Source organism: Cajanus cajan, chromosome 9 (genome assembly GCF_000230855.2).
Source record: "Cajanus cajan strain Asha chromosome 9, NIPB_CcT2T_4, whole genome shotgun sequence".
Taxonomy (NCBI): domain Eukaryota; kingdom Viridiplantae; phylum Streptophyta; class Magnoliopsida; order Fabales; family Fabaceae; genus Cajanus; species Cajanus cajan.
Window position 1 is genome coordinate 16,109,898 of NC_138525.1, and position 72,089 is coordinate 16,181,986.

At 30.2% G+C, this 72,089-nt stretch overlaps 5 protein-coding genes across 7 annotated transcripts; 3 read left to right on the forward strand and 2 right to left on the reverse strand.

Annotated features, from left to right (window-relative positions):
* The first annotated feature begins 7,279 nt into the window (after window positions 1-7,279).
* 5PTASE11 (inositol polyphosphate 5-phosphatase 11) lies at window positions 7,280-12,548 on the forward strand. Of its 2 annotated transcripts, none has more exons than XM_029274740.2 (8): window positions 7,280-7,419; window positions 7,538-7,703; window positions 7,819-7,958; window positions 9,059-9,101; window positions 9,200-9,317; window positions 10,157-10,344; window positions 10,453-10,590; window positions 11,708-12,548. In XM_029274740.2, exons 1-8 carry the CDS (start codon window positions 7,397-7,399, stop codon window positions 11,894-11,896), a joined length of 1,005 nt encoding a protein of 334 aa, XP_029130573.1. In that variant the 5' UTR covers window positions 7,280-7,396; the 3' UTR covers window positions 11,897-12,548. The 2 variants fall into 2 exon arrangements, with proteins under 2 accessions (XP_029130573.1, XP_020235422.1); XM_020379833.3 differs by having other exon boundaries at window positions 9,025-9,101; window positions 9,192-9,317; window positions 11,708-12,545.
* Window positions 12,549-22,775: 10,227 nt separating this feature from the next.
* LOC109815196 (protein DA1) lies at window positions 22,776-30,917 on the forward strand. Of its 2 annotated transcripts, none has more exons than XM_083063096.1 (12): window positions 22,776-23,229; window positions 23,359-23,503; window positions 23,576-23,672; window positions 24,604-24,736; window positions 25,460-25,595; window positions 25,692-25,775; window positions 28,019-28,138; window positions 28,264-28,476; window positions 28,907-28,963; window positions 29,078-29,196; window positions 30,142-30,200; window positions 30,411-30,917. In XM_083063096.1, exons 2-12 carry the CDS (start codon window positions 23,402-23,404, stop codon window positions 30,725-30,727), a joined length of 1,437 nt encoding a protein of 478 aa, XP_082919222.1. In that variant the 5' UTR covers window positions 22,776-23,229; window positions 23,359-23,401; the 3' UTR covers window positions 30,728-30,917. The 2 variants fall into 2 exon arrangements, with proteins under 2 accessions (XP_082919222.1, XP_020235429.1); XM_020379840.3 differs by having other exon boundaries at window positions 22,778-23,229; window positions 25,475-25,595.
* Window positions 30,918-31,284: 367 nt separating this feature from the next.
* On the reverse strand, window positions 31,285-33,186 carry LOC109815202 (lysM domain receptor-like kinase 4). Its single transcript, XM_020379849.1, has one exon. The coding sequence runs from the start codon at window positions 33,184-33,186 to the stop codon at window positions 31,285-31,287; it is 1,902 nt and encodes a 633-aa protein (XP_020235438.1).
* Window positions 33,187-40,598: 7,412 nt separating this feature from the next.
* On the forward strand, window positions 40,599-41,006 carry LOC145951972 (uncharacterized). Its single transcript, XM_083064182.1, has one exon. The coding sequence runs from the start codon at window positions 40,599-40,601 to the stop codon at window positions 41,004-41,006; it is 408 nt and encodes a 135-aa protein (XP_082920308.1).
* Window positions 41,007-69,893: 28,887 nt separating this feature from the next.
* LOC109815205 (putative galacturonosyltransferase-like 1) lies at window positions 69,894-71,669 on the reverse strand. Its single transcript, XM_020379852.3, has one exon. The coding sequence runs from the start codon at window positions 71,353-71,355 to the stop codon at window positions 70,321-70,323; it is 1,035 nt and encodes a 344-aa protein (XP_020235441.1). The 5' UTR covers window positions 71,356-71,669; the 3' UTR covers window positions 69,894-70,320.
* Window positions 71,670-72,089: the final 420 nt, after the last annotated feature.

A 72,089-nucleotide genomic window follows, 5' to 3' on the forward strand; every position in this document is an offset into this window, starting at 1 on the left:
ATATATATATATATATATAAGATTTATATAAATACTTTTTCATCTTATAAATTATACTTTATATTTATATAAAAAAATTATAATTTGTTACAAGATTATATTTTAGTTATTGATCATTTATTTTAAATTTATCAAATTTAATTAAGAAAAAATATAATAAATACAAATTTAAATAGATAAAGTGTTTTAAAAAAATATTTTGTTAAATAAAACACTTAAAAACTAAATAATAAGTTCAAAATAAAAACTCTTTTATGGAAGAAAACGCTTAATAGCACTGTCTTAAAAAAATTTAAAAACACTTTTAAGCAAAATAATGAGGAGTATCCGTTTACTTTAAGAAATCTACCTAAATTTACTTCGTTTAATAATTCATGTTCTATATCAAATCTAAACAATTCAACCTTCGAATTTAAAGTTCTTAATGCACAAATCAAATCTGTAAATTTTAAAAATTATTTGATACTTCGTTTCATTAATTTAAATTGATGGATAATCATAAAAACATGTTATTCGTCAATTTAAATTAATGAAACGAAGTATAAAATAATTTTTAAAATTTTAAAAAATTTACATATTTGATTTGTGCATTAAGAACTTTAAATTCAACCGTTAACTCGTTCAGATTTGATATAGAGTATGAGTTATTGAACGGAATAAGTCTAGATAGATTTTACTCCTAAAATAAACGGATTCCCCCTCCAGAATAATTATTAATTGTTCGTGTAATACATAAATTACGTAGTGAAAAATGTTATCTATCAAATTAAAAATATATATAATTAATATTTAAATTAGTTTAATATAGTCCAATTACATGAGAGAAAAAACCTGATTAAGTTGGATAAGGAAAACTTTAATAAATTATTTTTTTATAAGAAAAATAGAATTAATAAGAGTACAAAGGGTACTTTAACCTATTTACACAAAGTATTTTAATAAACTATTACTTAGGTTAGAAAATAATGTAAAATAAATAATATAATAATATTACAAATATTATGAGGTAAACTAAACGAGAGATTATCTTAATAATTCAAGATAATGAATTTTCAAATTTTATATTCATTACAACAAAATTTATTATTAACGAAAAATATTTAATGATTATAAATTAATTGTCGCTATTAATTATACAATAAAAATATTAATGGTTAATATATATTAGTTACTAAAAATGTATTTACATTACATAAAAGTTTATTATTAGTGACAATTATTTATTGGAAAAACTTAAGTCCCATATCAATTAGAGATAAGATAATTAAAGAGTATATAAGTGAATGATAACTATCATCTTACAAGTTGATTTTATGGGGTTGAGTTAAAGTCCTAATTCACTATTTTAAGTTGGTATCAAATCACCCACTATTATCAAATTCAATAGTGCTATAAAATAATTAGAAAACAACTTCCACCTTCACCTCTTAAGTCTCATATCTCTTAAAAGATAAAATAATTAAAAGAATAAATTAAAAAATATATAGATAAAAGAAAACCTTCATCTTACAAGTCTCACATCAACAAGAGATAAAAAAAGTATATAAGTTACGAATTTAGAAAAAGGAAATGATAGGAATAAATTATTTAAGGTTTTACTAGTAATAGATAAAAGTCACTAAATGGATGGAAAGAAGAAAATTTAAAAAATAAATTTAATGGTTTTTAAAATGGCTACTAGAATTGCCACTAAAAAAATAAATTTTTCTGACAATTTAGTAGGTCTTTACCAGCATTTTATATAAATACTAATAATAGTATGCGACCCTAAATACACTAATCATTATTTAATTATTTTTTTTGATAATCCAAATAATTGAAAATAAATGAAGTACAAGGGGTACTCCAACCCATTACAAAATACCACATGTGAACTAAAAATACCGTTCGACAACAAGGAACCTAAGCTAGACTATCACAACCAGCCCACAACAATCAAATAAAAATTGCTGGTAAAAAAAATAATGGTCATTTATATGATTGCTAAAGAATAAAATAATAGCTACAAAAGACTAATTTTGGTACAATAATTAATAAAAAAAATTGATCTGTTATTATATTTTTGTGGGATTGAATTTGCATTACATAGTATTTTTTTAGAATCTTTCGATTTATATTAAATATAATTAAATATTTATAAATAAATAGATTTATAATTCATAATGAAGAAAAATTACTTGAATTATAAAAAGATAAAAATACAATTTAGCCTAAATAAATCACACCTTGAAAACATAAACTATATATAATTAAAGTAGTGTACTTGATAATATTATATATAATTGATCATTATACTAATTACTTCAATTATACGATTTTAATAAAATTTCACTACCTTGTTTAAAATAATTTTTATTATAATAATTAAAATATTTAAATACATTGTTATAATTATCATAATTAATTCAAATCATAATATATATATATATATATATATATAAATAGAGATCTACTTATTTTAAGAGTAAGATAATATAGACTTATTTTATTTACTACCTTGTGTTTTATATCAAATTTTAACAATCTAACTGTTTAATTAAAATTTCTTAATACATAGGTCTTGTTTGCAAATTTTAAAAAAATTGAAAAATTATTTGATACTCAGTATATTTCATTAATTCAAATCAATGTATAAAATATTTTTATGATTACCCACCAATTTATATTAATAAAATGGAATATCAAATGGTTTTTAATTTTTTTTTTTAAATTTATAGAATTAATTTATGTATTAAGAACTTTTTAATTCAATGATTATATCATTAAAATTTGATGTTGAACATGAATTATTGAATAAAAAAGTTTAGGTAAATTATTCTTAGAACAGGTGGATCCCTCTTCTATATGCCTATACTATTAATAAAGCAAATACTGCAATTTGCTGTATACAAATTTTTGACTACTTTACCCTTATAACTTTCATTAAATCACTTTCTCTTTCATCATCTTTTATTTTATTTATTTTTTGACTATCTCTTTTTTCTCCTTTAACAATATTCATTTTCCAAATCTCTCTATTTAAATAATCACTTATTATCACTTTTTTTTTTTTAAATAAAGAGACACAAAATACCTCTTTTTTCCCTAGTGTATATATAGGTGGATCCTCCTTTATATATATATAGTAATTAAAGTAAACTTAAATTAAAGTAATTTAATTATTTTTTTAAAAATCACAAATTTTTAAAATTCTTCATAAGAACACAACTTAAAAATGGGGGAAAAGTGCTCGAAGTGTGATGAAATAACACTAAGGCCAATAAGATTAAGAGGTGATATATTGAAGGAGACAAGAAGAATGTGTTAGTGTTGAAAAACCATAGGAGGAGTGAGCCTACTTTTGGGCCTTATTTCTTAAATTTTTATTATTATAGCATTTATTTTTATTCTTATTTTGCTCTTGTCTTTAATTTTCCTATTTTACCCTTTTATTTTGGGTATCTTAGACATAGGATTTATTTTACTTGTATTTCCCATTTTACCTTGTATTTTGGGGTGCCTTAGTCATAGGATTTATTTTTACTTGTATTTCCCATTTTACCCTTGTATTATGGGGTGCATTAGATTATAGAATTTTATTTTATAGTTAGAGTATTTTATTAGGGTTAGAAAAAGGCCTAAACGTATATTTTTGGTAGCATTGGATTTGTTTTTGGACTTGGTAAGGCTTAGGCCCAAGTGGAGGGCACCTAGGATGCATGATCTTATCATGGACTTAGATGTATCTTAATCAAATCCAAAGATTCCATCATTGGCCATCAAGTAGCATCTAGCGTTAATTTAAGTTTCATTTGAAGTGCATTTGGCTTGCATTTTTCGGCCAAGGCACTCTCAAATGCAACCCTAATACTTCCTTCCTTCTATAAATATCTCAGGCTATGCAACTTGTAATCACTTTGGAAATTATAATATTGAGTGAGCCTTTTGTGCCTTAATATTTTCCTTAGTCTCTCTTGGTCTAAATTTGGCCAAGAACCCTACCTATCTCCACCTTGAGAGAAAACCTAGAAGTGGCCTTCATCACCCATGGAGTGAGACAAAACCTAGAGTTCCCCTCTCAAACCTTTCATCAAATACCTTCACCTCCCCCTTCCATTTTTGGTTTCCATCCTAAAACACACCCACCTTGAAGAGCTTGATCCAGGGAGTCAAGGCTTTCTTCACATTGATCATCATCTCTCCACTAATGCAAGCAAGGATGCTATCAAAGTGGTATTGAATTAATCTTTCTAATTTTTTATTTCAAGCGTCAAATAATAAATCATAAGTGATAACTTTAATAGCAACTCAATATTCAATAGGGAAAGAAAGCTTCGGTCCTTAATTAAAGAACTCAAATTTCAAATCATTTAAATTAACAACTTTTAGTAATCTTGTTAAATGGTAATACTGTAGTTAGTTTACTCCTCATTTTCTCCACTCATTTAATATTTTTGTTTTTGTCATTACATTTATTATTTTCGCTTTCTTTCATTTTGTAGGTTTATACGAATTGCACTTTTAGGATCCAAATTCCTAAAATTAATTTGATATTTGGTAAACACACTATATACTATAAATTTTAGTAGGGTGATGCCTTTATATTTTATTTAAAAAATTTAAAATAAAAGATTTGAGATTAAGTAATAAAATGGGTATAGTTAATAATTTGAGGATTTAAGCGGTTATTGATAATTAACTTATTTAAGTGGTGAAAATAGAAAAATAACTTCCATCAAAAGAATCTGGAAACAAAAAATGGTTACAAATCAATATATTCTCATTATATATGGGTATAAATATGAGCTGATTATGTTTTATAGAAAAAGACAGATGTCAATTCAAAAGCTTACCCTTTCCATCGGACATTCACCTAAATACATAATTAATTGTAAATACATATACAAATAAATAAATAAATATATATATATATATATATATATATATATATATAATTACAATGAATGAATGGTGCAATTATCAAAATATTTAATGATAATTTTTTTATATAACTATGATATTAGTACAAAAAATTTGACCAATTACTTTTAATGAAATATCTCTTTTTAATCACATTTTTTTATTACCAAGACTTATACGTGAGACCTTACTTTAAGAAAATTAAATTTAATATTATTCAAACTAATGACTTTTTAGTTAATGGTGATTAATTTAAATTCACAAGTGGTTATTAATGTCATGAAATTATTATTAATAACATGTGATTCCCATGTGTAAGTATGACAAATTTTATCTTACAAGTAGTTGACCATATTATTGATCATCACATATGGTTAACTATATGTAAACTAATAAGGTTAATTTTGTTTCTAACAAGTGGTTAAAAGTAAATTAATGTGGTCATATCAATGTGTGATTAATGTTATATAAGGTATTGAAATGTCTTTCTTTATTTTTCTGTTACTATATAATATTGATATAAAATATATTCATCGTTGTGAATAATAAATAATCTTTATCAGGAATCATGATCTTAATTACACAAAGTGAGTGAGTATTTTCTCACAATATAATATTTTCATACTCAATGTTAAAATTTATATATCAAACAACTTGATTAAAAAGTACAAATTACTATTGTTTGTGCTAATTAATTGGTATTAGTAGGTTATTAAAAAATCTAAAGATGGTTAACTTTGTCTCATAAATAATTAATATCTAAATATGAAATTATTGAAATGTTTAATTTACACTAGTGCAAAAATTGGATTTAAAATCAGAGTTTTAAGGTTGGTTACAAGGTAACCGATCTTAAAAGTGAAGCGGTGATAATTTTGTAAATAACATGAACACTTTTAAGATCGGTTACAAAAGAACCGATCTTAAAAGCACTTTTAAGATCGGTTATAAAGGAACTGATCTTAAAAGTGTCACTTTTAAGATCATTGGTCATAAAATAATCGATCTTAAAAGTACTTTTAAGATCGGTTCATTTAGAACCGATCTTAAAAGTGTCACTTTTAAGATTGGTTCTTTTATAATCGATTTTGTATGTATTATACAAAATCGGTTCTTAAATAACCGATTTTAAAAGTATCGTCAGAAATGTTTTATATTTTCCTCCATTCTCATTTTCTTTAATCTATCTCATTTTGTAAAGTCTCCAACAAGGTAAATTTCGTTGTCATTTTCGTCTTCTTATGTTCTTCTTGTATTTTTTTCGTTTTCTGATGTTTTTCTCGTCTCAATTTTCAATTGGGTAAAATTCGAACCTGGAACGGTCCGTTCTGCAAGGAGAACGGGCCCTTCTCCACGGAGTACGAGCTGTTCTCCATGGAGTACGGGCCGTTCTCCTTTGGGAACGGGCCATTCTTCAAGGAGAACGAGCCGTTCTCCTTGTAGAACGGGCTGTACTAAAAGTTCACTTTTAGGCTTTTTGATCAGACTGGAACGACCCATTCCAGTTTTGGAACGGGTCGTTCCAGTTTAATTTTTTTCCACGCCCAGACTTTTAAGATCGGTTAGAAAACAACCGATCTTAAAAGTTAACTTTTAAAATCGACTCTTTCAAAATCAGTTACAGAACCAATTTTAAAAGTAAAAAATAACCGATTTTAAAAGTCTTTTTTCTACTAGTGTTAGTAGTCAACTACATGAAAAACAAAATTAGTAGTTCTTATTAGGTGATTAACTATATGCCCTAAGTAGACACTAGCCAATAGGATTTGTTTATGAGTCTATTTGGATAAGAATTTCATAATCACTTATAGAAAGAAAAAAAATAAAATTAATTTCTTCAAAAGATAAAATTAAGATATATATATATATATAAGTTAATTTTTAGAAATTATGACATATTATATATGTTTTTCAAAACAATTTTTTAACTTATGTATAAAACTATTTTTAATATATGAAAATGTTTATTTTATTTTTATTTTCCTATAGATATTTACAAAGAAGTTTATCTAAACATATTAAATCTAAATAATCATTGATTACTCATTTATTTTTATTGATTTTTGCTGGTTTTGTGAGTTTATCTAAACGTAGGGACCAAAACACTTGTGCTCCTTTCTATGACATTCCAACACGTGTTAATAAGGCAAGTTGCTTGACGTAAATTGCATGCGTGGATAATATGTGGGCTAGTCGAATGGTCCTTTTCAACTTTGTTTTAACTTCCCTCCATCCAATGTCAACTAGACGCTACCTAACTCGTGAGAAAAATAACACACACGTATATTCGAAAATTTTAAATGGTTGACAATTTCTAGAATAGTTGAGAAGTTTAATTTATTTTCCATTTTTGGTGCCCTATATATGGTCCAAATAACTTCCAAGTCAATAATTTTAAAATCTCTTCATCTCCCTCTATCTCTTAAAAGTGATCTTTCACTGATCAAAATCGTTTTAGGAAATTTCCGTTTTTCATTTTTGTCAATCACGTAACACAATGGGGAACCAACTTTGCAAAGGGTACGTATGACCGATAATCATGTTTATGGATGAAACTTATTAATTTGATTACCTCTTCACTTCTTTTGATCAGTTCTCACCATGCCCATTTTTTTTTCCTCAACAATTTAATTTGCAGAAGAAGATATTCAAGTTCGAAGAGAAGGACAATGGGATTCATTCATAACCAAGCTTCACCCTCTCACATAGGGATAAGAAATGTAGGCGTGGATAAAATTTGTAACTTCTCCACTACTAATTCAGATCTATGCATCTCCATAGTGACTTGGAATATGAATGGCCAGGTGCACCCAACATTGACTAATTGGTTTCTTCTTATTTTGTGAGAAATGTACTCGAATTCACTTTAATTTTGTCAAGTTCATCTATGTAAGTTCATTTTCATTTGATGTGAATTAGGTTACGTTTGAAGATTTAGCAGAAATGGTTGGTAGCAACCGCGAGTTCGATCTTCTAGCTGTTGGATTGCAAGAGGCTCCTCCATGTCCACGAAACAAAGTCGCAACTATGCTTTCAGCAGCTTTGGATGAAAGTCACACGTAAGATATTCGCCACACTTTAATGCAAGCATTTTTATTTATTATTTTTATCACATGCCAATGCCATTTCATTTGCCAAGCAAATCCTATATCAATTACTAATTAATATAACCAAAGTAGAGAATTAAGTGTGGTAATCCATATCTATTATACAAGTTAATTTGTAGAATTAAATCAAGCCTAAACATACATCCTAATTTGATATTAGAAGTTACAACATATCTTAAATTCATCAACCATAATACCATATATTATTCAAGTATCAAGCCGGCTATTAATAGACAATAGAGTGTATTTAAAAAAATTAAGTGTTATATCAATAATAATATAATCAAAATTGTATATATAAATTATAAATTGATTTTTTTTTTTGAGATTCAGTTAAGTCCAAACCTATGTGTGAAAAAAAAAATCATATTATTAACGAGTGCCTCAAAACACTTGTCAGAAAGTTTTAAAAAAATGTTATTTTATAAATAAAAAAATGCAGTATTTATAATATAAATTATTGATTATGGGTTTACATATATTATCTCTTGGCAAGTTGCCAAGACCCAATAATATAATTGAATTCGGATAAGAATATAGCTAGTATGCCTGGAGAAGTTTTGAGTAAAAGGATTTAGGTCATGGCTTATAATTGTATTTATCTAATGGTAAACATCTGATAATAACGTCCATAACGTAATATAATTTTTTAATTAATTAATGTCTTATTTAAACTGGGTGCTTTCAACCTAATTGCAGTGAATAAAATACCAAGCTCAATTATGGTATGTTTGGTTGGATCGGAAATCACAGTTTGAGTAGTAATAGTATATTGCTAAAATAGTGTATAAATTAATTGAGCTAACTCTCTTCCCATATATGAAATGATTTTTGGAATTAAATTAGATTTAAATTCAAATTTAGTTAATAATATTGTTTATTCTAATGATATCTATTATAAGCTAGGTCTAACCCAAATTCTAAGATGTTTAATTTTTCTTCAAAACATTATTTCTTCAAGTTTCTGTGAGCTTATTGAAATTTTTCTATCCTTTCCTTCATTCATTCTGAAATGAAGCCTGATAGGTAAAGTTATCATGCAATCTTTGCAGTTGTACCTGTTTGGACCAAAGAATGCAAGATCGTTCATTAATGGTGAGATTTTATGTCATTTTTTTTATAGTTAATTGTATGAGTTGTTTGTAACCCCATAAATGTGATGATTTGACTAATTTCAATTGTCAGAATTGAAGGTAGATAAAGAATCTGTTGGGGGCTGTGGAGGAATTATTGGAAGAAAGAAAGGGGCTGTAGCAATTCGCATTAACTACAAAGGAATTCGAATGGTGTTCATCTCGTGTCACCTCTCTGGTAATATTAATTGTATTAAGATAAGATTCTCTTTGTTACATACGTAAGAGATGATAAATAAATTAATTATGGGTCTTGTTATAACTTCTAATCAGGACAAAGTGGTCAAGAGAATTAAATACTTTTAATTATTTAAAACGTAATTTTTTTTCTGTTATCTTAATACTTCATTAGTATTAAGTACTAGTAGAGTCAATATAGAGTCTAATTCAATTGATTGATTAAGTAGGGTATGTGAGTGTTGTAAACTTCTTAATACCAAATTTAATTCTCATTAATAAAAAATTACAACTAATTGTCATTGTAAAAAATAACTTTAACTTAAAGTAATTATATAAAATATAATTCCTAGATACCAACAACACCATAAGTAGAATTAAGAAAGAGAAGAGAAAATTATATATATATATATATATATATATATAAGAACATAGTATGTTTGTGAGGTGTATAAAATTGTAGATATGCAAATATCAAACCTCGATCTGATTAGACTTTAGGCAATGATATTTGAACACTCAACTATTTTAAATATTTCATTGATATTGTATATTTCTCTTTATCTTTCTCTTTCTATCACATTGTATATCTATTAATATTCATCACTTTTTTCTACTATTTTCCTTTTCTTTCTAGGTGTAGTTTAGCATTTTGAGTCCAAAGTCCCCCCTCCCCCTGTAGTTTTACTTGATCAAGGAGACTTCAAGCCTTCCATAAAAGTAGTATAATAATATATTCATTTTTTTTTAATGAGCCGAGGACATAAAAGGGAAATTTAGTTGCAAAAGCCAAAAGGTAAATTGAATTGTACTAACTAGTTATCTTTTTACAATTTGCAGCTCATGGTCGCAATGTGGAAGAAAGAAATTCACAATGCAGACACATATCACACTCCCTCTTTTCAAAGTTTTGGAATCCATATTCAAGACCATCCCATATTACTATTTGGTTAGGAGACCTAAACTACAGGCTTCAAGGGATTGATACATATCCTGCTAGAACTTTGATAGAGAAAAACCTTCACCGGGTTAGTTCACCAATATGTCCTTGCAGCTTTAATATCTCAGAACCAATTCTCAACTTAATTGAAATATTCTAACGTGTAATTAATTATTTCCTTATTTTGCTATTTCAGCGGTTGCATAGCAAAGACCAGCTCTTACAAGAAGCTGGAAGAGGACAAATTTTCAACGGTTTCTGTGAGGGAACGTTGACTTTCAAGCCAACATATAAGTACAATAAAGGAAGTAGCAACTATGATACAAGTCACAAGGTGAGTAACTCTTTTCAAATATTCCACTTTAATACGCCATGCATGATTAGATTATGTGTGATTTCATTGTTCAGACAAAATGTATATGTAGTAAACATAGCTTACATATATAGCCAACTTATATGCTACGTAATTTAAAATTCAAATAACAACAGGCCTTTTAGTCAAATAAGAGAAGTACACGGAATTTTAATTTGCAGCTTATATATATATATATATATATATATATATATATATATATATATATTATTTTTTATTCATTTATAAAATGTATATTTGATTGATGAAAAACGATGATATTATTATTTTGATAAATATTTGGATCGTCTATGGCATTCTTAGATCATGGAAATAAAATTTTGAATTTTTTATTTTTTCATTTTCTTTGTATATCACTTCAATCTAATCTACATGTGCACAATCCAAAATGTGTAAATAATTTGGTTATCTATAAATTGTGTGGACTTTATTATTTTTTTGGTTTAATTAAGTTTTTTTTTAATTTTCATAGTTTCATAAATTTTACTTTTTAGTTCTTATATTTAAAAATAGTACTTTTTAGTCTTCATAATACTATTATTGTTTCCTTTTAGTTCATATAAAAATAGGCAACAAAGACTAAAAAAAATAAGATGATATTTATAAGAATTAAAATGAAATATTTTAACAATATATAAAATATTAAAAGATAAAATTTATAAAACTATATGATTAAAAGGGTAATTAAACTTTTATTTTTATATATATTACATATAACATCACAAAACTACAGATTTCCCCCTTCAAAACAGTTAACAAAGGTTAGTTATACGATGAAATAAAGTAAAAATAACAAAAACGAAAAAAAAAATATTTGTAAAAGATTAGGCAATAGGTACGTATAGTTGTTGTTCTAGTTAATTAATATGTATCCATTCGTGTGATATATATTTTACTAATATGATTTTTGTGACGACGCTTGACATATTGTTGATTACGTATTACATTCATATGCATGATGCATGTATAAGTGTCTTTCTTTTTTCAATAAATTGTATACATGATATACGTATATATGCGTACGAAATTCAAAATAGGGATCAGCAATGAGGAAATAAATTTTGTTTTATTATTACAGATACGAGTGCCAGCATGGACAGATCGTATATTGTTCAAAATAGAAGACGACAATAACATGGAAGCAACCCTACATTCGTACGAGTCTATGGATGAAATCTACGGTTCTGATCATAAACCAGTAAAAGCACATCTCTGCTTAAGACTTCGTCAAATTCCAACAAAACCAAGTTGTAATGAACAAACCTAGCTATACGTGGAACTTTTACTTTTATTTTTGTAATTTTAGTTGTTTAATTTTATAATATCTACAAATTTGTTCCTCTAATTAAATGTGTATTTGTTGATAGTTAAAATTATAACATTAATCATAATATAAGATTAAATAGATGATATAATAATTAATATTTAAAATTATTTAGATTAAATTTTAATTTCAATTCTCGTAAAATAATAAAATGAGATAAAATTAAAAAAATAAAAATTAAAAGTAAAATTTAGTCTAAATAATATAATATATTAATTATCATGTTATTTATTTAATATTAAATCATAATAAATATTATAATTTTAACAATTAAATAATGTATACATAGTGAAATAACCATCATTATAGATTTTATAAAATTGAAAGATTAAAATTATAAAATTAAAAATAGTATATCAAAATTATAAATTTGATTTACAGAGACTTAAAATTGTAATTTAGCACGACATATATAAATATATATATATATATAAGAAAGAAGGAAAAGCGGAAAGAAAAGTGGGAATTTGTAGGTTTGTGGATTGTGAAATTGGGCGTATATGGACACATATGTCTTGTGGTCGGTTTATTGAGTATTGACTTTGCGGGGTGTTGTGATTGGTTGAGCAATTACCTTGGATTAGTTCCAACTAAAGCCACCAATGTTGAAATTGAACATCACCTATTATAGCCGACCTTTTCTTTTTTATTGTTTCTTTTTGGAATTTTTAAACAGATGATTTATTTTTATGACCATAATATTCTAGGGTTAAAGAATTTCTTGTTTGTTCTTAGTAAATATACCATTATTGATGTTTGTTATGGATCGAATTGAACTTTGGAGCCGTATAAATAAAGAAAATAAACATTGAGGAAATTTTCTTAACTATACTCATAAAATCATATTATATATTCAACTAAATTTATGTAGCAAAGTATTAAATAATTATTTGTTTTTTAAAAATTAATAAAATTAAAAGTTAACATATATAAATTTTTCTAATTTAATAGTTAGGTTATTAAAATTTATATATATAGAGAGGGTAAGTTATAATAATACCGGTATAACTTTTATTTAGTATTATATTGCTCAATAAATTTATTTTAAATGTAAATTTTGTAAATTCAACTGTTAGATTGAAAGTTCTTTACTATTAGATCATATATATAAATTTTATATTAATTTAAGATAATTTAATACTTCATTATTATAAAACAAAATTAATGTAATATATACATTTCAAAATATACTAAAATATGAATACTTTGACTATATTAAAGTTGTTAGTCAATTTTAACAAAACTTAATATAAATATATAAAGTAATATGAATTTTTAATCTAACAGTTAAATTTACAAAATTCACATTTAATATAAAATTTTTGAACAATATAATATTTAGTAAAAGTTATACTAATATTATTATAATTTTCATTAAACGGTGTAATATTTAGTAAAAATTATATTAATATTATTATAACCTTCCTTTTATTTATATATATATATATTCTTGGAATATAAGTTTACCCTTCTAGCCTTCTAGATTATTGGCGCTGAATGTAGGAAGTGGATATTGAGGATCTTAAAAAAATTCCTCGGGTAGGGATAAAAATAAGTCTAGTTAACTTAATAGGTAAGTTAGGCTGGACGCTTTTACTAAATAACTTTTACAAAGGTTCTTTCTCTAGTTAAAATGTTTTATGTCATTAAAAAAGCCTTTTTTTTTATTTATAAAAAAAGGCCTATTAAATCAACATATTGAAATAAACATAAAAATATATTATTAATTAGTAAATTTGAGATTATATATAACCTGAATTGTTTATATTAAATTTTATTAATATTAAAAAATTAATAAAATATAATCAAATAAATTATATTTTACCAATTCTAAATGTATATTATATTAATTTTGATGGTGAAATATTAAATGATTTTATATCACCAACATGTTGTTGGTCTAAAAATTATATTCAAATTTTGTTGATAAAAAATATAATTAAAAGATGAGACTTAAATAAAAGTGATAAGACAGATTTTTAACAGAAAACAGTCTTCGTGATGAATATTAATTTGATATTAATAACATAATTGTCAAAAATATAATAATTTTATATTATATAAAAATTTGTATGTCTATAATCTATGTGAAAAGAAACTTTCAACCTAAATTTCAAAATAAATTATCTAATTAAATTTATAAATAATCTTAATTGATTCGATAGAATATTTCTTAAATTCTTGAATCATATATCACTGGTCTTTTAAAATGCTAAGTGATCAACCTACTTTTTTGGATTATTCGGTGATTGATCAAAATCAATGGAGGGAATAATGGGTTTTATATTGAAAGGCCGAAGAAATAGTGCCCAAATTTGTGAGATCACGACGCTGGAATTTTAATCCACTAAAGTAATCATCCTCCCTTTTTGACTTTTGGGTGGTCGATATAATGAATAAAAGAAAAAATGATGTTTTTTTTTTATCTTTTTTTATTCAAAGGCAAAGGGAACAAAGATAAATGGAGGAAAGGCACAGGCATTTGGTGATTGCAGTGTTGATTTGGATATCGAAGAGGGAGGAGCTTACTTATATATAATTATTCATTTTGGGGTCAATTGAGATTTAAGAGGTACTATATTTTTGGGGTAGGGAGTTGACTTAGTTAGAAGCTACTTAACCATCTTGTGGGCATTACATAAAGTTTTTACATGGATCATATATGAATTATCAATATTTAATGTTATATAATTATTTAAAAATATCTCATCAATTGTATTTTTTTTAAGAGTTTAATGATGATTATCATATATTATTGTAAATTGTTTTTACACAACTAATCAATTATAAATTACAACCTGTATTATTTTTAAAATAATTAATATAAAAATAATAATTTTATAATTTATAATGAATTGTAATTAAATTATAATGTAAAACTATTTTTACAATGTTGGTATCACCATTAAACTTTATCTTTTATTCTTTGACATTTGTTAGACTTGATCAAGTCCAAAAAGCTCAAATTGTGAGTTACATGAATTGGTCTCTTTTCACCCAAATAGGCCCTCAGGTTGAAATGAATTTGAAGTCTGATCGAGTATGCTTAATTTTATTAGATAGGGATAATTATTATACTAATAGATTAATAACATATGGCGGAGACAAAGTTTATTATTATTTTTAACAACTTTAATTTGAGTAAAATGTCTGTTTAGTTTCTAACTGTGAGGTGTTATCATGTAACTTATTGTTATTATAATTTTTAAAATTTGTAGTTTGAACCCAAATTGCTCAAGCAGCTAAAATAATTTTACTAAGCTACATTATTCATTTAATAAATAGATAACAAATTTTATTTATATATCATATATTTCGCACATAAATTTTACATCTAAATTATTTATATTTAGTGAAAAAAAAAAATATTTTTAATATTAAATACACCACATCCACATGAACCTCATTAATGAAAATTTACCATTATTATTTCTGAGTTTTTCTTTGAAAGAACAAACATAGATCTTATTCATAATATAATTAAAATCTCATTCTCTTAATAATTTTAATATATAAATGATCTTATGACATATCACATACTTGCTTCTAGGTAATCAAATTAATTAAAGATGTTATTTTTATAGGAGGTATCTACTCTTAAAGTCACATTTTTAGAGAAGCAAATCAAGTAGTGATGCTCTAGTCAAATATGGTTTATCAATTAAAGGGATGGTAGAAATTTGTTATGTTTGTTCTAATTTTATCAATTCTTAGATATTTAATTGAAAATATAAATTTCCTCGTAGAGTTACATTTATTTCTACACACACAAATATGTGCTAAACAAAAACTCAAAAACATAAATCGTAGGGCCAATTTAAGAATCTATACAAGTTGCATCATAATAGCACCAAAACAAAAGCCATCATTAGAAAATGACCACCAAAGCCTCCAAGCACGCCGACCACCTAATCCTAACATATTCTCCCGTCAAGTATGATAATTGCAATCCAACATATGGAAACAAAAGGGCAAACTTATATACAAGGTATTAACAAATAAAGGAAAGCTTCAAAGTTAACCATTCTAACTTTAAACAACTTCAACATGATTCAATATTTAACATTCAACTTTTAAAATAACTTAAACTTCAAACTGTTGGACCTCTATGATGAATATAATAAAATATTCATTACTTGGTCATTGGTCTTTGATACAAATTATAGAATAAAAATAAATAATATAAAGTATAATGTAGAAACATACCTCCACTTTTAACCATTATTATTACAAAAAAAAAAATGCAAATATTAGAGAATTTTTTATAGAAAGAATAGAGAAGTCTTATAGTCTTTGCCTTTTTTAAATGTGTGAATCAATGGAACATCACAAGCTTTATATAGGAAAAGCCACAGACCCCTTCATAAAGTCATAAATGTAACTGCTCTTTAATTTGGCTCCTCTATTAAAAACCAATAATGCAGAAATCTGAAACTTATAACAATTATATCAATTCTGATTATGAACTACTTAATTGTTATATTCTGACATTCTCCCACTTGGCTCATATATTATTAATGACAATCAAGTATGGTCATGACATGTCAACTTAAACATGATATTGGCACCAAAAAAAAAATCACACATGAATCATGGCAGTTATATTTCAGATTAAACATTTCCTTCCATGTATTACAATGTGTAACCTTTTCTTAGTGAAATATAGGGTCCTAACTTTATTGATTCAATATGAATTCATTCATGACTAATCTTAATGTGCACAAAGTCATAAAATCAAAAAAGACAAATTTTAATGTAAACCTTTGAATGTATGATCCTAAAATATTGTAGCTAACAATCTTATACTAGAACATTGATTCTACAACAATATACTCAATAGAGATTAACTTTTTTTTAAGCCTACTTTATGTCAATTTGTTTTTCTTGACTTTCACCTTTAATATTCTTTAATACTTAGCCGAGAGTTCTTAATTGATTTTTAATAGAATTGACAACTTTAAAATAAAAAACATTATGCATGTGATATAATCTCATAGCATCCAATAAATATTTTCTTTAAAGTGATAATCAATACTCCCCTTATTTTCTCAAATTTTATTGTGGAGAATTCACTTTCACTATTTGACTCCCGCTAACTTTTGGAATGTCTATATAGTATATAGGATAATAAGCTATATATCCTTTTCATAATATAGTATTTAATGTTATGATAATTCATAAATTAGTAAATTCAAAACTATAAACATGAAATTTACAAACTTTATACATGGACAATAAATATCATAATAAAATAAATCATGCCTGTGGGTATAGAAATATCTTATCACGATGTTTAGCCCATAACCTTAATTAATTGTTTCTTCCTTATGAAATAACTCTTTTGTAAAATTGTTTGGGATGTTATGCCTACTCCCAAATATGTAATTCATGAATTAACCATTTATCATAATTTACAATAAAAATATTTGCAAATTACATAATTGCAAAGTTTAAACATGGTCATTGATGGAAGATCATCCTTGGAGCTTCATGTGGGACTATCACTAGGTCCATGACTAGGAGATTGGAAGGAGGGTTTCCATCAACACTCATGATTCATAATATGAAATAAATGTAAATTATGTGTAAGCCTATGAATTTGATGACATAAAACTTGCCTTCAAGCTAAAACTTTACTCATTTTTATTCATCACATAACATTATGATGAAACTATCAAATTAGCGTAACCTTATGATAAAACTATCAAATTATGTTCCTTTTCTTAATCCCTGTGGGTAAATTAAGAAATATAATTTGATATTTTATACTAATTGATCATATTCACAACAATAACTCATGTGAGATAAATTTATTATATTTAAGTATAATCAATCATAATATTATGTCTAATTTTTTATATGTCTAATTCTTTATATGATTTTAAGCAAAAAAATATATAATTTCAATTAATTAAAGATGATATGGCTAATCGATAATTAATTGAAAATATAAACATCACTAGACAAATATATATATATTTTTAGAAACCTTATGATTTTTAAGATCATCAAGATTTGAGGCACATTATAACTCACAATTTGAATTGCATATATGATAAATTTATGTCCAATACCAATAATTTGAAAATAATCATGATAATTTTAATTAATATAAATTAAAATTAACCTTAATTATTGCAATTAATGTGAATTGAGGCATATTACAATCGTCATATTTTCAAATCACATAATCATGATATTAAGATCTTGTATTCAATTTCAATATATCAACAAATAAATAAATATTAATTTAAATAGATAAAATGAATAATCATGCAAGATTATTTGTAAGGATCTTGATACAATTTTAATTCGTATATACATTGATATATTTATTCATAAATAAATAGATTCTTTTTTTTATGATTAATCCATATACGTAAAATAAATGAATAAATAAAATTTCATATGAGTATGATCCTTACAATTATATATGGTATGCAGCGGAAATAACATAATTATATAAAAATATATATGAATAAAACGGTTGTAAGTTTAGCTCTGATACTAATTGTTAGACCTCTACAATGAATATAATAAAATATTCATTACTTGGTCATTGTTCCTTGATACATATTATGGAATAAGAATAAATAATATAAAGTATAATGTGAAAACATATATCCACTTGCAACCATTAATGTTAAAATATAACAATTAAGTGATTCATAATCAGAATTGATATAATCGTTATAAGTTTTAAATTTTTGCATTATTGGCTTTTAATGGAGGAGCCAAATTAAAGGACAGAAGGGGTCCCTGGCCTTGCCTATATAAAGCCTGTGATGCTTTATTGATTCACACGTTCAGAAAAGGCAATGGCTAAAAGCTTCTCTATTCTTTCTAAATTTTCCTTTTCTAATATTTGTATGACTTCTATGTAATAATAATGGTTGCAAGTGGAGGTATGTTTCAACATTATACTCTATATTATTTATTCTTATTACGTAATCTGTATTAAAGACCAATGACCAAATAATAAATATTTTATTATATTCATCGTAGAGGTCCAATACAAACAATCAAATAACTTTCAACTTGTACAATTGAAGAATTGAAAACAATTTTACAACTTAAACATCATATACAACTTAAAAACTTATGTGTTGTCACACATTTTTAACTTTGGAGATCTCTTACAACATGGTGAGCAATATAAGTGACTTAACCTTATCGAACCTATAATGTTTGTTCCTTATCTGGACCAAGTCAAAAACAAAATTTGGCCTCTATTGAGACCAAGTTAGAAAAACACATGATGAGCAATATAAGTGATTTAACCTTATCGAACCTATAATGTTTGTCCCTTCTTTGGACCAAGTCAAAAATAAATTTTGGCCTCTATTGAGACCAAGTTAGAAAAACAATGTTTAGCATTCAACCAAGTCATTAACTTTTAGTTTCTTAGATCTTCCCACTTAAACTAAGAAGGTTTAATACTACTATCAAGAAATTAAGGTATGAGTCTACCACGACATTAGTATAAATCAACTAAGACCTATATGAAACTAGTTTGTCACCAAGAATTATAATAATGGTGACAAGGTTAAAAAATAAAATAAAACACATATTATTTCAATTTCCACTATTAGACCAACCCTAATAATTACAAAATAAAAATAAATAATTTAATTTATCTACATTTTAAATGTATTTTCTATCGACACTTTAAAAACTACCAATAAAATTAATATTTTAAAACATAAATATTTTATATGAAACATGATCCATATTATGTATATCAACTTTATTGATAAACAAAGTTGTCATAAATTATTGTCTAACAAAAATTTGTGTTTTAATTTTTATTTTATCTATCTTTTCTTAATTTACTATGTCTCAATATTTTTCAAAAAATAAAGGAATAATTATACTTATACTATTTAGTGAAGTGGTGTCCATTGATTTTGTTCACCTTAAGAATTGGATAATCTGAAATAATTCAAATAGTTCATAAATCCATGTGATGTACAAGAATATAAATATATTAATCAATATGAATTTATTTTTAAATATATAAATTAATTTTTGAATTTGACAATAAGTTATAAAAATAAAGATGATTTAAAAATAATATAAACAAAATATCAATAAAAAAAATAAAATGTGAACATATACATCGAGAATAATTACAACACTAACATAATATTTTTATAACCTCAAATGTGATTTTAGATCACTTAATCCATAAAAACTCAATAACCTGATCAGATCAAATGATTTACAATCTCAAATTCAACAAAGCATACCTCAAAAATCTTTTAAAAAAACAATAATAAAATACATTTTTTATGCAATGGAATGATTTACATTGTACCCTCCCATGTTTATGCTTTTCACCGTTTGTTATCTTCTTTATCCTCTACCACTTAAGCTCTCACTCACAAATAAGCAAATCTTTTGAGTTTAAGTAATGACGACTTATAATGGTTGAAGTTAATGATATCCCGTTATGCATAAACAACACAACAAATAACCCATTTCCACAAAATCCCTTCGAAAATAATGACATCTCATATTTTTTCTTCTTCATAAATATGCATTTAAATAATATATGACAAAATAGATGAAAATCTAAAATAATAGAGGCAATTTCAATGAAAATGAAGTGAGGTTATACGAAGGTAACTTTGATTTGTTCATGGTTGGGAGATATATATATAATTTGATTGAAAAGAGAATAAAGTGAAGATACAAAAAGTTTGGGTGTTGAAGATGCAACCTACATTTAACATTTTCATTTTTGGTAACTGAGTGTTAAGAAGGAACATGGACAAATGCTAAATGTGAATGCATGTGAGTTAAATGCATATTGGGAAAGAAAATGTTAATACACATAAGTTAAATGTATATTTCAAATATAATTAATAACTTCAATTCATAAGATAACAAATTATTAAATGGAGAATGTTAAGTTTCAATTTGAGCAGAAAAGAAGAAGTTGAAGAACTTCTCCACTTTATGTATATTAAGATTAAGTTGATTCATATTATTTAGTTAACTTTTAATTAATTAAATTTGAATAATATAAAGATAAAGATAATTTATGTAATTATTTAGTTGGCTTAAGTCGATATGTAATTTACATTGTTTAATAACAATATTATCCCTCAATTTTGAGGCAAGATCATGTTATTTTTAACTAGTATTATTTTAATATGTGCATTTTAGAATTTAGGTTTAAAAATATGTCAAATCTTATTATATATAACTAAAATTTATAATAAATTACATATACAAATACAAAATATATTATGTTTGGATATATATATATATATATATATATATATATATATATATATATATTACTAATATTTTAGTTTGTACAATACACATGTTAAATGTTTATTATATATGCCTAAAATTTATGATAAATTATATATACAAATAAATATTATGTTTGAGTAATATAAGGAGAGAATGTGTTTATAAACTATCCTTAGCCATAATTCCTGAGACGTTTTAGGCAAATTGGAACAAGCTTCCGTTTGAGGCTAAGGTGCAAGAGTGACATAGGTCCTTCTTCTAGCGCCAATGTTTCGATCGTAAGTCTATTGTCATCGTTAGGGTTAACCATATTCGAGGTATTGTCTTCTTTGACACTCATTGAACCGTCACGGTTTTGTCCTTTGAAAGGCACCTCAGTGGGTTAAAGAAAGATGATATTTATAAACTACCTTAGCCTCGATTCCTAATGGATGTGAAAGTTGTTAGGCATATGAGAACAATGATAAATAATTTATATTGTAGCACAATATTTTTTTATTCATCAATAGTTAAATTTAAAATATTTAAATTTAACTCATAAAAATAAATAATTATGATAACAAAATTGAATTAGATAAGAAGTTAAAAAAATCTCTAAAAGTCTTCTTGTCGAAGAAAAGTCCTTAAAATGCTCTTGCATAAGAAAAAATCCGTGTTTCATATATAATGATTGATTTAAAATTTGTATAAATAGATATTTTTAAATATGTGAATTATATAAATAATTTATATTATAATACAATGTTTTTTATCAATCAATAATTTACTTAAAAATATTAAAATTTAATTTATAAATAAATATGAAACTAAATTAGATAAGAAATTAAGAAATTTCCTAAAAATTTTCCTATCATAGAATAAACCCTATGAATGCTCTTATGCAAGATAATGGTCTGCATTTATTTTCATTAACCTGCAATTTTGGTTACTTTATTTTAAAATAGGGACATTTATTCCATCTAATTTTAAAATAAAGACATTTAATCTATCTAATTTTAAAAATACAGGATTTTGGTTATCTCATCAAATTGACATCAATTGATAGTTCAAGTTTTAACGTTTACTTATACTATAGTGATGCAATATTTATTAAAAGACATTTAAAAATATGCAAATAAAATTTGTATTAATAAAATAAATATAAATCACCTGTAAAAATAGATACAAATGGAGATCTTTTATATTTTATTTTTTAATTTATATTTTTATATGTCACATTACTTAGGTGTGACAAATCATTGGACAACGTTTAAATTTAACAATCAATGAATAACAAATTGATAATAAAATTAAAATTTTATATTTTTTTTAAAAAAATAGAGGAACTAAATACTTGTATTTTAAAATAAAATGACCAAAATTGCACACCAAAAAATAAAAGAATAAAAAGTAAAATTTAAACATATTAGTTATGCAATAATTTGTTTGTTGCTTTATAATTTATGGATACTTGTCCCCGCCCCCTAGTTTCCTCCTTGTGACAAGTAATCCCGATGTGCGAATTTTTGGCATTTCTACCCAACCGCGTATGAATCCGCCCACAAGGCAATCAACCATATTAATCAATTAATTAAACCCACAAAACAAAACTCTCCCTTTCCTTAAGAAACTTTTTGTTCTTGCTTTGGGGTCTCCTTGAGAAGAAGGGAAGAAGAAGAAGACCCCACCACTCTCTTCTATTCTTCCCAAATTCAAGGACCTAAACTCCATTTTCCTTGATCCTTCTCAAGGGTTTTTCTTTTCACATTCCACGCTTCTTTCTATTTGACTTTCAAATCGCGTGCGCTTTCTCTCTCTCTATAATTCCATTTTCTGCAAATGTCAATCATCTCAACTCCTCGCTTTCCTTTTCGTTTTTGAATCTTTCATCTTTTCCGTGCAACTCTTTACCTTAACACGCACCAAAAACTAAACATGTTTTTTGTTCAAGTTTTGCACCGTGCGAATTATTAGATCACACACTTCGCACAAGCATCAACACCTCTTTCCTTCAATTCAGCCTCCAAGAGGTGAGTCCAAACTCATAATTCCAGGTTTTGCAGCACCAACTTAATTCATATAATATAAGTATTCTTTGATTTTTTTTTTATTTTGAAAATTTGCTATTGTTTTGCAATAACTTGCGTTTTAATGTGCAGGGGGAACTTTACTATGAATTTGTAGCGATTTGATTTTGAGTGAATGGGTTGGCTTAGCAGAATTTTTAAGGGCTCCGACCAGAAGATTTCGGAAGGGCATTGCTATAAAGAGGATGCGGATTATTATTTGCCGTCGACTTCAGGGGTAACGTTCTTGGGCGTTTCTAAATGAATGCTTTTGGAAGTTACTGTTTTGTCCTCACGTGTTTGAATGCAGGATGCTTGGAACCAGAACCAGAACGAGAATGAAGATATAGATCGTGCTATTGCACTGTCTCTGGTGGAAGAGAGTCAGAAAGCAAACAATGTAAATGGTGAGTGAATTATTATTGCTCTTAAACTTTATTGCACGTGTACCAACAAGTCTTTGTTGGTCTGAGTAATTCTGAATTCGGTCTTCTTAAGGAAGGACTTGAGTTTGAGTATTGTAGATGAAAAAATGTGGTTAGGAGAGAAAACCTCACTAAAAGTCGCCAATTAGGTTCCTCAATGAAGATTACTCATCGGCGAATCTTGTGGGTACTTCATCTCAATAACATGGTTATACAAAAAACATTATTGTAAGTGTGTGCCACTGCATTTGTTTGAGTCTTTACAGTCTATGGGGGCAGCTGCTATGGACTGTGGACTAATGCAATTTGAAAAGTTCTGAGTTTGTAGAACCGGTGTTGCTGTTTTTCTAGTTATTGATCCTCTTTTTCCATTGCTCCCTTTGTCTGTATTTTGTAATTTATAATAATGATATTTGTTTTATATGAAATATGTGATCGAATTGTTTGATTAATGAAAGAAACAATTGCTTTCTATTGAATGTCTTGCTTAAATGCGATTGTAAATGTGGTTGCCATGCTTTTCTTTGCACAAAATGGATGCAATTTAATATTTTATATTGTTGGCTTAGATGATAGTCTGGCTTTCTTTTATGTGTTCATTTCATTCTTTATCAATTACTGTCGTGTTTAGAAGTATAAAAAATAGTTTTTTTTTTTTTTTTTTTTTTTGCATAAAGTCTAAGATGGTAATCATTTTGTCTTTACTTACCATGGGAATTTCTGCTGATGTTTTCTAGAGGTGTTGAAAATTGTCTCATTTGCACAGCTCTTTTTATTTTTTTATATAATCCTTTTTAAATTTATATTACACACATACCCCTTCCTCCAAAGTAATCTTGTCTAAGTTGTATTTACCTTAGTATCAAATATATTACTGTTTTACATTAACAAGTTTCTCTGTTTTTTTTTGTAGATTACAGATCACAATTAGAAGAAGATGAACAACTTGCCAGAGCTATAGAAGAAAGTCTAAATGTGGAGTCTCCTCCCAGATATGGAAATGAAAATATGTATCAACCACCTCAGTATTTCCCCATGGGGTCCAGGTACGAGAGTTTGATGTTGGATGATAATAATGTATGAATTTGGAATCATAATTCAACACTTTCTTTTTTGACTACTTAAAGGGATATATGTTAATAGAATTGTCTAAACTTGTTTATTCATTTAAGCATAGGGTCACAATCCCCGGTTCTATCAATTCTCAACTTGGCATATACTACCCCTACTTTTAATGTATGTTATATCCCTGTGTTGATGATCAACAGATTTTCCTTGCACTTCCCACTTGTTTCTGCCAGTCCTTTTGAATTACTTATTAACTGATATTGCTATTGACCCATTACCAATATTTTTGGTAGAAAGGGATTGTTGTAACTGGGTTTGGTGGTAATTTATATACGTTGGTCTTCATCCTTTTTCTCCTCTTCAAATAGCTTGTACCAAATATATAAAGATACATTATTTGATTGAAGTCTGCAACATTTGAACTAATTTACTGCCAAATAAGATTATAATATATATGTCTAGACTCTGTATTATTATGGGATGAATTAATAAACAGATACCCTCGAGTCCCTATGAACTAAATTCCACTTGCAAAGAAGAGATATGGTTATTTGTCTAGTTATTTCATATGTCTAGAGAAAACATCTATCCAGTATTTTCCGGTTTGTTTTCAATTGTTTGAGAAGTTATTCTCTTCTTTCAATTTGCTAGACCTCTATAATATCCATAAACATGTGATGCACATTAATAAAGTTGTCTAGTTATTTCCATAATAGGATTTGTGCTGGATGCTATGCTGAGATTGGTTATGGACGATATCTAAATTGCTTGAATGCATTCTGGCATCCTGAATGCTTTCGCTGCCGTGCTTGCAACCTACCAATCTCTGATTATGAGGTGCTAAAATTTCCATTTACCTGCTGTATTGCGTATTTTCCTTTTTTTCTTACAGTTTTTTTTTGCTTATATATAGTATTATTATTATTATTGCAGTTCTCCACCTCTGGGAATTACCCTTACCATAAAGCATGCTATAAGGAAAGCTACCATCCGAAATGTGATGTCTGCAAGCACTTTGTAAGTAATTTTCACTAGTTTTAGGCAAAATTGCACTCAGTACGATTATCTTACATGATATGCACACCCCTGCTATTTTTCAACCAGTCACTTGTTACCCTAATAACACCCCTTAGCTAACGTTGATTAACAGATCCAATTCTCCTGCTGTTATTAACAATTATACCCTTGTCTCCCTCTTTTCGCTATCTCCTTTACCTTAAAAAATTGAACCAGGAAGGATGAGATCGAGAGCCTTCAATGAATAGTGACAGCTTTTTTGTGAAAATGTGGTAGCTTTCACTTTCCTGAGATGCAATAATGTCATTCTTGTGTTAGAGTATGGGAGTCAATTCCCTTCATGAGATGTTTCCACCCCCATTTATGAATCAGCATATAAAGACTAAGGAACACCAAATAAAAAGACCAAATCATTCTCAAATTTGTGTCAGCCAACATCCCTATATCTTGTTAACCTCATCCAAACCATCACAAAAACCACTACCATGTATGGCTTCTGCTTCTGTGAACCACACCCATGCCCATCCATCTGCTATATCAGCCTAACACCGCTTACCCACCCTGCAGCAGCCACCTCAATGAGTCCATCACCACCACAAAGCCACCTTCAATCTCAACTAAACAACACCTCTCCTTTCACAGTGAGCACCACCACCTCAAGGGCTCAGTCCCAGATGATCAACCTTAAACCAAAATATCTGCTCAACATTTTCAGTAACCCCTGTTCATGAACCGGTTTTTGACAAAAACATTGCCATAGCTATCACAAACAACAAATACAACTTTTCACCATCCTCAACCATGGTGGCATTGACATTCCTGCCACTAAACTAACCTTTTCACTGGAATTGACCATTGTTGGTCAATCACCCTCTAGAATTGCATGAACCACTATCAATGCAACTTTCAACTTCTGAGAAAAAAATAAGGGAGTTGTGGCAAATCTTTGCTGCTGGGATGAAGGAGAATGAGAGAAATGAAATACATATTTAATAAATTTTATTTTAATGATGATTTGCAAATAATATATATAAAATCAATTAAGGAAATTTAAATTTAAATTATAAATGATAAAATATTTAAGTCATTATATTTTTTAATAATATTTTTAAAGAAATAAAAATTTATTTAGGGAAAATTCAATAGTATTAAATTACTTCTAAAAAATATTTAAAAAGTATTATATATGTAAAAATACTCAATAAAATAATAAACACTTCATACTGTTATATTAACATGCATTATCTTTTCTCCAAAAAAATAAATAATTAAATAATCAAAAGAAGTGAAGAGAAATTAAAATGATAGAAAAATTGCAAGAAAAAAAAATAGCTAATGAGTAATGAGAGTTTTTATTGAGTAGGAATTTCAACAAAATAAACTAGAGAGCAAGAATAACCCACTAACAAATTAAAAGAAAATAAAATGCATGCAAATAATAATAGCTGAGACTCGAAGTGGGGCACTAACAACAAAAAATAAAATGTAAGAAAACAGCAATTGGTGTGATTCGAAGTGGGGTATTAACAAACTTAAGCTTCAGTTAAACTCCTTGAGTTAGCTTTTTCAAAAGCTCTTATTTTTTTATTATTTATTCACAAATTATAAGCTACTTATTTTTTCTAGGACTTTTATACAAATGTGTTTGTCCCAGCTTTTGATTGTAAGTAAAGATTAAGCTGGGCCAAATGCACTCTCAGTGACTGTTCACGAACATGTCTTTTACAAAAACTTTGCCATAGCTATCACAAACGACAAATACAACTTTTCACATCCTCAACCATTGTGGCATTGATATTCCTGCCACTAAACTAACCTTCTCACTGTAATTGACCATTGTTGGTCAATGACCCTCTAGAATTGCATGAACCACTATCAATGGAACTTTCAACTTCTGAGGAAAATAAGAGAGATGTGGTAAATCTTTGCTGATGGGATGGAGGAGAATGAGAGAATAACTAGAGAAGGGGCTTAGGGCTTATATTACTGAAATTTATGGCTCATGTTCTTGGAGATGCTTTTGTTTTTACCGAAAATGATCATGGCAGTAGTAGAAAGTGCTACTGGAATCACCTTGCCTATCTAAACTTGTGGACATTGTCTGAATCATTCATGATTTTAATTGTTTATAACTTCATGTTAGAATTAAAAAAAACACATGCTTGTAAGTTTTTACCGTGACTTCAGCCTTATATCTCATTGCCTGTTGCTGTTGGTTTTTGGCAATATATATCTTTTCACAGATTCCAACAAATCCTGCTGGTCTTATTGAATATAGGGCACATCCCTTCTGGATCCAGAAATATTGCCCTTCTCATGAACATGATGGTACTCCACGCTGTTGCAGCTGTGAGCGAATGGAGGTCAGTATGGATGGAGTATATTTATCTGATCAAATATTGTTTATAGGCTTGCCTAGGAAAAGGGAATGAATTTGCATGCTGCATAGTGAAAAGAATGTAAGAAAACTTTATCTCTTCATCTACAGTCACAAGAGGCAGGATATATTCCTCTTAAGGATGGCCGGAAGCTCTGCTTAGAGTGTCTGGATTCTGCTATCATGGATACTAATGATTGCCAACCCCTTTATGCTGATATACAACGATTTTATGAAAGCCTAAATATGAAACTGGATCAGCAAGTTCCACTACTATTGGTTGAAAGACAAGCTCTGAATGAAGCAAGAGAGGGAGAGAAGAATGTAAGAAAATGCATTTTCATCTGTTTGCATTAAATATAATAAGTGATAATTTGATTGTAATGACATTCTATCAAACATACTAGGAACTATTTTGTGGTGTTGGGAATCATCTGCACGCATAATATTAAAAGGAAAATAATGCCTTTTTCTTTTGAAAACTTTGAAAATGCTATCTTTGACTTGGGTTTTCCTCTTTCTGTTAAATGTTGACCACATGGCTATGTTAAATAATTAAATTTGACATGCATGATGCAGAAAATTTAAAAACAAAAAGGAAACATAAAAAGTATATTCTTATTTGGAAGTCTAACTTGCAATAAATAATATTGTCCAAGTCAACATGCTTTCAACTATGAAGCTTCAATTCATAAACAGTTCATGATTAAACAGTGCTTTTACATTTTCATATTTGAGTCTTTATCTTGGGCAGGGCCATTATCACATGCCGGAAACCAGAGGGCTCTGCCTCTCAGAGGAGCTCAGCAATGTAAGATTTCCTGTTGTGTTCAGTTTCGGTGACACACAATTTATGGTTAGATGATAGCATTTCTTTAGAACCAATAATTAACAATTTATGGTACATTGCATTTATCTTAATCAGATCTCGAGACGACCTAGACTTGGGGCAGGAAATGGAGCTATGGACATGATAGCACAGCCATACAGACTGACTTCACGCTGTGATGTGACAGCAATTCTCATTTTATACGGTCTTCCAAGGTAATAGTTTAGTGTTTTTGCTTTCACATCTTGTGTGACTTGGAGACAAACTCGATGCTCATGAGCAGATAAATAATTTCAAAGATAACCAATCTAAAAGACAAGAAAATTTCACAAGGATGAAAACAACTGTTAGTAAGAGATCCACGAGTTAGAAAATGTAATATGTATCTAGTTGCGGAGATCTAGATAATGTTATATGTTAGCTTAATTGCACTTTTGGTTCCCTTACTATTGTCATTTTGTGAATTTGGTCTCCCATTTTTTTTTCAGAATTTGATCTCCTTTATATTTTTATTGTGCAATTTTGATCATTTTGTTAACTTGACGTCGGATATTTAACAAAATTACTGATTTGGCACTGCAGTAGAGTGTGACATCACTGTGAATGTGCTAATGTGTCCATGACTGTAATAGAATGTCACATTATCATTTCTTTTTAATATTGGATGTCAAGTTCACGGATGGACCAAAATTAAACAATTAATATAATGAGAGATCAAATTTGGAAAAAAAAATTAGGGGAGACCAAATCCACGAAAAGACAATAGTTGAAGGACTAAAAATGTGATTAAGTTGTGTATGTTAGGCAAAAGCAATGTATTTTACATGGTCTTTTGCTAACATGACTAAATAAAAATAAAAGAAGCTAAAAGCTTTAAATTGTAACACTCTTCTTCCTTGGCATTCATTGATTTAGCTCGTGAATTCTCATTCCTACTTGTAAAAACCATTGTGTTCTTTCGAATTAGAAAAGGAAGTTGATTAGAAAAAGTAATATCTGCAGCCAAGCAGGCATTGCCTTGTTGATATTCAATTATGTAATAATTCTCCTCGATCCTAGTGATGCAAGATTCTCTTTTTTGTATGTTTAGCTCATGTGTCCTTTCACAACAGTGTTTTATCTGTTGATTTCATTTGTACATGAATGCTTTCTTTTTACAGGTTGCTTACTGGTTCGATCCTAGCTCATGAGATGATGCATGCATGGCTGCGGCTTAAAGGTATTATTTTATTGTAGGGAATATATTTCATTGCGATTCATGTAGAAAGCCGTAGCAGTTTGGGTGTGCTTTTTTTTTTTTTTTTTGGCTACGGCGTGTAAACTGTTTATTCATTTTAGCAGTTGAGATTTAATTATCACCCAGCATTAAACCAATGTTATGTTGTTGGGGCTGTCTCTCAATTTTTTCCTGACTGTTGTGTATATGAAGGTTATCGAACTCTAAGTCAGGATGTTGAAGAAGGAATCTGTCAGGTTTTGGCTCATATGTGGTTGGAGTCTGAACTTTCTTCTGCTTCAGGCAGCAACTTTGTATCAACGTCATCCTCATCTGCATCACACACATCTAGGAAAGGTAAAAGACCTCCGTTTGAGAGGAAGCTTGGGGAGTTCTTCAAGCATCAGATTGAATCAGACATTTCCCCTGTTTATGGAGGTGGCTTTAGGGCGGGTCAAAAAGCAGTGCGTCAGTTTGGTCTACAAAGGACCCTTCACCATATCAGGATGACGGGGAGTTTTCCATATTAAGTACAGAGATACCCCATTTAACAGATTGTTTCTCATTCTTTCTAGGTATAAAGCCCGGCCTGTTGTTATTAGAAACCGAGGCCAAGGTGATTTTTTGTACTTGTAATTATTGATACCGTTGCGGATATATTGATTACATTCATATGTTTTTTTGTTTTTCAATTTATCACACTGCTACTTTTTGGCTTTACCGACTTCCAACCTCTGCTATTTCCCAAACATAAGTTAAAGAGAACACTTTCCTCGCAATATATCGCGAAGTAGGTCTGTATTTGAAAATGAATCCGAGCTTGATGGGATTCTTCAGGCAGCTTATTTATTATTATTTTTTTCTTTAGATTTTTCCTCTTTCAGCTTGCATCCTTTTTGAAAGGCATCATTAAGCTTTATTCAGTTAATAAGATGATGCTGGCGGGGTAAGAGACTTCTGCATTAAAGAACCAAACTACAATTCTACACGAAAGGCGTATAATATATATATATTTAGTTATATACAAATTAATTGCAAGGGAAATAAAAGTTTACATTCTGTATTAGTTAACCAAAAGCCCATCATTTCACCACTCCAGGTCAACACTGTTGTCGATGCTAGGTGGTATTATTTGGTCCATATAACCTGTATATATTTTCAATAAGCTAGAGACTACCTCTACCATGTGTGGTCTCTCTTTCGGTTCTTGGATCAAGCAGGCTAGACCCAGTTTAACTAGCTGGAGAACGCATGCTTTCTCACTGTTTCCTGTGAGGCTAGGATCAATGAACAAACTCACCTTCTCTTCTCCATTCTCTTCACCAATGAGATTTACTTTGATTGCATGAAGCATTACTTCTCTTCCATCTTGCAGGGTAACATAATCTTTTCCCGTGATCAATTCCAGCAGCACCACCCCGAAGGCATAAACATCCATTTTGGTAGTGACAATCCCTGCCTCCAGATACTCTGGAGCTATATATCTACTTGACATAGCGACATGTGGCGAGGTATAACCTGAAGTTATTTTCCTGTCTGATTCTTCAGCAAGAGCAAAATTTGCTATCTTGGCTCTTAGATCTTTGTTCAGTAGGATGTTTCCACTGTTAATATTCCTGTGCACATAGCAAGGTTCTGTGAAGTTGTGAAGATACTGTAGACCATTGGCAATATCCAGAGCAATCTGGATCCTATTAGCTAAACACTGGTTCTCCGTGGACCTGTTTTCTCTTAGCCATTCTCTCAAAGAGCCATTTTCCATATACTCATAAACAAGATAGTGGCAACCATCGTTTTCACAATAACCTTGCAGCTTTATCAGGTTGAAATGATTGATCCTCTTCAGCAAATTCACTTCCTTTGACCCATCTCCTCTCATTATTTTGACAGCCAATGTGTTCCTGCCATTACCAAATACCCCACGAAACACCGAACCTTTAATTCTATTCTTTGAACAAAAGTTTTCGGTGGCCTTCTTTATTTCCTTAAACTTGTACACTTCGGAGTGATGTTCAATGATTGCTATCTCCCCACGGATATCTTCTGAAGTCAACTGCTTTGTTTTCTTACCTTCTTTGCCTTTCTCAATGAAACTCGGTGATCTCTTTCTGAACAGATAAACCCCATATAAGACAACACAGAGAACCAGCATGGAACCTCCTGTGGTGGCAATAGCAATGTAGAGTTTCCTCTTTGACTTGCACTTTTTGGAGCTGCAAACAGGAAGAGGTGACACGGTTGGTGGATCACTAACAACTGTGGTCATCGAACTCAACGGTTCACTTGGCAAAGGAATCAGAACAGTTGTGAGTGGAAAAATAACTTGTGTTTGTGTGGAAAAACCATTGGCATCAACCACACTACCTGCAGCTACATTGAACCTTGTAGCAATACTTGAAATGTCATCACCCAAGTTCACTGAATACGTTAGCAAATACTTGGTGCCACTTCTTGTCTGATTCCACGTTGGACAAGCACATCTGAGTGGCGCATACAATTCCATGCCAGGCTTCAAATCAAGTACCCCATATGGATTAGCACGTTTGAGGGAATCACAAGTGACCAAACCCTGAAAGGTTTCAAGTGCCACAGTGTAATATGTTGGCAATGGCCCCAATACATATTTGGTTTCAGCTTGGTAATAGTCCCTAGTTAAACAAGAACAGGTCACAGGGACAATCACCTCTTTCCCAGGTGGGAACACAGTGAGCATAGTGGCATCATTGATCCTTGCAAGCTCTTCTGGGTTTGATGATGTGAGGTTAGAAATTGTGGGTATGGAGTTGAAGGGAGGTTTGGATTTGAAGATGAGGAAGGCCATGCAGGATTTGTTGAGGCCATTGCATGTGTAAAGGAAGGAAGGTGAAGGCCCCATTGTGTCATTGTTCTTGCAGCTGAATACTGAATCCCCAGAGTAATTCTGCTGTGCTTTGGCATTCAAAGAAAGAAGAACAAAGGTTAGTGTGAAGAGAAATGCAACATGATTCATGGTGAGACTTTGTTCTTGAGGAAACTTGACTATGAAAAACAAAGTGAGAACATTTGAGTGTGTGATATTTAAGATGTTTGAGACATATGCTAGCATTATTATATCAGAATAACGCGTGCAAATTATGCTGACTAATTCAGTATGTTACAGCAAACAATACAGGCAATTTGCCGGGTCCACGGTTTTGCGTACCTTGGTTGCTTTTTGAGATGGATTACATAACTGTGATCATATAAGATATTTGATTGACCCAGTTTTGGGGTTGCATCATATTATATTATGTTATGATGTGAACTCAGGGAAATGAAGATGAAGAAGAATCTGGAATATTTTTTTCATTCAGAGAATGAGAATATACAAAAATATATGGCCACTTGAATGAGGTTGTGAAAAAATGTCTTATATGTTCGTTCTCAACGGTCTAGCCAGCCCAAGGCTGGCATCGTTTATCTTACTAATTAGACCGTGGTGTATACATTTCCAAGATCAGATTATTAATTTTAAATTTTTAAATTTAAATTTAAGATAAATTTATTTTTAATTTCTTAAATTTAAAATTGATCCTTTTAGTCCATTTGATTTTATAAAAAAAATATTTTAATTTTTATATTCAAATTTTGATAGAAAACTTATCAAATATTATCATATAAAATCTATTTATTATTATTTTTATTAATAAATATATTATATTAAACTAAGTTGATAATATATAATTGTTTTAACCCATCACTTCTAGATATATTATTGGTGATAAGTACTAAAACAAAATTTTTAAAAATTATAAAAATTAAAAATAGTTATTTTAAATTCGAGAGATAAACATTTATCGTTAAATTAGGAGTAAAAAAATATTCAAGCCTTAATTTTATGAGAATTTCTACGGTACCCTCTATAAAAGAAGGGTACCGGTACTGTTGATGATGATGTGTCACTTACGTGTAAATCCAAGTCATTTATAATTTTTTAATTATTTAAAATTCACATTCAAGTCATTTATGATATTTTATTTTTTCAATTTTTAAATTATTTAGTCATTTTATTTTTATTTTATATATTCTAATTTATTTGTAATAATATTATTATATATTTAAATAGTTTAATTTTAATAATTTTTTAAGTATATTTTTATTTTTTCACTTAAATTTTTTGAATTTTTATATTTTAATTTTAATAATTTTTTAAGTATATTTTTTGTCTTTTTATCTTAAAATTTTGAATTTCTATATTATAATTTTAATAATTTTTTATTTCTACTATTTATTAATTTTTTTATTAATTTTTTAATATTTTATAATATTATTAAAATCTTATAATTTTAATCTCTATAATTTTATCTTACTTTTTATTTTATAAGTATAATTTAGATTATTCATTTTATAATTAAATTAATTTTTTTAAATTTTTTTATGAATTTACATAGAAAAATGTATTGAAACTCCTCAATCTTTGAAGGTACCGTAGCAACTCCCATACATAATATTTTTTTTCATGGACATAATTTATACAATATTCTAAAATTGACAATCAAGAATTAATTTATACTTATAAAATATGACTTTTATTGGTAAAAAATTATATATAATAAAATGAGAGCACTAATGACACTCTTTTAAGTACATTTTTGTGGTTTAAAAGGAAAAAAAATCAAGAGTTTATATGCTTTAAATTATTTTATAAAAATACATTATAAGTTCAAGTAATAAACAAATTTATAAGATACATAAGTCATGGATAAAAAAATGCTGCATAAATTACTTGAAGTAGTAGTGTACATGAAAAGATATTTAAGAAACTTATAAACTCATTTAACTAACTTATAAGTTAGTTACTAAAATATGTTTTTGTTAAAAAACTTATTTTAGGAATAGTTTATTAAAATTATATTAAACACTTTAAACTTCACCAATCAATTTATAAATTTTAACCAGTTTATAAGTTAGTTTTACTAAACACATCCTATATTACAAGGTCTTACTTTTTTTTTCTTTCATTAACTTAACTGAAATTGATTATTTTTAATCAAATTTTCAATATAAAAATCCTTCTACGTATCCTATCCTGTCATTCTCATTATAAAAACTGTTTTGGTTGCCATGTTACTTTCACATTTTCTACTATTGTTACTTTCACATTTTCTACTATTGTGTGTCTATTTTAAAATAATACTATTAAAAACATTTAATTATTAAGAAATTTGTTTTAATTAACATAAATTAACTTATAATTTTGAAAAGGAAAACATCATCAAACAAATAATAACACTGCTATGAATATCTTTTACTTTCAAAATTTGTCGATCACTAAACTTGAGAATGATTAAGCAAACTCATCAAATCTTCATCATTCCTTTATAATGTAAAATTTAAAAATCATTGTCTTAATTTTTAAGATGATAAAACATTAGAAATAAACTCAAATATTGAAAATGATGTATATAAAGTTAAAAAAAAAAATTATATAATTTTTCATTTATCAACTAATATTATCAAACGCTTTCAAGAACTCATTTGCTTATAAGTTTTTAACTTTTAAATTCATAATTTATAACTTATAAGTTAGTTTTATTAAACACTCTTAAAAAATATGATATATTGACGGTCATACCAATATAAGATTATTTTAGTTTAACTAATGACAGAGTTTGAATATTAAATATGTGTAATTATGCTAAATACTTGGAAAGAGAAATTATTACTCATATGCATCATACTTAATTAGAATAAAATTATTTTCAATAAAAAAATATCTGTGGCCTTTCTATATATATATAAAATTAAAAAAATGATATAATTCATACTAATATTTTGAAGATGGAATATCAAATATATGAAGCTAGAAGCAACGTCTCTAAGAGATAGCACTGTTTATTTTTTTGAACAAAACAAACCATATGAAAAGAATCCAACCGATGAAAATAAATAGCATTGTGCCATTGTCAATCGTAACCATAGTCGAATTAATTAAAGATAATGAGATATACAAATAGCCTTAGCCAATATTAATTAATAGACGAGCTGGCCGGCATCTCTTGGTTAAAAAGAAGAAATTAACTGGAAGCATATGCCACGAAAAACCAACAGCACCAGATTTATGATCAGTTTTACAATAAATATAATTAAAGGCAACATTTTATATAAGGTATAGAATAAAAATATTGATTACTAAATGTGCTTTTTATATTCTATATGAATAAATATAATTTTTTTGACGGTATAATTACATATAGACTACCCTGAAAATACCTTTTGCATTCATAATCCAACCAACAGAACAATATACAATTAATTATAGTAAAATACAAATAATACGAAACAATGTTATAAAATAAAAACCATTCATCTTTTTATATTTTATATAATAAAAGTAATCGCGTGTCAAATAATATTGTTATTGTTAAAGAGACATTATTTTTAAGAACATAGGTTATGAAATAACTAAATCTTATAAAATTAATTTATAAATAATATTTCTTTTTATTTATATATTCTTGTACTGTCCCGGTTAGAATTCGACCTAACCTCTTTATATGGGCATATTCGGTCGAGGTTCAATCTGATTTCTCTACGTTAGACCCCTCGACTGTAATCCGATCCAATCCTTCTATAGGGGGCCTACTCGGTTAAGGTCTGTTTTCACTTTTCTACATGGGACTTCTCAGTCATAATCCGAACCGATTCCTCAATAGGGGCTCGCTCAGTCAAAGATCGATCTGACCTTTTTGCATGGGTTCGCTCGGTCAGAATCCGATCTAACCTTCCCACATATAAGCTATTCGGGGGCAAGGGCGAAAATCCTGCTTTTAATTACCAGATATCTTTCAAATAAAAATGGTCATGAAAATCTCTGCGTGGACGGGACCCATGAAGCCCATGAACAAGAAAGTATAAGACCTAAAACCCTAGAGTTGAAGAGGGCAGATCACACACTTGAATGCTCTAGCTCAGAGGCTTGACCTAGGAAAAATCCTAGTCCACCCTTTGACCGGAACATTTTGGCGCCCACCGTGGTGATACAGTAAAACTTTTCCTACACCCCAAGCAATACAAAAAACCTACACCCTACTATGGCGAGGGGCAGCACTTCCAACAACGACCCACAACACCCTACCATGGAGGAGATGATGGCATTGATCAATGGCTTGAGAGAGGAGAATACACGATCCAGGGAGAGGGAGGAGGCTATTCAACGAGAAAACGAAGAGATCAGACGACGAGCTGATGAGATGCAGGCCATGATAGCAGCCAATACCAAAATGACAGAGGAAGATGTCATGATGGAAGTCCCCAGGGATTTCAGACCTTTCTCGGAGGCTATAGAGGCCGAGACCATCCCAAGGGACCACCGAGTCCCCCAGGTGGAACCCTTTGATGGAACCCAGGATCCTAGTCAACACTTGAAGGATTTCCGAGCTCAAATGCTGATTTGCGGAGGGAGTATGGGAATCCGTTGCAAGCTGTTCATGGGCACGCTAAAAAAGGCGGCCCTTGATTGGTTTAGCGGTCTTCCCGACCGATCAATCACCGACTTCGATGTTTTTAGTCAGCTTTTCATGGCACAGTTTGCAGCCAACAAAAAGAAATCGCCGATCAAGTCAGACTTGTTTGATCTTAAACAGAAACGTGAGGAGTCGTTGAAAAACTTCTTGCAAAGGTTCAATGAGGTGGCCTTGAGGATAGCATCTTTGGATGAAAGGATGGCGGTCATCGCCTTTCAAAAAGGTCTAAGATCGTGTGCGTTCAACGTCGCGCTGGAGAGAGCAAATTGCCAAACGATGTCAGAGGTGAGAGCTTTCGCCTTAAGTCATATAAAGACGGAGGAAGGGCAAATCAATGAAAGAGCACCAGAAAATCGAGAAGCTGGGGTCGGAAATAAGGAGGATAATAAGCACCTTCGGCCATACTCGGATTGGAGTAAGCTACGTGATCGTTACAACATGAAGGAGGGCAATCACCGACAGGCGGATTATGGTGGTCGGAAAAGAGACGAGTGGGCCCGAAACAATGAGGAAGAAAAGTTTACGCCGCTCAATGTTCCTTGGAGACAGATACTTCATGACGTCAATAGTGCATCACTATTTGAGTTTCCAGTGACGACGGAGTGTCAGTTGGGTCTTTTCAAGACTGATTGGTGCGAGTTTCACAGGACCCATGGACATACCACTGAGAATTGTTTTGTCTTAGGGAGACAGATTGAATGTCTAATCAAGGAAGGACGATTGAAAAAGTTTGTTGCGAGAAAACACGAGGAAGGCTCGTCGAAAAGGCGACACAGACATGTAGAGGATGGTGCAAGGAGAGACAAACACAAAGAAAGGTCTCCCCCAGAGACCCCCAACAAAGGTGTCAGAGATCCATCAGCAGCCTATTCATGGGGACTTCAATACCGTCACAGGGGGATTTGCGGGAAGAGGCGTTATCTCAACTGCTCGGAAGAGGTACACTCGTATAGTGCTGACCGTATCGAAACTTCGCCGACCTCCTCAACCTGAAATCTCATTCTTAGATTCTGATTATGAAGGAGTAGCTCCCCATGAGGACGATCCCATCGTCATATCAGCAATTGTGATGGGTCATAACGTGAAGCGTGTGTTGGTCGACCAGGGCAGTTTCGCGGATATCTTATTTTGGGAAGCTCTCGAGGGGATGAAAATTCCAAATGACCGACTTATCCCCTATGTAGGAACCCTGCTGGGTTTTGCAAGAGACCAGGTCGTTGCTAGGGGTTATGCCGATTTGGAGACAACTTTTGGCCATGGCACTCAGATGAAAATGGTGGTGGTTTGGTATTTGGTAGTAAATGCTCAGTCGTCCTATAGCATCCTAATCGGCAGGCCTATGCTAAACAAATTAGGGGCGGTAGTGTCCACGTCCCATCTGAAGGTAAAGTATCCATTACCGAACGGAGGATAGGGAGTCCTTCAAGTAGACCAGGAGGTTGCTCGGAGGTGTTACGAGGATAGTCTAAAGGCACGAAGGCGATTGTATGCCGCGCAAGCGGAGCAAGAAGTCCACTCTGTTGAATTAGACCTAAGAATGAGTCAATTCGATCACCGACCCACCCCTGCCGAAGACGTTAAAGAGGTAGTAATGACGGAAGGTAAGAATGTGAAGATTGGCACATCTCTGACTCCTGAACATGAGGAAAAGATGATAGGGGTCATAAGAGCAAACGTGTCGGCATTCGCATGACACTCAAAGGACATGTCAGGTGTAGACCCTGACTTTTTGTGCCATAGGCTTGCGGTGGACCCAAACGCAAAATCAGTGATCTAGAAAAGGAGAAAGTTCGGGGAGGAGAAGCGAAAAGCCATTGTAGAAGAGACAAAAAAGTTGGTGGCGGCAAGACATGTACGCGATATCCAATACCCGACCTAGTTGGAAAATGTGGTAATGGTACGTCAAAGTAGTGGAAAATGGAGAATGTGTACGGATTTTACCGATTTGAATAAAGCCTGTCCAAAGGATTCGTACCCTTTGCCCAATATAGACTGTTTGGTTGATGGCGTGTTGGGTTACGAATTGCTAAGTTTCATGGATGCATACTCGGGGTACAATCAGATTCGAATGCACCTGGCAGACGAGGAAAAGACTGCGTTCATTGCAGATCAAGCCATTTATTGTTACAAGGTCATGCCTTTCGATTTGAAGAACGTGGGCCCAACTTATCAACGTTTGATGGACAAGGTGTTGGTAAATCAGCTGGGTAGGAACGTGGAAGCTTATGTGGATGATTTGGTGGTGAAGTCAATGAGTGTAGATCGACATCTGGACGACCTACAAGAGTTATTTGACACCATTGGCAAGTACCAACTTAAGCTAAATCTCAAAAAATACTCATTCGGGGTCCAAGCGGGCAAGTTTCTCAACTTTCTATTGACTCATCGGGGCATAGAGGCTAACCTTGATAAGTGCGCGACAATAATAAATATGAGAAGTCCAGCAACACTGAAAGAAGTTCAACAACTGGCGGGCAAAATGGCCTCTTTGTCGCGTTTTCTCTCGAAGGCGGCTAATAAGGCACGACCACTTTTTCAATGTCTCAAGAGGAATGATCGTTTCACTTGGATGACCGAATGTGAGGAAGCTTTCATGGAACTTAAGAAGTAACTTGCGTTGCCGCCAATTCTGTCAAGACCGCGACCGAGTACCCCTCTGTTGATATACATATCGGCGTCCGACTGAGCCGTAAGCACGGTTCTAGTACAAGAACAGGAAGGTTCTCAAGTTCCTATTTACTTCGTGAGTAGGGTCTTGTAGGGGGTAGAAGCGATATATCAAAAGATTAAGAAGTTGGCTCTTGCGATACTAGTTACCGCATAAAAGTTGAGGCACTATTTCCAAAGCTACGAGGTGATAGTTCGAACCTACCATTCGATCCAACAAGTCTTACAGAAGCTCGACCTAGCAGGAAGAATGATGAAGTGGTCGGTCGAGCTATCGGAGTTCTTCGTCAAGTACGAGCCGAGAGGGGCAATCAAAGCGCAAGCTTTAGCCGATTTTGTGACGGAATTGACTTCGCCTGTTGAAGAGGGTAACATCGGAGAGACTCAATGGATTTTATCAGTGGACGGTGCTTCAAATCTTGGAGGAAGTGGAGCGGGAATTATCTTGGAGGGTCCGAGAGGCATATTATTCGAGCAGTCCTTACGTTTTGAATTTCGGGCAAGTAATAACCAGGCGAAATACGAGGCATTGTTGACAGGGATGATTTTGGCAAAGGAGATGGGGCCGACGAGCTTGTCAGCTCGGAGTGACTCTCAATTGATTACGGGACAAGTGGCTGGAACTTTCCAAGCAAAGGACCCTCAATTGGCTAAGTAACTGGAGAAAGTTAAGCTCTTATCGAATTTTTTTTGAGAGTTTACGCTTAACCACGTATCGCGAGAACAAAATTTGCGGGCTGATATGCTCTCTAAGCTAGCAAGTACTAAGAAACCAGGAGCCACTCGATCAGTTATTCAGGAAATGTTGGCTCAGCCGAGTATTAATGAGCCACAGGGGAACGTTCTGTTTGTCCAAGAAGAACTCAATTCTTGGATGGGACCATATATTGCATACCTAACACGGGGGCATTTACTAGAGGAAAAAAAGGAGGCGTCGTTAATAGAAAGGGAGGCGACCAAGTTTGTGGTTATTTCAGAAAGGTTGTATCGAAGGGGTTTCAACACTCCCCTTCAAAGATGTTTGACTGCATCACAAGCGCAGAGGGTGATGGATGAAGTTCATGGTGGCATGTGTGGGAGTCATATCGGAGGACGAGCTTTAGTGTACAAAGTTACGCGTGCCGGGTACTTTTGGCTAACCTTGAGAAATGACTATGTAAACTAGGTTCGAAAGTGTGATGGATGTCAAGGACACGCGACCTTACACCACTCCCCGGCCAAACGACTTCATTCAATCTTGTCTCCTTGGCCATTCAACAAGTGGGGGTATCGATATTCTCGGTCCATTTCCGATCGCGGTAAGGTAGCTAAAATTCTTGAAAGTAGCTGTAGACTACTTCACCAAATGGATCGAGGCGGAGCCAGTAGCAACCATTTCAGCAGACAAAGTAAGGAAATTTCTATGGAAGAATGTGATATGTTGATATGGTGTTCCTCAAGTGCTAGTATCGGACAACGAGACACAATTTGCGAGTGGAAGGGTTTGTGATTTCTGTCGTGAGATCGATATCTGAATGACATTCACTTCCGTTGAGCACTCCCAATCTAATGGTCAAGCTGAATCAGTTAACAAGGTTGTATTATCAGGATTGAAAAAGTGCGTCCAAGATTCTGGAGCATCATGGGTGGAGGAATTTCCTAGAGTACTATGGTCATATCACACGACTGTTCATTCGTCGACCCAAGACACCCCGTTCAACTTAGTGTACGGGACAAATGCGATGATACCGATTGAGATCAGCGAGCCCTCCGTGTGCGCAACATGCTTTTTTGAGAAGGAATCCGAACAAGGAAGGCGAGTTAATTTGGATTTGATTTCTGAAACAAGAGACAAAGCCCGAATAAATCAAGTGGCAGCTCAGCGAAGGATAGCTTTTAAGTACAATTCAAAGGTCGTCCCAAGAGATTTTGTTGAAGGAGATCGTGTTCTGAAGCATGCTCATCTAACTCAGATGAGGAATAAACTGTCACCCAAATGGGTCGGCCCTTCTAGAATTGACGAGGTAGTTGGCAAAGGAGTTTACTGACTGAAGACGCTAGATGGTGGAAGAATTTCGAGGACCTGGAATGCCGCAAATTTACGTTTTTATTATAGTTAGCCTGCTGTGTTTGTATTAGGTGCACTCTTTTCCTAACTCAGTATTTTTATTCTCTATAAAAATGTAAAAGGGTTTTTTTTTGCTGAGAAGGTTTTTAACGAGGCACCATTAGCCAATAAAATTCCATCTCAATAAATGTCATCTCTTATTATTCTTCCATTTTTGACATGCGTTACTTTAAAGGCACCAAACTCGTGATTGATCGGTAAAAATCTGACTGGGCGAGTATAAATAACTCGAACACCAAACTCGTGATTGATCGGTAAAAATCTGACTGGGTGAGTATAAATAAATCAAAGACCAAACTCTTGATTGATCGGAAAAATCCGACTGGGCGAGTATAAATAACTCGAAGACCAAACTCGTGATTGATCGGTAAAAATTCGACTAGGCTAGTATAAATGACTCGAAGACCAAACTCGTGATTGATCTGTAAGAATCCGATTGGATGAGTATAAATAACTCGAAGACCAAACTCGTGATTGATCGGTAAAAATCCGACTGGGCGAGTATAAATAACTCGAAGACCAAACTCGTGATTGATCGGTTGAAATCCGATTGGGCGAGTATAAATAACTCGAAGACTAAACTCGTGATTGATTGGTAAAAATTCGACTGGGCGAGTATAAATAACTCAAAGACTAAACTCATGATTGATCGGTAAAAATCTGACTGGGCGAGTATAAATAACTCGAAGACTAAACTCGTGATTGATCGATAGAAATCCGACTGGGCGAGTATAAATAACTCGAAGACCAAAACTCGTGATTGATCGATAAAAATTCGACTGGGCGAGTATAAATAACTCGAAGACCAAACTTGTGATTGATCGGTAGAAATTTGACTAGGCGAGTATAAATAACTCAAAGACCAAACTCGTGATTGATCGGTAGAAATCCAACATGGCGAGTATAAATAACTCAAAGACCAAAACTCGTGATTGATCGGCAAATGGACGATATTTCTCCGTTTAAAAGTACAGTTTAAACTTAGCATTATTTGTCTCATTTATAATTGAGATCGGTATTTGGACAATCATTTGGTTCAAAGTTTTGAATTATAAACTTAAATTATCTTTCATCCTCCAAGGAGGTCAGATTTTGGGTGATCCCATTATTCAAGAAGTTTCTAAACTTAGATTATTTTTTTATCCTCCAAGGAGGTCGGATTTTGGGTGATCCCATTGTTCAAGAAGTTTCTAAACAGATTACTTTTTATTCTCCGAGGAAGTCGGATTTTAGGCAATCCCATTGTTCCATAGTAATTTTTAACTTGGATTATTTTCATTCTCCAACAAGGTCGGATTTTGGGCGATCCCCTTGTTTAATAGTAGCTTTTAACTTAGAATTATTCTTCTCATTTTCATGAGGTCGGCATTTGGATGATTACATTGTTCAAAAATTGAAGTTCAAACTTAAATTATTTTTCTCATTGATTATTGAGATCGGCATTTGGACGACCACTTGGATTAAAAATTTGAAGTTTAAACTTAGATTATTTTTCTCATTGATTATTGAGATCGGCATTTGGACAACCACTTGGATTAAAAATTTGAAGTTTAAACTTAGATTATTTTTCTCATTGATTATTAAGGTCGGCATTTGGACGGCCACTTGGTTCAAAAAATTTGAAGTTTAAATTTAGATTATTTTTCTCATTGTTATTGAGATCGGCATTTGGACGATCAATTGGTTCAAAAGTTGGAAGTTTAAAATTAGAATATTTTTTCTCATTGTTAGGGAGATCAACATCTGGACGATCATTTGGTTCAAAAGTTTAAAGTTTAAACTTAGTTTTAACTTGGAATATTTCTCTATGTAAGATAAGATTTTGGACGATTACTTTTATCCTTTCAAAGGCAAAGTTTTAACTTAGCATATTTTCGAAAAGAAGGTCATTAATCTGAAACAATAAAACTTGAACAACAAAGTCAACGACATACATTTCGCAAAAAAGAGAAAAACCTAAGAGTAGTGCATAGTTCATACAAAGGTAAAGAGACTACAACAAATAACAAGCATTTCTAATCATCTTCCCGGGGATCCACAAGTTCACCATTCATGATTTCTTTGAAATACCCGAGGCTTCCAAGGTCGAGGTCAGCATGAAAAAACTTTACTTGAGTGGTAGCAGCATCAAAACCTTCTACAAATTTCTTCATGGCTTCTATTTTGGTCGCCTGAAGGTCAGCTTGCAATGTCTCGATTTCGGTTTTTGCCAAAGCCAAATCATTCTCAAAAACAAAGGTGGCATCGACATTTTTGTCTCGCGCTAGGCGAGTCTCTTCAAGATATTTTTCTATCACCGACTTCTCGGCCGCCCAAGCTTTCTTATCTTCCTCAAAGGCACGTCGACCCTCGAGCAACTTGACCCTTTTGGCAGTCACCCATTTTAAATTAGCTTTACCTTTGTTTACATTGTCTTCAAGGGTACTGATCCTTTTTCCTAGCAGCTTGATCTCTCTCACCATCCCACAAATTTTGTCCTCGTTGATGAGCGACAAAGCCGAAAGGCGGTTGGACAACGACTCAACTCCTTTGGAAATACTAAAGACGCTCATCTTCTCCAGGTCATCCTTGTCACCATCTAGCAAGTCGGTTTGGCGGATGTGGGAGAATAGTTGAACTTTTCATCCCAAAAGGAGATAGCTTGACCTCGCCCGGTCCCACGATCAACGGGTTCCCAATTCTCACCGATGCACATGCTCAAAGTATGTTCGGCAGATTGGACCTCCTCGTCTCTCAAGGGTGACTTTTCCCCAACCTCCGTTTCCAGGTTCACCAGAGATATGGGAGTCTCGGCTTCACGACGACGCTTGTGGGAGCTCTCGCTGACCACACCATTCGGAAGTCCGACATCACCAACTTTTGTCTTTTAACCGACCACCTCAGCACCAACAGCCTTAGAAGCTTTTTCTTGTTTCCACAACTTCATCAATTCCCGATTGCTCATGCTCGCCATATTCTCTGCATCACAATAAAACGACCATTACTTTCATGATGCAAATGGAAGTCATATAAAGAAAACAATGCATAAGGCCATCGGCGAGAGACCGAATATCTATATAGATTTTCAATTCATTGGGTCTATTTTCTAAATCTAGGAGTTTTATAGTGTTGAAGATCGTTTTGAGATCCTCAAGTTTTTTAATCTCCTCTTGATCTCTCTCAGAAATCTTCTCGGGCGGGAGTCCACCATAAGTTACTGTTCGTTAACTCCAATATAAAGGGTACCCATCCAGGATATTCTCATTACCCAGAGTGCAACGAATCCAGAAATACGACTTCTTAAAGTCCTTATAGGACAATTAAAATAGTGTCAAGAGTCCCCGACCAGAGACCCCATTAATGGACACCCAACTACTACGTTTACTTGCACGACTCTCAAAGAAGTAGAAAAATTTGTCTGCGGTCGGGATTATGCCTAGACCAGAGCATAAGATCTCAAACCCCCAAACAAAAGCCCAACTGTTTGGGTGAAAATGGGTAGGGGCTACATTCAACGTTTGGAGCACTCCTTTCTCATAGTCGGTCAGAGGCCATCTCACTTTGAGTTTGGAAATTAATGTGGCATAGCAAAAGGTGAAGCACTCAGTAGGACCCCCCCAATGCATACAGGTTCTTTGTCTACACAAGGCTCACAAATAATAATGTTATCTCCCTCTCCACAAACTACATGCTCCCTACAAAAGCTATCCATGGCAACCCAAGAGTTTATTGAGGATTCGCAATACAAAACATCATCTTTTACCCATTTATACAGTTCTCCATAATTTACGGATGCCATTAACCAAATAAGCCTAACTTAAAAAAGCAACTTAGGGGCTTTTTGTGCAAACAAAAGAGGGCCAAATGGTTAGATAAAAGCGTACCTAAAAAACCCACACCAACTTCCTCTCACTCGAATACACGCCACAACACCACCGTAGAATGCCGTGAACCGCCGGTGTCTCACAACGAGTTTAGCCCACATAGAGGAAAGTGCGCGACGGAGAAGGGAGAGAAGCAAACACAAAATGCTCTTGCAAGGTATATATTTATAGGGTTAGAGGCCCATGCGTCAGGGGTCACATTGAAACGTTCCTTCAACACGTGGAACGATATAGCTTCTGACCGCAAGGGGCCCCACCTATCTACTCGAGCCAAACATTTTTTCCACGTGGCAGAGAAATCATTTAATTCTCTGTAAAAAACGGCTGCGAATTAAATGCATGTCCCCTGTGTTACCATACGAAAGGACGTAACTCGGGGGATCACACTGTGACATATCGTATGGCCGAGTAGGGGAGGTGTCAGGTAGTACTCATGGCTATTTGCAGTTACCTAAGCTCACATCTCACCTCGGACATATCCCGAGCTAAGTCTGAAGGAGAATCACTCGGTTATAATTTGATCTCACCCCCTACATAGGCGTTGATCTGATGCTTGGTCAAGCAAGCCCTCTCGCCTTACAGGCTCAGGGCTGGGAGGCAAGTGCACCGTCCCGGTTAGAATCTGACCTAACCTCTCTATATGGGCATACTCGGTCAAGGTCCGATCTGATTTCTCTACGTTAGACCCCTCGACTATAATCTGATCCGATCCTTCTATAGGGGGCCTACTCGGTTAAGGTCCGCTTTGACTTTTCTACATGGGACTTCTCGGTCATAATCCGATCTGATTCCTCAATAGGGGCTCGCTCGGTCAAAGATCGATCCGACCTTTCTGCATGGGTTCGCTCGGTCAGAATCTGATCTGACCTTCCCACATATAAGCTATCCGGGGGCAAGGGTGAAAATCCCGCTTTTAATTACCAGATATCTTTCAAATAAAAAAACGGTCATGGAAATCTCCACGTGGACGGGGCCCATGAAGCCCATGAACAAGAAAGTATAAGACCTAAAATCCCAGAGCTGAAGAGGGCAGATCACACACTTGAATGCTCTGGCTCGGAGGCTTGACCTAGGAAAAAACTCTAGTCCACCCTTTGACCGGAACAATTCTATTTTAACTACATCACTAGTCAATATGAGATTTTCAGTACATTCTCATTAAGTCAAAGACTTGATATCTTAAGTATCAAGTTTATAGGATTAGACATTTGTAAATTATGAGTGGCTTAATAGCAGGTTGATATTGGATGACTTAATAAGTCCAACAACACTTATTAGTTGCTAGGATGAGTTTTGATACCATTAGTTGATATGCGGATTACATGTAGCCTAATAACAATATGATATTGAATTGCTTAATAAGTTCAATAATACTCGTTAGAATAGGTATTAATATCATTTTAAGAAAGTGAATTTAAACATAATTAAATCTTAAAATCAGCATGTATAGTAAGGATACCCTCACTTATATAGACTATTAAAGTCATGTCTTTAGTCGATATGAAATATCTAACATATCCTCTTCACATTGAGGACTAAAATCTTGAACATAAAGATTACAAGATTAGACTATGCAGACCCATATGAGGGTAGTTTGATAATGATCCATTAACAAATAACATAATAGGCTTAAAAATAAGATAGATTTCGATATTATTTTATCTTAAGAACGTGATTTTGAGTTTAACTCAATCTTACAAAAATAACTTGTAAGATAAGTTGTCCTTACTTGTATACTCTATTTTTGACCATACCACTAGTTGACATGAAATCTCCAATAATTATACTTATTATTTATATTTTAAGTATTTCTAAGTTTAATTTATAAAAATATTCTATTAGTAACACTTAACAATATATAAATATATGATAATTTATATATTGATAAATTAGATTCATCACGTTTAATAAAAATATATTTTTTAATTTTTTTTAAAGATTTAAACTAAAAAACTTTCCTTAAAAAATAAAATAAAATTAATACACTTCAAACTAACAACTTATTAGAATTGCAGTATTCCAACGACTAACTTTACAATGGAACATAAACCATTGGAGGAGCCCCTAGTCTTCCCCCGTAACCTGAACCGTTTTATTTTATATGAGTTGCAATACAAAGCCTAGTTCTTTAAAATTAAAAAGGAGAGGAAACCTATGTAGTTGGGGATATATTCATATGCTCAAATTCATGAAAATCAAGAAATAAACCCACTGCCAAAGCCATCAAAAGTTTTGGCTGCTAAACTTGCATGTGGACACATTGCTTGCTAATTGCTATAATCACGAGCTAGACGAAGTCCGAGGAATCTAGAAACTACCGACCATACGAGTCAAAGTCATATATCGATCATCTCCCAGTAGCTGGCAAGAAGGGCTTTTTAATCTAAATAAAATAAAATAAAAAATTATTTTGTAAAATAATTTTTTTAAAAATAATTTATTGAAATAAATTATTTCATACACATAAATGATAATTGTACCATCGATTTCAACAACTTAGATGATAATTGTACATAATTAATGTCACACCTCATGAATCATATAGGCTTTTATCCTTAGTGGCAAAAAAATGAGTGGCTAAGATTGTATCGATGATTTCAATGACTTAGATCACACAATCATTTCTATATATGAATATTTTCTTTCCACATAGACATATAAATAAACAATTATTATTGAGTTCACATCTTTTTCATTACAATACATATCATTTCCTCATTTCAAATATCAATGACTACTCCACAATTATTGAGGAAACAATATGTCCATAGGGCTGGTTGCATAACTTAATGCTAACTTATATATGTTACATTCAATCATGTTTAAATAATTTAACTTAAATCACATGTTGTACTAATGACTTTTATTTTTATTGTAGAGCCCAACAAATGATGTTTTGCATGCATACTACCATACCATCCCCTTCCAAATCCGCTAATTATGCCATTGTTGGAACAAGTTAGATTTAGCCAAATCTCACTCATAAGACTATGTAAGATATATTATTCATTGATTACAACTATGACAGAGAGATGGAGACTTAAAACACACACATTCCACCTACCATGAGGAGAATGCATAAGGATATTAGAGGATGTGGCACTCCAACTAGAACTTAGGGTGGATGGAAGAATAGTTAATGGACCTAGTTATCTAGATTGGGATGAGTGTGTGAAAGATTTTTAGATGTGATTCCTCCAACAAGAGTGCAAAAAAAATCCGCAATCAAATTAGTGTAGTTGAGCAAATTTCTAAATGAAGAAATTCCAAGTGAATCAACCTAATTTAAATTACATGCCTATTATAAAGCCTACATATTATACCTAATTGAGGGGTGTTATATTGTTGGACAAGTTAGCCAATAGAGTTCACCTTATGTAATTAAATTCATTAATAGATTTTGACAATATTAGATATTATAGTTGGGGTTCAACATGTTTGGCAACATTGTGATGTGTCTAGGAAGCCTTGCAGGTGCACGAGTTATGGTGGGTGTGTATTGTTGTTGCAGTTTTGAGCATGGTATCAAATGCATTTCACACCACAATTCAATCATCTATAAGGATTATATCCTTTTGCAATTAGATATATAAAATTTAAACACACTTTTCTCCTTATTGTAATTATTATTTCTTTTTTACTCATATCATGTATGTTGTACTAGATGGAGTGGCGGGGGCTTGAGGCTTTCAAGGAGACAAAAAGAGTGACCTAGTCGGGTATAGGTCAAGAATTGATCACATGCAAAATAAAAAGGTATATATATTTTCTTTAAATTGTTAATTGTCACGTATTAAGACATTAATATTCATTCTTAATTTTACAATTTCTTTGGATGTCTTATAAAGGTTATGAACACTTATTGTGAAAAAATGCATTTAAAAATTTAACAATATGGAACACTTGTACTCCTTTAATTTGTTTCATAGTGGTTGAATGGTAACAAATGGGTAGAGTAAAACTCTAATTTAGTTAATGTTAGGATATACTACAACTACCTATAAATTTGGATCAACAACATGAGGCATACATGTGGAAAAATGTTTACCATAATTGGGTAAATGAACATGCCCACTAGATCCAACAATGGATGGAACACCGACAAAATATTGTAGGAAGGCAACCTATTAATCGTAATTTATCCCATACAGGTGAATATATGGCATGTATAGACAAAATATAATTCTTTATTTGTCTGTGCCCTCAACAATTACAAGATGCACGAGTTGTAGAAAAATTGATGTTGGCCAAATGTCACAAGTGTCAATAGAAATGCCAAAACAACAAGATTATCCACATCAAAATACTACTCTAAATCCCAGCCTATTATTAATGAGGATATGCAAAATGATGGTGGGAAACCACTATGTAATTCATTTGTTATAACACCTCCATCACAACAACATTCTAATCACTACCATGACAATTATTAGCTCTCTTTCACATCAACAACAAAAGAAATTGTTAATAATCTATTTAGTACAAATGTTGGTTCACCATAGTCATTTGCAATATATTTGCAAAGTATGTATCCTAACAACGTTCCATTTTTTAACTAACATAATCTTATTTTCAGCAAGAGACAAATACTTCTTTTGCTTAAGTCAACGATTACCATGAACCTATCTTGCAAGATCAACTAATTGTTGATGATGAAAACAATCATACACAATATTCAAAACAAACTTGTCCTCAAAGTAATCCTCTACAAAACAAAAAACTGTCACCCTATGAAATTGGTGATCATCTTTGATATTGATATTTTTTGAATTACTTTTTGTGTTGCACCTTTTAAATGTAATTTATGCTTGAATAAAAACAAGAGTCAATGAAAAATAATAACCTCCTAATATAACATTTAAAGAGTTAGTAAAAAAAATATTTTTTTTTGCAACTTTTGAGAATCATTTTAAAGATTTGTTTTAGAATTAATTTAAAACCAAAAAGTGATACTATCGTGTTCACTAACATTAAATTACGAGTAAGAATCATTGTTTGAAAAAAAATATTATGTGCATTATTAAAATTACACAAAAATTAACTTTTACAACAATTCGAAAAAAACTTTTCTAAATAAAAAAGTAAATGTATATTATTTCAATAATTATAAAATATATTAAATGTTTAAAAAATTTAATAAATACAATAATTTATTTTATTTTAATTTATTTTATTTTAATTTATTTTCAATATTTTTTTAAAAAACATTTATTATATTTAAAATATATTTGTATACATTAAAAATAAAAAAAATACAAATAATACGTTAAGAAGCGGGGCCTCCATACCTGACTTTTCGATGCAAAAGAAAAGTGACATTTTGAAGAATAAATTGAAGAGGATGACATTATGATTATTAAACATTAAAGTTGTAACAGTTTTACAAAAAAAAAATCACGAACCATTTATCAAAATGTCACTTTATGTTCCTTCAAAGTCGAGAATGGGGAGCCCAACTTCTTAACATTTTTTTTACTATTTTCTTTTATAAATTTATAAAATATATTTTAATATATATATATATATATATATAAAATAATGAAATACAGATTAAAGTTAATAACATAATTTATAAAATAATAAATACTTGAATATTAGTGTTTTATTAACTTACTTAAACATAGAATATATTTTTAAAAAATGTATTAAAATAATAGATAATTAATTTTTTATTTAATTAATTTCTTTAAGCTTATTATAGGGGTTAATTTGCATGTAATTTGATTAATGTGTATGAGATTTTTTTTTTCGAAGAATTATTCATACTCATAATTTTCATGTTAATAATTACAATAATATCACTTTCACATCTTGAATTAGTTTAAAAAGTCTATAAAATAGTTTAATTTTTTAAAAAATAACTATCTTTTTACCTAATCGAGTCTTTAAACGTTATTTTAGGGCTCATTAAATTTCATTAATTTTTTTAAATTATTTAAGCATGAATTTTATTTAAAAAGTGTAATACAAAAAATAATTAAAAAATATCAATGTAGAAAATGACTACCAATTCCACATGATGGTAATTTTCTATTTCATGGAGGATTATAATATGGACGAGTTTGTCTTGAATATTGTGTATCGTTGTTTTCATCATCAATAATTTATTGATCATGCAACATACATTTGCAGTAATTGTTGACATAATGAGCAAAAATATTTGTCTCTGGTTAAAGATAAATTTTATCTTGATTAAAAGATGAAATTTCATTAGGAGACATTACAAATATGTTGGAGCTAACCATGGGCGAACCAACATTTACACTAAATAGATTATTAACAAATAGGGTTGGGATCTAAATTTGTATTTGTTGTGAAAATTCTCATTATGTTAATATTTCTGATAACGCTTGTGACATTTGTTCAACATCAATAATCTTGTAATTGTTGAGCACAAAAAATAAAGAATTATATTTTATTCATACTATACCATATTATACTTTGATAAAAAAATTAACTTAAAAGATGTGATTATTATCAAACTATTAGACCCTCACTAAATAAATGTCTACTATAAAACAAAAAGAATATTAAACATATAGTGTGAACTGTGATGCATGAGTAAATGGTTATTAGTAAAAATATGAACACTCTTACGTATTTTTGTCATATAATAATAAAGAAAAAGTAAATTATACTTTAATATTATATATAATGTGCTAAAATATGAATATAGAATGTTAAGTTTTCTAAAAAAAATAATCATTTTATTAATATAAAATATTTATAATTAAAAATAATAATTAATCTCAATAAAAAAAATTATGAATGTCTCTTTCTAATATAATTTATTCCATATCTATATACAATATTTGAATCACAGTTAAATTTCCTTTTTTGAAAGCAAATTGTATATTAAGGTTTACATCAATTATATAGATTTTTCATTACACATTATGACATACGTTTTAATATAAAATTTGTAATTAGGATTAATTTTAATACGCATATTAACTATGTTAGAAGAGTTTAAAATTAGTTTTATATGTCAAAATTAATTACATTATAAAAAGATGGTAAAATAAATAGTTTTCGGTAGATGTGAAGCAAATTTGATACTTCACTTCATCAAATTTGATAAATGCAAAATGCCTGATGATTGAATACTACATTTCGGAAGTCATCATTATTTGATGCATCAGTTTCAAAGCAAATTTTCAACGGAGGCAGCTTTTTAACGAGAACCATAATTTTTTATTATTTTAATATTTGTATCTACCAAAACTATTAAGTCTTCTTTTTTATATATAGAGTAGAATTAGGTTTAAGTTCTTAAACATAATAAAATTGTTTTAGAATTCTGTCCAAATCATGTAAAATTAAAAATATAAAGAAATTAAATATCATTCCCATTCATGATAAGTGTCCCTCTCAACTCAAGAGAGTATTTAAAAGAGAGGCTAGTAACGGTCACATAATCCTGGTCGACCAGGTGCACCAAGATAGTGAGCCAAGTCTTTCTAAAACTTAAAAGCCCATTAATTATAATCCTTCAGCCATAGAGGTGTTTGTGTCTTCTTTTTGGGCCTGATTTGGTGTGTTGTTCGGCTGTTGGGTTGGTATCATGATATGATTGTTAAAAATAACCATTTTTTTCTTGCCTATTATTGTCTAATTAATATTTTAACATATGTATTGTATAAATTAAATATTTATTATACATAAATAAAATTTATAGTAAATTATATATGTAAATAAATATTACATTTGAATATGTAAATTATATTATATTTAAAATTTGTACAAATAAATATTTTTAAACAAATATATTATATTTAATATTTATGATAAATAATTCATGTTCCAATGTAAGACTATTTTTAATATTAAGTTTTTTTTTTAGAATTAGATATGGGAAATATAAACTGAAATAAAAGAAAATTTAGAAAAAGATCCTAAAAATATTTTCATTGACGCAAGTAGTTATTTCTATGACAATGAGTTGAAACTAATTGTAACTTGGTCTTTTATAGTAATTCTATGGTGATTTACAAATCAAAATAATGATATGATCTTTTACAAGATATTAGAATGTGAGTTTGATTTTAATTTAACTTAATTTGTAAGGTGAACATTATTTTTCACTAATATAATAAGTTTTGATTATATCACTACTATGAGTGGTTTGATAGCCGCTCAATAACAAGGATCATTTCGATTCCATTAGGAATGAGGATTCGAAATATCACACATTGATCAATCAAAGAGAAATTCAACAATTAAAAGAAAGATCGATTCTTTGTCGGGATCCTTCCTTTCTTTAAACGGAACGAACAGAGATAGAATCAGAGCGATTCCCTAAAATCCTTTCTAGATATTCCTCAATGTGCCCACTATTCATGGAACGTGAGTGTGATACAATAAACTCAACATCAATTGGTAATATAATAATCGTTAGAAAAAGGAGATGATATACTATAATATCACTTATGAAAGGGATTATGAACTTAACTCAATATTATAAAACTAATTTGTAAGATGAAAATTGTTCATCACTTATATATTATATGTTATCCTTGAATGCTAAAAGTACAACATGATATGAACTCTCGAAGTTTGCAATGTATTATCCTAAAAGACTCTCACGCAAGTCCCTCATGATATAACAAGATTTTCTTTATATTAGACTGAGTCCCTCTAGATACAACAAGATCTTCTTAAATTGAGGATACAAAACTAATAAGTTCCTCACCTAAAAAAGTAAAAAGTGAGTAGTGTTCAGTGCATCTGCTACTGTTAATTCTTAATATTTATAGAAAGGAAATACGGATTGTTGTGGTTATAATTAAACATGAGAATTTAAAATAATTAATTTTAAAATATTTCATAATTTAAAATTAATTAAAACCACAATATTCAGACTTTTAAATCTTATTAAAATCAATATTAATTAACCTTTAAAACTTGTAATTAATAAAAATAATAATTTTAAAAATAAATTAAAAATAATTTTATCAATAAATTTACATTTTGAAATATTTCAAAATATACCACTACTAAAAAAACAGATGTTTAGTGCAGTTTATTCTAGCAGTTTAAATAAACTGTCAAAAAAGTATTATAATTTTGGTTATCAATATCATATTTTTGGTAGATAACCACCAGACATGTTTATATTTTATAGTTATTTTAAACTGCCATAATGTTTTAAATATATATTTTTCCATCTACTCAAGTTTCCTCCCACTTGTATCCTCTGTGTCTTAACATATTTATCTTATCTAATAAAAAACAAAAATAAATATTAAAAGTGAAATTTTAAAAAACTTATATATTTATATATACAATAACATTTCTTATCTTATTTTACCCATATATCATTAATTAAAGTTTAAAAACTTATATATTCTTAATCAATTAAAAATCATAAAAATTATTTCATATAAATTTTTTAAATAATTATAATTATAATTATTATAAAAATTAGTAAAATTAACGCACCATTAATTAGATAATAATATAAATATAGACAAAGGCTAGTATGCGTACATAATCATATCACCTACATGCCTGAATTTTAATTAGTTATCAGATAATAATTAAATAATTAATGTGTAAGATTGGTGATGGAATACTGAATATGAGTAACACCATAATATTGTTTAAATTGCGGAAAAAAATGAAAAAATTTCATATGTTGAATAGATGACGAGGAAATATAATTTTTCATGTACAAATTAATTTTATATATAATTTTTTTCTCTTCTTTATTTTTGGTTTATCCTTCTCTCTCCTCGTGAATGTTTTATTTCTTTTTCTTATATATTATTATTTGGATATAATGGTAAAATACTGTATGTGTAAAATTTTTACATTATCATCCGATTAAAAATCACAATTTAAATAATTTTTAAATTAATTATTATAAAAAAATCAACAAACAGATGATAAAATAAAAATATATTACACATCTTCTATATTTGTTATCTCTTTCATATATTCTCTTTATCTTTCTTTCATATTATTATATTCTCTCTCTCTTCTTTTAATTTTTCTTAGTCTACTGTTTCTTTCATTTATGTTCTCTCGTTCTGTCTCTCTCTTTTTCATCTGTTTTATCTTTCTCTTTCTCACAGTCACTTTCATGTTAATAATAATAATAATAATAATAATAATAATAATAATAATTATTATTATTATTAGTATTTTAATATGTATATTTTACGTGCTAAATATTTATTATATATATAAAAAAACTATAATTAATTATATAAACAAATAAATACTACATGTGTAAATTATATTTAAAATTTTTATATTTTGAAACATACAAATTATACTTTTACTTTATGATAAGTAATTTAAACTATGACACATGATTATTTATACTTACTGATATTTTTTTTATACAAATATAATTTAATTTATAAATAGATATTATAAAAAAATATAATTAAATAAAAAGTTATAAAAATCTATAAAATCACTTCAATTAAAAACTAATCCTTAAAAATGTTTTTGGGAAAGATAATTTTTTGTGTTAAAAAAATTGAATAACTAAAAAAATAATTTAGATAAAAAATTAAAAAATATTTAAAAATATTTTTATTGAAGAATAACATATAAAAATGTTCTCACAAGATAACTATTTATATTTAATATATAAAAATTGATTTAATTTTTATTTATCATAATTATTTGTGAATTATATTTTAATAATTTAAATAAATTATTAATAAATAAAATAATTTTTATATTATAATATAAATTATTTATCATAAATCTAAAATATTTTTTTTTATTTCATATTTTAAATATCAACCGTTATATATTAAACAAATTATTTTATGTAAGAACATTTTTATAAATTTTTCTTAATCAAAAGAGATTTTAGAAATTCTTTTAACTTTTTATTTAACTCAATTTTTTCCTTATCATAATTATTTATGAATTATTTATTAATATTTTTAAAATTAATAATCAATAAATAAAATAATTTTATATTATAATATAAATTATTTATCATAAATATAAAATTTATTTATATATTAAAAATATTTTTTTATACAATAAATAATTAACATAATTATACATGTCAAAATAGTAGTTTATATATTTAAATATAATATTTATATATATATATATAATTTATTATAAAATTTAATTATTATATAATAATAAATATTTATCTGTAAAATATGAATAAAAAATATATATAACCGAAACCGATTGTGTATAATGATTAGACTTAAATCTAAACATTATTATCTAAAACTGAAACTTTAATTATTTTATGTTATATCATTGTTTTTTATAGTATATGTAATTTTAATATGAATAAAAAATTTTAACTTTTTTTTTATAGGTGAAGAATAAAACATATTTTACTCTAAAAATAATGTTAAATTCACTTTCAATATTTTACTTTGACTTATTGTTTGATTTCATGGGGTGGTTAGTGAGGTTAACTGCGAATAAGCAAAGGATGTCATTTATGTTTATTGTGTTGATTTTATTTCCCAAAGGATCTGTTGTTTGCTTTCTCACTTTATCCTATTGTTCCATTCGTTTAATTATTTTGAATTTGCAGAAATCCAATTTGGTAGAGTTTTAGTTTGTACCAATATGGTATATAGCATGGTTCATTAAGCATGTTGATAGAAATTGAACTTTCTGATAGTATATGAAAAATATTATTTTGGAAGAGATAAATTCACACTTGTGTCATTTCTATACTTGTACTTTGGTTGACACAAAGGAGTTATAGCTCCTTGCTGGGTGTGGGGGTTTCTCCTACTTTTTGGCCATTTTACTTTAGAGAGAGAGAGAGAGGGTTTTCTTCTTTTTTCAGTTGAACGGCTGTTACTTATAGAGTGTCGGGGTTGGGTTTTGGATTTGGAATTATTATTTTATGAATCGTGGCCCGGATTAGTATTGTGGACACGTGTCAACTGTTGTTAAGTGGTTCAGGTAAGAAACCGCCTTTCAAGATACACTAGATCCGAGCCGTGCATGAACATAAATATGTAACGTAAGAAGAGGGGATAGTATAGTATTCATATTTTTCAAGAAAGAAAAGTCTAATTTATTATAAAAATAATATTGTGCTTTAATATAGAATCTTTATTTTAAATTAAAAATGTAATTTATATGTTTAAAAATATTTATTTTTTAAATTTTAAATATAATAAATTTTTATATATTAAATACAATCGATTATCTTATTTGAAAATATATTTAAAGTTTTTTTTTATGTGGGAGATTTTTAGAGTTTTTTAAATTTTTTATCTAACTAGTATTTTAGTATGTGCATTTCACGTGCTAAATATTTATTATATATAACAAAAAAACTATAATCAATTATATAAACAAATAAATACTACATTTGAATATATAAATTATATTTAAAATTTTTATATTTTGAAATATATAAATTATATTTTTGTTATACTTAAATTCATGTGGCACATCTGAACTACTAATATATAAAGAGAATATCACTTTTAATAATTACATTTGGTTTCCATTTTTACATGAACTATTTTATCCTTTGTTTATTTTTTGATAACTATATTTTTTTATGAGTAACTTCTTATTCTTTTCCTTATTTATTTATTTATTTATTTTAATACAATACAGGCACAAAGTGCCTTTTTCTTGCTAATTTGAAATTTTAAATCAATAGTAAATACATCTTTATTTTCTCACCTTTTTTATTTTTAGAGAAGTTAAATTGTGACACCCTTTACCTCACATACTTAATACACAATAAATATAAAGTACATTCCTGAGTAAATAAAACTTTCTTAAAAATAAGGTTCCAAAACACGAGTTCACATTCATATTTCGCAAATCACAGTCCAATGCAAAAGTGATGACAAAATAAAACATCAATCTTTCCAAAACACAATAATAGTAATGAAACTCCAATGCTAAACCTAGCTAAGCCCCGATGTCACATATCCTATCAGAGCATGCCCAACTGAAGCCTAAGCCTCATCACCAATATCCTCATGCTGATGACCACCTGCAATACAATTTAAACACATACAAAGAACAACAAGGGAGTGAGAAATATCTCACTCGGTTCCAGGTGTAGAAATAAAGGTTAGATAGCACACACACAACAAACATAAGTCACATGTAAACAATACACATACACAATCAATATCACATGCACATTCATTTATCATGCAATGATGTCTTGGACTCGACTCGTAAATGCATGCATATGGCGCCATACGAAAGTTTCACATTTCTCATCATTTCATCACATCGCTTGTTACATCACTAGTATGCGGCCTAAGAGGCACACCTGAAATAAGTCATTTCATGACTTAGCTTGTTACATCACTAGTGACCTTAAGGTACACCTTGTTAGCTTGTTACATCACTGATGACCCTAAGGTACACCTTGTTAGCTTGTTACATCACTGGTGACCCTAAGGTACACCTTGTTAGCTTGTTACATCATTGGTATGCGGCCTAAGCGACACACCTAGAATTGATCATATATGCACATGATGCATGTCACACATTTACTATTTCATTAACTCAACATTTCACTTGTCATGGAATTTCATGTCTCATATCATCACATTTCACATTCTCATTCACATCATGTCTCATGTCACTTGTTCATATTTTACATAGTCATATTCATAATTGTTCCTTCTGTACAAGTACCCACAGAGCACTCTAATTCATTTCAAAACTTATCTAATTTTGAAATCAAATACATATTTACACTTTACATCACACAAGGAACACAACAGAACAATCAGAAGGAAAAACAGAAAACATTCATATTTGGTCTATTTCTCATAGGGTTCTCTCAAAAACCCATAGAGCACTCTAATTCATATCAAAACTTGTTTACTTTTAAAATTAATCACATATTCATACATCACATTCAACAAGAAACACAATAGAATAATCAGAAAGCAAAACAAAAAATATTCATATTTTGCCCGTTCCTATAAACATGCATCAAGCAAGGGATTGTGAGTCAATCTAGCTACCCAACAATTATTCCTATACCTCCGAGCGAGGTTTCTCACTCCCCCCTTACCTGGATAAGCAGAAGGCAAAGCTAGAGCGAAATATGGTTGATCTCTTTCTCTTGGTTCTCCTTGGTCTCCAGAGAGTGTGTCCAGAAATAGTATCAAAGTGCTCTATTTATAGATTTCAAGAGTGGCCAGAACGACCCGTTTCAGATCCGAATCCCGTTTTGGATCCTTTCATCAGGTGAAAAATTCACATCTGGAACGGCTCGTTCTCAAACCAGAACAGCCCGTTCCGGAGATGAGTTTTAACTCACACGTCCATATTTGGAACGGCTCGTTCTCAACTTTGGAACGACCCGTTCCCAACTAGGGTTATAGGCTATTTTGGTGGTTTGGAACGACTCGTTCTAGATTGGGAACGTCCCGTTCTGGGCTACCAAAAATAGGTCTTTTTTAGTAGTTTAGAACGGTCCATTCCAGTTTGGGAACGACTTGTTCTAGGATACTAAATCACCCTTAATAAAAAGTATGAAAACTACGGTGTTACATAAATCCTATTTTGAGAAGATAATAATAAAAATACAAGAAATATTTTTTTTATCGATTTATTTAAATATTTTATACATTTTTCCTTTAATGTCTTTCATTAAAAACAATTTTGTTATTTTAATAAAAATAAAATGTGTCAAAAAAAATATTTTTAATTTGTTTTCACTTGACAAGGTTTTTTTATATTTTATACAGAAAGGAGGTGTCAAGCCTGGGTTAATCTCTTTCCCTAACCTTTGTATTCACTTTTGACATATATGAGATTGAATTTCAGAAATTTCTCTCTCTCTTAAGAGTCCCTAAGCCATGGAGAAACCTCTCCCCTTAAGAACCTTCACAAAGGAATCCTTCATTTGTGCCTTGGTTCTCTAAATCTTCTTCTTCTTCAAGAAGAAACTGCACCATTGTTGCTTCCTTCTCAAACTTTTTGGAGCTTGAACATTCGATCCGAGTTCATCCTACATCCTCAAGAGAAGATTGGACACAGAAGATGGAGCTTGAAAGAAAACCTCAATCACTCCTACAAGCCTCTTCCATCATTTTTGGTATCTAGAGCCATGGTTGCTCTTGAGGTTATGTGTATCTTTTTCTTCTCCTCATTTTCGATCATGTGTTGTCTTCCTTATTGTCTTGTGTTGTTTCTTGAATAGATCTAATTTTTGAACATATATTGATAGATCTATATGTCTCATTGTGTAACGACCCGCCATGGCCGCTACACTGCGCAACACACTTTTAACTACACATATACATATACTGAAACAGTAATATAATATAAACACATCTACATCTCATAAATATTTAGAACTATATATGTTGCTGGTCTAGCAACTATATACAAATATATAGATAAGTATCTACCAATAATCGGTAGTCTACAAAATAAAAACTAACTCCAAACACCACATGTGGCTCCACTACTACTCTCCAGCCTATCCCTACCCTGCTCTCATACAATGTATGATCATCGCAGTCCAAATCATATGGAAACATGCAAGGGTAAACTAGGTAAAATAAAAAACTCAAATAATTAATTATGCAACACATCAACACATAAATTCATTTTCACATTCAACACCAGCAACAAACAACACATATACTACACATCTTAACATCACTTCAACAATACAACACGAATCAACATTGTATCAACACATATGCATCGTCAGACATTTCAACTCGGAGATCTCCTACAACACAAGGTGAGCAGTCTAAGTGGATAGGCCCTACCAAACCGACAACACAGAACCTTTTTGGGCTTGTTAGGTAAACAACAAATTTGGATAACAATCCACAACACGATAACGATTTCTCAGACTTTGCCACTTAAACAAGGAAGTATAGTACTATGTCAGGTTAGGAAAGCTGGGTTTAGGCCTACCACGTCATTAGCTAGCTCAACTAAGTCACCTATGGGATTAGCCTACTGAATATCCTCCAAATACTACAACCCTCTGATACTCGGTTAGGAACTAAGTTCCCGACTTCGTACTTTACTTGAATTGATCGCTTATAATCAGTATAGCTCGACCTGGCCCATATACCGTGGTCGCTTTATACATGTGTGTCTCGACCTTGCCCACACACGGAATCAACTAAGTCCTAGAGGAGAACAACGCATCATCCACTCCAAGAGACAACTTCTCGAGGAGGATTTTTCAACAAATTGTACTCTCAGAGCACCACAACTATCTCAATCCGCACAATGGGATGAGAAATTTCGAAAACATATATTTTAGTCCTAGTGATCAAAAACTCATCATCATAGCTCAATCAACACACAACTCAACAACACATTTCAACTCCACAACTCAAAATAACAACTCAACAACTCATTATATTTTCAGCACAACAACTTAATCAACACACAACTTTTCAACTGATATCATCTTTTACTCAACTACTCAACTTCACAATTAGTTTACAACACTATGCTCAACATGCAGCTCAATATCTCGCAACTCAATCATCACTATTTATATTTGACTTTCTACTCATCATATGTCTCAATGTAACTATACAATTCCACAACACAATTATCAACATATAACCCATCAACATATACAACACCTAAAGTTCCTTATCATACAATATTTCTACACTTATTCATCATCATTTAACAATAAGACAACTCAACCAACAAGCTTTAGACATATAAGTCATTCACCAAGCGAACAACCAACTCATTCAGAAAAGAAATTTATCAGAGTTCCCACGCTCAGCCCAGAAACCCATGCTCAGCCTCAGCCTTCTAGACGCACAACTCAGCTCCCACGCTAAGCCTAGAATCCCATGCTCAGCGTTAACCTTCCAGAAACACAACTCACTCCCACGCTAAGCGCTGGATCCCACGCTTAGCCTCAAAATTTTAGCAGCATTCAAAATTTCCAGGTTAAGCCCCAAAATCCTAGGCTTAGCATCCCAAACCCAGAAAATTCATACCAAGAGATGAACAACTCAAATCTCCCAATCCCCTCATTCCATGCAATGATCAAGACATGCAACCCCCAAATACTTCAAGTATTAACATCATATAATTCAGAAAATCAAAGAAAAAGGACATGCATCCACAAAGATTCAAGAAGATCATCAATTTTCAACTTTGCTTCAATAACAACAAAACCCCCATTTCCACACAAAACCCCTTTGAATCCTCTTCACATTTTGTATATTTCACAAATCTACCAACATAATCCTTCAATTCATTCAATAACACCACACTTTTGAACCCAAAACTCCAAAATCCAAGCTTCCCTTACCTTGGAATGGAGTAAACGACGAACTTCGCACGTCTTTGAGTTTTAAGGAGATGAAGAATGGTTGATGGACAACCTTGGTGCTCACCACCTCATCCTTGGAGAAAAGAAATCAAAAATCAAGGTTTAGAGACTTGAGAGAAAAATGAAAGTGAAGGAGGTTTAGGGTTCTTACACATTGTTTGTTTGGTTCATTACTTTGTTTGTTCCTTGAATCTTGAACCAAACTGTGGAAGAACATATGCATAAAGTTTTGATGATGCCAAAGTATTGAAGAAAATAAAGGTCAAGTTAAAGCAAGTTGATCAATAAGCAAAATCTCAATTTATAACTAGATAAGTCTTGACTACTTAACTTAGTATGTAAAATGAACTTTTAGAATTTGCAAAAATTTCACTTGACCATTAAAATAAGGATTTCAAGAAAACCTAAACTTAATCTTTTTGAATATAAGAATAGGTTGTTTGAAAAGAAAGCAAAGAGTATTCAAAAGATTAAACAAAAATATTTTAACTGAAAAATAAAAATTTTCTATATCTTAAGATTTCATAAACTAATTCAGTAATATCTATATGGTAAAATGTGAATATAATATATATATATATATATATATATATATATAATTTATTATAAAATCAATTATTATATAATAATAAATATTTATCTGTAAAATATGAATTAGAAATATATATAGCCAACTGTGTATAATATATAGCAATGATTAGACTTAAATCTAGACATCATGATCTAAAACTGAAACTTTGATTATTTTGTTATATAATTATTTTCTATATAGTATATGTAATTTTAATATAAATTAAAATATTTAACTTTTTTATAGGTGAAGAATAAAAAACATTTTTCTTTAAAAATAATGTTAAATTCACTTTCAATATTTTACTTATATTTTTATCTCATGGTAATTTTTATTATTATTTTAAAATAAAGATAAAAACAATCCCAACATTATAGAAATAAGACAAAAAATATTTCTGAAAAAAAGTCTTTAAATATTTTAAAATAATTAAATTTATTTTTAATATATTTATATCTTTATTTAAAAATAATATTAAAATATTATTTATTATTATTATTAAAGAGGTCGAGACACTTCGTGTCTTGAATAATTATACACAAACAACATATTATAAGAATGTTGCATATAGTTATTCAGAGAAGATATAATATATATATATATATATATATATATATATATATATATATATTATATTTGAGGGTATAATAATCCACTAAAAAGTGGAGAGTAAAAGCGATTACATGTCTCCATATCCTCTTTATAATATTTATAGATTATTATGTATCTGTTTATTAAATTTGTTAATTTTTTTAATTTATCTAAATTATAAAGACGTTCTCGAACTTAGAAGCTTGTTCATATTGTTTCAATCATCTATTACTATGTTCACTTCGACGAAGAGAATTTGTTAATATTCGTAAAGATCAAGACATAAAATAATGAATGTGGCAACTTAATTAGTTTCTGAGTACGATTTCTATATGATCAAGAACGTAATGAATGTGAGATTGTGAGGTAATAAATCGACTATAGGTTAAATCTATTGTGTGCAGTAGTAGTAGTACGGCCGGTGAAGTTAACAAAACTCTCATTTTTAGGTCCCTTAAAAAAAATATTTAATAATAATATTTATATAATTATTTTTAAAGTTTTATAACTTAAAAATTATTTTTTTTTTCATTCTTAAAAATTTACTTTAAAAAGTCTATTTCTAAAATATATACAATATAATTATTTTTTAAATATTCATAATATTTTAATTTTTTATTAAAAGATATCATTATTAATTTAAAAAAATCTTATTTAAAATTTATTTAAAGTCTAATAATATGACTATTTTTTTTTTTTACATATACAAGAAATATCTCAATCAAATTGTGACATTGTTGTTAACTTGATCATTTTATGAAATTTCCAACTTTAATACTCTTTGAAGCAAAATAACCATGATTAAGACAAAACAATCGACCTTAAGTTCAAAGAACACTGTAATAGGCTCTTAATCTTTGATGAGAAATTGATGCTCTTCATGTGTCTTTTACAAGCGAGAGAAACGTGCACCTTATTTTATTATAAAATCAACTTCTTATTATACAAATTCTTAATAGACAAGGTAATCACCAAAAGAAAGAAGAAAAAAAACTCAGACTCGATCGGAAAATACTACTATTATACAACATTCAACTTCTACCATCTGTAGTTAGGTTTCCTTTTAAATTCAAAGAGAGTTAAAAAGAATAAAACATTAAAAAAAAAAAAAAATCTTTCAAGTTTGTAAGGATTGAAAGGCTCTTGGAGGAGCAGGTTGGAAATATGACAACAGTCCAAATAATTTCTTGGAGTGGTAATGGAACAACCAATTGGATCGAGTTTTTGTTCCATTTTATATCATGATAAAGTCAATCACAAGATTATTAGTTATTAAAAACTATTATTTATAAGAGAAGAGGTCAATTTAGCCACGACAGAAACAATTGTTTTCTCTTTGACAGAAGATCTTCCATGACTATCACTTTAATCCTATATTAATTCATCTTACAAGGATCACTGTTATAAAATGTTGTCATTATCTTGGATCAACATTTCGTACGCAATAAGTAAAGTCCTTGTAGTGTACAAAGGAAAATTCATGGAAGTTTGGAATTACAAGGACATTATCATTACTTAATTATAAAAACGACTTTATGAGGGTTAGACAATAGGCATTAAGAGTGACAATTTCTGTCGCTTAAAACCACATTGATTGGGTGATTAATTAAACCAATTGATTAATTTGTTGGATTACTACCTCCTATCTTATATAAAAGAATTAATTACGTAATTCATTAAGATTAAGAAAATAATTAATTAAATTAATAATAATAAATTTATCATATATTAATATTTAATCTCTTTTTTAATTAATACTCATATATTTTTTAACTACATTTCTCTTTTAATTTATGCTTATTCTTCTCCTAATCAATTAAAATACATACTCTTCAAAAAATATTATAATTAATGCTCAAAGATATTATAATTAATGCATTTTATCAAATTAAGAGAGTATACTTTAATTAGAGATATTATAGTTTAAAAATAATTATTATATGAGACAATATCAATTATGTCTTATATAAAAAAATAAATAATAATTGTTCTAAGTTGATCATATTATCTTTATCATGAGAAACATGTCTTTATTTTGATGGAGTGTTAATAAAATTAGATTAGATCATTCAAGTTAATCTATTTAATTAGAAATAGGATCTATATGTAATTTAATTATTTTTTTAAATCTAAAATATATTGAATGTGTGACATATTCAACTTGATTTTCAATTATGCAATATACAATTTAGATCTTCTCCATTTCTTGTAGTTTCAAGAGTATAATATATTTTATGTCTTATAATAATTGTTGTTTTAAATTATTTTATACTGATAAAATAATTAATAAATACAAAATAATAATTTTATAAAATTAATTTTATAATTAATCTTCTTTAATATAAATGATGCAACACAAAATCATTTTCTAAAAATTTATGAGAAGTATAAATGAAAAAAAAAGTAATTAATATACTATATTAAAAAGTTAACATGACATTTTTTTTAATTTATTTTTTCTTCAAACACAATATTTATTATAAAATAAAAAAGCACATTAAATATCATTCATGAAAATATTAATGTCTTACATACACTCAAAACTTTAGTAATGGACATTATTATCCAAAATAAAAAATTTATTTATTTTTTCTTCAAAAACAATTTTATTATAAAATAAAAAAGTACATTAAATATCATTCATGAAAATATTAATGTCTTACATAACACTCAAAACTTTAGTAATGGACACTTTAAAGATCTAGAATCCAAAATCCAAAATAAATAATGACTGTTAAAGGTCAATATATATTATCCAATACACAATCAACTTGCACATAACTAAGTTTAACTCAACTAATTAAAAAATGTAAGTTGTTATAACTCCTTATACTTCAAAATATTTGCCGGTGATCACTACTTTATCAACCACTTGTGATTGTCTTTGAAACCACAACCCAACTTCCATACATATATATCAACCTACATCATTCATATCGAATGATAAAATTTCAAATAATACTACGTACTTCACCTTAAGATAGTCAAATTAGTAGAGTTTATATATATATATATACTTTTAAATATCCCATGATTTATAAATTATTGATCAACATCTTAAAACTGAGTGAAATTTTGATATCACTGATCCAATTATCCACAAAATCACTTTTTCTTCCACTTACTACATAATAAATAAATAACTTCCCAATGCATGCATGGATATGCATCCCACCATATGATGCAAAGTGCAACATCTACACCTGGAAAATATTTATAGAATAACTACAAATCAACTTCTACAAAAGAATAAGAAAATATAAAATTAGTGGAAACAAAACTGTCATAACATTTTCAATATCTTATATCTTTTATAGACACAGCCTAGCGTTAATGCAAAGAATGTAATAGGGGACAAAGATTCGTGCAAGGATGGTAGGCAGTATAGATTGACATAACGATTGAAAGGGCCCCTATGAAAAACACTATATAACTAATTGTACAGTAGAGTAGTACCCATGTACTTAATAATTAAACAGTTTTTTTATTTTTAGTTTAATTACTTTTTTATTTTATAATTTTATCAACTTTACATTTTTATCCTGTAACTAAAAATATTTTATTTTATTTACATTTTTTTTATTTAAAACATGAATATCTTTTATTAGAGATGTTTGAATCATGTGAGATAATAAGTATTTAATATTCTTGCATGTTGAAGATTCAAAATTATTAGTTGAGTTAAAAAAAATTACCGGTTAATTCACATGCTATTATTTAATTTTAAGTTATTACTATTGCATGCTTGAATAAAGGCACCAAAACTGTTTTAACATTGATAATTATCATTTTTTTTATGATATTTGATTGTGTTAGATTTTAATTTCCCTTTACTAAGAACAAGGACAGGTGAGTGTAGAGAAGCACCGAAGAAATGGGACTCAACAACTGTGTCGTACAAATCATGTTACCCACTCTTAGTACTTTCCACTTGACGCGTCTCTCTTCCAATTTTGGATTTCATATTTCATGAGTCGTTTTTCTTCCTCTACCGACAACCTTTCTGTCCTTTGTTCTTTTTCCAATTAAATATCGACACCACTTTATTTTATTTGATAAAGAATATCTAATAATTGTTTTACGGAATAAAATTGAAAAGTGACTCCAATGGATATCCTACAGGTTGTCAAGTGAATCACTATGATATTGCAAGATATTTTTATTTAGTTATTGACAATGACCTTTCCTTTTAACAAAAATGTCATAAAAAATGTTGAAGCCTAGACAAAAATTATGTGAAATCTGAACTTGACTTTAAGGAAAAACTCTTATTTTTCATTGTTATACAAATTTAGGTTATCTTATTTTGAAATAAAAACTTTTAATCGATAAGTAATTCATTCCAATGAAATTGAATTTGTTTTCGTTAAACAAAGATTAGATGAGGCAAATTTAGGTTATCTTATTTACTTTACTTTTCATCATTTTTTCAGGGGCGGGAGGGAGAGTACATTACATTCCTATGTCCACATGTGAATTATATTTTAGTATTGAAATTATCAAATTTCGAAATTGAATTCAATGATGGTTTCTTGGCCTCCAATGATCAGTTTCTCCTTTCTTTTCACTGTCAATTATTATTGCACATGCCATTGTTTCTCTGGTTAAAAGTTAATCAGCTGGCATAACACCTTTCCAACCTCATCTTATTCGTGTCAAGACAAACGCTTCAAAACAATATAATTCAAGGGAAATAGAAAGAAAGAAAGCGATCACATTTTGATTTTTTTTCGAACAGCCAAAAAAATCAAATTAGCAAATAAACAAAAATTAAGATAGTAAGAGGACTAACTCACACAATAATTTTAATTTCTTATAAAAAAATTATAAATTTAATCCACACAATAGAACCTCTTTTGTTATTATTCATACTCAATAAAAAAATTAAATTTAACTCTGTACATTATACTTTTTTGTTTCATCCAAATAATCACGGTAATTTCTTTTTTGGCATTATTAATTTTAAGATTTGGCTCTGAATCTCCCGCACATTTTTCTGTCCACCTAGGAAATGTGGAAATCATAACACGGACCACGGACCAATCCCTTCGTCCTGCTTGCAATTCAGTTCTCTGGAATAAAATAAAATAAAACCTTGGTTCACAGTATTAATTAGTAAAGCAGAAAACAAAGAAAACTGGAAGGCAAAGAGGAGGTTCTGAACACTGAAAATGAAATCATCTTTACAAAATATAATGCTCATTATGTTCACATCATCATCAGGAGCTAAACAAAAACTTCTAAACATACGCATCCAAAACTTACTCAGCTCTTTCGCTATATACAAACTTATACTTTGTTACAACATTAATCGTGCACAAAAAAAAAAAAAAAAAAAAAAAAAATTTCCCTCCTTCTGGTTATTTAAAAAAGTACATTCTAATTACACTTGAATTTCCTTGTTGGTTGCTTCACATCTGTACGTTCGGACCACTCGTCTGTTGAATTCAATCATCCGAAGCAGCAGAGAAATGAAGGTTTGTATATAGCTATGATACAGTTTTTGATATTTAGAAGTGGAGTTTTATTTGACCAAAAATAAAGGTGTTTATGTTTGTTTTTTGGTCAGGAATCTAAAGAGAAAGGTGTTTGCAAGAGATCATAAGGTGCCCAAAGTGCATCCAAAGGACAAGGCCTATTAGCGTCCAACCTGACCCAAGGTTTCCCCTTGCCACTCCAATGCAACAAACTAACAGGACCAGGGTGGAGATCCCGACACAGACCACGAAAGTTGTCCCCTCCGAGACCGTGCTGGTTCCACCTATGATCCACGGGAACAATGTTCCCAGCAAACACAAGCAAAAACGGGGGCAACGACCCCAGTTCGTAGATTCTCATCCTCTTCTGCACCTCCATCCACTCCTCAATCTTCGTGGTGTAGTCCCCCAGGCGCCACCGCTCCAGGTGGATGACCATGACCCCCGTGTTGAAGTAGCAGGCGTTCCGGTCGGCGAAGGTGAGAGAGAGAGAAGGGTTGGACCAGAAGGTGGGGGTGAAGTAGGAGGTGAAATTGGCGTTGCAGTACTCGGGTGCCGCCAAGACTGCGTTTTTGTGTAAGGGGGTTTTCGCGAGCTTGGCGATGTCGTCGACGAGTACGAGGTCGGAGTCGAGGTATACGACGCGCTTCACGCAGAGGGGGAGGAGGTTGGGGAGGTAGCTGCGGGCGTAGTTGAGGGGGCAATCGAGTGCGGCGCGGATGGAGGTGGAGATGAGCCCCGCAACGACGTCGTGGCGGAAGGGGTAGAGATGGAAGTTTAGGTAGGGGAAGGTGGTGGAGATTGTGGAGTGGAGGAGGGTGGTGCTGTTGGAGGAGGCTACGAAGTGGAAGAAGATGTTTTGGGGGCATGACGAGTGTTGGAGGACGGACAGGATGGCCGCCATGGATCCTCGGAGGTAGGTTCTGTCGAGGGTCATTGCCACCTGTACGCCTTCCTCCGAGCAGAGGATGTCGTTTTTTTCTATTGAGGGGCAGTGTCGGGAGTTGTAGAATTCCGGGGCTTCTTTGAATTTCAGTTTGTTAGTGTTTGTGTTTGAGTTTGAGAGACATGGGGTGAAGAAGAGGGAGAGAGTGATGGGAAGTAGTAATAGTAAGTGGTTCATTGTGTGGTTGGTTGAGAATTCAGAATTCAGAATTCAGAATTGAGAATTGAGAATTGAGAATGAGAAGAGAGGGATCTATGGGTGGCTTATAATTGGATAGTGTGAGGTTTAGGACACGCTTTTGAGGTTAAAATAATGCTAAAATAAGAGAGCTAGCCTGGCTAGAGAGGGGGAATTAAGTGAGGAATATATGTGGATTGATGAAGGGGAAGTTGGTGGAATGGAATGAATGGATGGAATATGAGATTCACGTTAATTGGTTTTGTTTTTTTTAGTTTCTTTATGGGGTATGGGATGGGGACCCTTGTCAACTCTCTTCGTGTCTTCTTAACTTATGCTTTGTAATTTTATGGGCTGTGTAGTTAGTATTAATTTTGGATTGAATCTTGGATGGGAAGACCCTCATTCACTACTTCCAAATACATGGTACGTATCTGTTGTAGTGTGCAGACATGAATGGGGAAATGTATCTAATGTGACAGTCAAACAGTAAGTGTGTTAGTCTTAACAAGAAAATTAAGTACTAATAGTATGGTTGGATTCACACTAATTTATATTTTTAAATAGTCTTCACATAAAAATTAACTACGAATAGCATCTCTGGATTCACATCGATTAAAATTGAATGGAGATTGGTAAAAGTAATAATCTGATTATTTTTTAGATCAATTTTGATGTGATTCTTGTTTAAAAGTGGTGAGATCAAACATGCATTAACCGTGTGTATTTGAAAC

Bases quoted from the DNA above. Each gene is read 5' to 3' on its own strand.
- LOC109815202 (XM_020379849.1), bottom strand. From the start codon at position 33,186: ATGAATCATGTTGCATTTCTCTTCACACTAACCTTTGTTCTTCTTTCT.
- LOC145951972 (XM_083064182.1), top strand. From the start codon at position 40,599: ATGATGAAGTGGTCGGTCGAGCTATCGGAGTTCTTCGTCAAGTACGAG.
- LOC109815205 (XM_020379852.3), bottom strand. From the start codon at position 71,355: ATGAACCACTTACTATTACTACTTCCCATCACTCTCTCCCTCTTCTTC.
- 5PTASE11 (XM_020379833.3), top strand. From the start codon at position 7,397: ATGGGGAACCAACTTTGCAAAGG. The intron at 7,959-9,024 runs GTAAGATATTCG...TCTGAAATGAAG, and splicing joins GCTTTGGATGAAAGTCACAC to CCTGATAGGTAAAGTTATCA. The intron at 9,318-10,156 runs GTAATATTAATT...TACAATTTGCAG, and splicing joins CATCTCGTGTCACCTCTCTG to CTCATGGTCGCAATGTGGAA.
- LOC109815196 (XM_083063096.1), top strand. From the start codon at position 23,402: ATGGGTTGGCTTAGCAGAATTTTTAAGGGCTCCGACCAGAAGATTTCG. The intron at 28,477-28,906 runs GTAAGAAAATGC...TATCTTGGGCAG, and splicing joins CAAGAGAGGGAGAGAAGAAT to GGCCATTATCACATGCCGGA. The intron at 30,201-30,410 runs GTATTATTTTAT...GTGTATATGAAG, and splicing joins TGCATGGCTGCGGCTTAAAG to GTTATCGAACTCTAAGTCAG.